Source organism: Lathyrus oleraceus, chromosome 1 (assembly GCF_024323335.1).
Source record: "Lathyrus oleraceus cultivar Zhongwan6 chromosome 1, CAAS_Psat_ZW6_1.0, whole genome shotgun sequence".
Taxonomy (NCBI): Eukaryota; Viridiplantae; Streptophyta; class Magnoliopsida; order Fabales; family Fabaceae; genus Lathyrus; species Lathyrus oleraceus.
In genome coordinates, this window is record NC_066579.1 from 191,067,476 (window position 1) to 191,139,564 (window position 72,089).

At 39.1% G+C, this 72,089-nt stretch overlaps 2 protein-coding genes across 2 annotated transcripts in view; one reads left to right on the plus strand and one right to left on the minus strand.

Annotated features, from left to right (window-relative positions):
- Nucleotides 1-25,170: 25,170 nt before the first annotated feature.
- LOC127098852 (uncharacterized) lies at nucleotides 25,171-25,923 on the minus strand. The gene has a single exon (XM_051037367.1). The coding sequence runs from the start codon at nucleotides 25,921-25,923 to the stop codon at nucleotides 25,171-25,173; it is 753 nt and encodes a 250-aa protein (XP_050893324.1).
- Nucleotides 25,924-64,211: 38,288 nt separating this feature from the next.
- The window catches only part of LOC127126976 (PH, RCC1 and FYVE domains-containing protein 1), an 8,525-nt gene continuing 647 nt past the window's right edge, over nucleotides 64,212-72,089 (plus strand). Inside the window, exons 1-9 of the mRNA XM_051056053.1 lie at nucleotides 64,212-64,709; nucleotides 67,229-67,315; nucleotides 67,640-67,729; nucleotides 67,837-67,923; nucleotides 68,029-68,148; nucleotides 68,459-70,546; nucleotides 70,879-71,025; nucleotides 71,385-71,920; nucleotides 72,023-72,089. The exon at nucleotides 72,023-72,089 is cut by the window's right edge and continues 647 nt beyond it. Of these exons, the coding sequence (XP_050912010.1) occupies nucleotides 64,662-64,709; nucleotides 67,229-67,315; nucleotides 67,640-67,729; nucleotides 67,837-67,923; nucleotides 68,029-68,148; nucleotides 68,459-70,546; nucleotides 70,879-71,025; nucleotides 71,385-71,920; nucleotides 72,023-72,089 (3,270 nt within the window). The 5' untranslated portion in view covers nucleotides 64,212-64,661. The remainder of the gene's footprint in view (nucleotides 64,710-67,228; nucleotides 67,316-67,639; nucleotides 67,730-67,836; nucleotides 67,924-68,028; nucleotides 68,149-68,458; nucleotides 70,547-70,878; nucleotides 71,026-71,384; nucleotides 71,921-72,022) is intronic.

The window sequence follows — 72,089 nt, forward strand, 5'->3', positions numbered from 1 at the left end:
GGGTTAACATGTAATGGGTAGTAATAAGCCATTGAATTGACCCTAATTTGGATGATGAATGTTGCAAATTGTGATGATCAAATTACGTTAAAAACTGTGATTAAATCTATAATTGGATGAGTTGTGATTTTCTGGACGTGTAGCCGTTTACGGAATCGAAATCGGAGGTCCGGAAGTCCTCCGACGGCGAAAAATGCGGGTAATTTTGCATTCTGTTCGTGTTAGCGCAGGAACAGCTTTCTGTCTTGCGTTAACCGGTTAACCCAGGGTGTTAACCGGTTAACACTGTTATGATAATTAAAAGAATTTATTTCTGTTCTGCGTTAATCGGTTAACCCAGGGTGTTAACCGGTTAACACTGTTATGAATTATGAGAATTGCTGTCTGTCTTGCGTTAACCGGTTAACCCAGGGCGTTAACCGGTTAACACTGTTAAAATGTGCCAGGAAGCGTGTTCTGTGTTGCGTTAACCGGTTAACCCAGGGCGTTAACCGGTTAACACTGTTTGAAAAGTGAAAAAAATTGATATTTAAATAGTGTGTACGTTCTGGAATGGAATTGTGTGTACACATTTGATGATTGGCCTATATGGGTGAATGATATATTGATGTATGATATAGTAGGGATCATTTCCCGTTGTTTTGAGCAGTATAGGTATTAGTAGAGTGTGCTAATACTGTGATTTATTATTTGGCATGATATGAATATGATTCTGTGATAAATATGCTGATGATGTATGATGGTATGCATAATACTGTGAATGTATCTGTTATGTATGCAATTGTGAATGGACTGTTTATGGCTTAGAGTGTGAGCATATGTCCATTGTGGATTGTTGTTGATGGTTGCATGCTAGGTGATTTAGCGTGCATAGTATGGCCTTTATGGTGGTAGCTAATTCCCATGGTGAGGAATTAGTGAGTGAGTTATTGTGGATTGTTGTTGATGTTTGCATGCTAGGTGATTTAGCGTGCATAGCATAGCCCTTGGGGTGGTAGCTAATTCCCATGGTGAGGAATTAGTGAGTGAGTCACTAGGTCTCAAATGAGTGGGACTAGTGAGCTTGGTAGCCGTATCTGGATTTGATCGGTGAGGTTGAACTATGTGTTCACGAATAGTCGGTACCGCATGCATGGAGTCTCATTGCATAATGTATGTATGACGTATAATATGAATGGATGTATTCCAATATTATACGTGTGTTTTGTGTTTGGTGTTGGGTTGAGTATGATTATGATTTTGAGTTGATGTTGCCGTTGTTGAATGTGTGATCTGATTTGGGTGATGAAATGTGTAACACCCCAATTAAACTAAGCTAATTATTTGATTTAAATTAATATTTTATTTATTAATTTAATTGAATAATTGGATGTTTGGATTATTTTTATTTTTATTTTATTATTATTTTGGAATAATAATTATTGGGATAATTATTTATTGGAATATATATAAGTTGGAATTTAGAAAAAATCCCATTTTTGGTAAAAAGGTAAATTTCACGTGAAAAGGGAAAAGAGGCAGAAAGGGCAAAAAGCCAGAGAACGAAGGTTGAAGGAAGGAGAAGCTTGGAGCTCGGAAGCTGCCGGATTAACTCAGGTAAGGGGGGTTTATCATCGGTTAAAGGGTATTATATGATGATATGTACTGGGTAGTAATAATCATTGTTTTACCTCTGATTGGATTGATGTATGCTGAAAATCTGTGAAATGTTGGGATGAACGAAATTGAATGATAATCGATGAAATTCGTAGGAATTAGATGTAGTAAGGTTAGCGATTTGAGAAGTTGAATGTATCTGAGTTGTAATTGATAAAACGAACGCAAGTGTATGAAAAATTGGATTGTGGAAGTGTAGATCTGAGAATTCGTAGCAGAGAAACCATGACAGACCTGGAATTGTGGTCTCTGGTCATACGCGTATGGCACTAGGCAATACGCGTATGAGATGGGCTGGTACGCGTATGGTACTAGGCAATACGCGTATGGAATGGCTTGGAAGTGGGAGTTTTGGCGCTGGTACGCGCCATACGCGTGTGATACGCGTATCCCTGGATGTGGTACGCGTATGGTGTATGTCATACGCGTATGAGTGAAAGAGATGAGGTTTTGAACGTGTTTTGGTCTCTGGTGGTACGCGTATGGGAATGTGATACGCGTAGCATACGCGTATGGGCATGGGCGTTACGCGTATGGACTTTGGTCAGGTGTGGGCAATACGCGTATGGCATGGGCAATACGCGTATGGGCAGAATTGATGATTTTTCTGAACTGTTGTTGTGCAGTTTTGGCTGTTTAGGCTGAGTGAGGTGACTTAGCTGATGCATGATGTAGTAGGGATCATTTCCCATTGTTTTGAGTAGCATAGGTATTAGTAGAGGGTGCTAATACTGTGTTTGATTTTGTGGCATGACATGATATGCTGTTGTGATAAAATGTGTTAATGATGTGTGATGCTATACATGATGCTGTGAATGTATCAGTTATGTAGGCATTGTGAATAGACTGTTTTGTTGCTTAGAGTGTGGGCATGTGTCTATTCTTGAATTGTTGTTGATGTTGCATTTGCTAGGTGATTAGCTTGCACATTGTGGCCCATTTGGGGTGGTAGCTAATTCCCATGGTGAGGAATTAGTGAGTTAGTCATTATTGGACTGTTGTTGATTGTTTGCATGCTAGGTGATTAGCGTGCATTTCATGGCCCATTTGGGGTGGTAGCTAATTCCCATGGTGAGGAATTAGTGAGTGAGTCACTATGTCTCAAATGAGTGGGACTAGTGAGCTTGGTAGCCGTGCCTGGGTTTGGACGGTGAGGTTGAACTATATGTTCACAAATAGTCGGTACCGCATGCATGGAGTCTCATTGCATAATATATGTATGGCGTGTAATATGAATGGATGTATTCCTATATTACACGTGTGTTTGTGTTGGTATTGTTGTGTGGTCATTGAGTATGGTTTGAGATTATACATATGCTATATGTTATTGTTAAGTATGATGTTTGAGTTGATACTGCTGTTATTGAGTATGTGGTCTGGTTAGGGTGATTTGATGCGTTATTCACTTAACATTACATAATGTTGTATAATGCTCGTTATATTGATTGAGGAACTCACCCTTACAACTCTTTTTCAGGTAACAAGCAGTGAGTTGAGTAGAAGCTAATGCTTGGAGTCTAGAGTAGTTCTTATGGGTCATGCTCTGATAGATGTAACATCGGGAGGGGATGTCTTAATCGATTTGATATTGGTTGTTGATGATTTTCATGTATTGTGTTACATGTTTTACATTGAGTTGAATTTTACTCCGCTGCGAATTATGCAAAGAACCTTATTTTGATTAAATAAATGAGCATGACAGGATATTTTGAGAATTGTTGTGAATTGATTGTGTGACACCCTTCGGGGCATAATTACTCTGATTGATATGTTATTATTTTAATTAAATATTTTGGGGTATTTAGAAGGGTGTTACATTAGTGGTATCAGAGCATAGTCGGTCGTATCGAGTCGTAATTATTCTGTTTTCCCTGTACGGGATAGGTGTTGTGTAACCCTATCAGTACTTATTGTTTTGACTTGTTGGACTTTCAGAATAGAGATGGCTGGAAGAGGTAGAGATGATGCTGCAATTGCTGAGGCTCTGGGTATGCTAGCTGGAGTACTTGGAGGAAATCAGAATGTTATGGGAATGGGAGCTGCTCGTCAGTTGAGTGAGTTCCAGAAGAACAATCCTCCAATGTTCAAAGGAGCATACGATCCAGATGGTGCTCAGAAGTGGTTGAAGGAGATAGAGAGGATCTTTAGAGTAACTGAGTGTGCTGAGAATCAGAAGGTCAGGTTCGGTACACATATGCTGTCAGAAGAAGCTGATGATTGGTGGGTTGCTACCCGCACTGAGTTGGAAACTGCTGGAAATGCTGAGATTTCTTGGGCGGTGTTCAGAGAGAGATTCCTGAGGAAGTATTTTCCCGAGGATGTCAGAGGAAAGAAGGAGATAGAGTTTTTGGAATTGAAACAGGGTAACAGGTCTGTAACTGAGTATGCTGCTAAGTTCACAGAGCTGTCAAAGTATTATACTCCCTATAGTGAGGCTGCTGGAGAATTTTCTAAGTGTGTGAAGTTTGAGAACGGGTTGCGTCCCGAGATCAAACAAGCGATTGGATATCAGAGGATTAGAGTGTTTTCTGATTTGGTTGACTGTTGCAGGATTTTTGAGCAGGATTCTAAAGCCAGAGCAGAGAGTTATCAGCAAAGGGTTGATAGGAAAGGCAAGAATCAGATTGAACGTGGAAAACCGTATGCAGCTGGCAAAGGTTTTCAGAGGCAGAGTGGGATGAAGAGGCCTAGTGGGGGAGATTCTAGTGCTCCTGCTAAGTGTTACAGATGTGGTCAGGCTGGGCATCGTATCCATGAGTGTACCAGTAATGAGAAGAAGTGTTTTAAGTGTGGCAAGGGTGGTCATTTGGCTGCAGACTGCCGGTTGAAGACTGTGACTTGTTTCAACTGTGGAGAGTTGGGTCATATCAGTCCACAGTGTCCTAAGCCGAAGAAAGAAAATCAGTCAGGAGGCAAGGTTTTTGCTTTATCAGGTTCTGAGACTTTTGCAGATGATCGGTTGATCCGAGGTACGTGTTATATTAATGGCTTTCCTCTTATAGCTATTATTGACACAGGTGCTACTCATTCTTTTATATCTTTGGATTGTGCTGTGAAACTTAAATTAGAGATATCTGAGATGCTTAGAAGTATGGTGATTGATACTCCTGCGAAGGGTTCAGTGACTACTACTTCAGTTTGTTTGAATTGTCCTTTGAGTATTTTTGGTAGAGACTTTGGGATAGACCTTGTGTGTCTTCCACTAGTGCAGATTGATGTTATCTTGGGAATGAACTGGTTGGTGTTTAACCGAGTTTCCATTAACTGTTTTGATAAGACTGTAATATTTCCTGAGATTGAAGAGGGAAAGAGTTTGTTTTTATCAGCCAGGCAAGTGAATGAGGAAGTGGCAGATGGGGCAGAGTTGTTTATGCTGTTAGCGACTTTGGAGGCTAAAGATAAACTGGTGATTCGTGATCTAGCAGTGGTGTGTGACTTTCCTGATGTGTTTCCGGAAGAAGTGAATGAGTTACCGCCAGAGCGTGAAGTTGAGTTCTCGATTGAATTGGTACCTGGTACTAGACCGATATCGATGGCTCCTTATCGTATGTCTGCTGTTGAGCTAGCTGAATTGAAGAGTCAGTTGGAAGATCTGTTGGATAAGAAATTTATTCGCCCAAGTGTGTCACCGTGGGGTGCACCAGTGTTGTTGGTTAAGAAGAAGGAAGGTACTATGAGGTTGTGTGTGGACTACAGGCAACTGAATAAAGTGACGATCAAGAATAGGTATCCTTTGCCGAGGATTGATGATTTGATGGATCAGTTAGTTGGTGCGAGTGTGTTCAGCAAAATAGATTTGAGATCTGGGTATCATCAGATACGTGTGAAAACTGAGGATATTCAGAAGACTGCTTTCAGAACAAGGTATGGACATTATGAGTATTCTGTAATGCCTTTTGGTGTGACTAATGCGCCTGGAGTATTCATGGAGTATATGAATAGGATTTTCCATCCGTATCTAGACCAGTTTGTTGTGGTGTTTATTGATGACATTTTGGTGTATTCGAAATCTGAAGAAGAACATGCTGAGCATTTGAGAGTGGTTTTAGAAGTTCTCCGAGAAAAGAGGTTATTCGCTAAACTGTCCAAATGTGAATTTTGGTTAGAAGAGGTGAGTTTTCTTGGTCATGTGATTTCAAGAGGTGGTGTTGCTGTTGATCCTTCTAAGATAGAAGCGGTATCTAAGTGGGAAGCTCCGAAGTCTGTTGCTGAGATTCGAAGTTTCCTTGGTTTGGCTGGTTATTATAGGAAGTTCATTGAGGGATTTTCCAAGTTGGCGTTACCGTTGACGATGTTGACTAGAAAGGGGCAAACGTTTGTTTGGGATTCGAAATGTGAAGAAGGTTTTCAAGAATTAAAGAGAAGGTTGACTACTGCTCCTATCCTGGTATTACCGAGTTCGTCGGAATTATTTGAGGTTTACTGTGATGCTTCATTGTTGGGTCTAGGTGGTGTGTTGATGCAGAATAAGCAGGTTATAGCTTATGCTTCGAGACAACTAAGGGTTCATGAGAGGAACTATCCGACACATGATTTAGAGTTGGCAGCTGTAGTGTTTGTTTTGAAGTTGTGGAGGCATTATCTGTATGGATCGAGATTTGAGGTTTTCAGTGATCATAAAAGTTTAAGGTATTTGTTTGATCAGAAAGAGCTGAATATGAGACAGAGAAGATGGTTAGAATTTCTGAAGGATTATGACTTTGGTTTGAATTACCATCCGGGTAAAGCAAATGTAGTGGCTGATGCATTGAGTCGGAAATCATTGCATATGTCTATGTTAATGGTTAGAGAATTGGATTTAATTGAACAGTTTAGAGACTTGAGTTTGGTATGTGAGAGTACTCACAATAGTGTTAAATTGGGAATGTTGAAGTTAACGAGTGGTATTCTGGAGGAGATCAGAGAGGGTCAGAAATCTGATATGCTTTTGGTTGATAAGTTGACTTTAGTGAATCAAGGCCAAGGTGGTGAATTCAGAGTTGATGAGAATGGTGTTTTGAGATTTGGTGATCGGGTGTGTATTCCGGATGTTACTGAGCTTAAGAAGAGTATTCTGGAAGAAGGACATCGTAGTGGCTTGAGTATCCATCCTGGAGCTACGAAGATGTATCATGATTTGAAGAAGTTATTTTGGTGGCCGGGAATGAAGAAAGAAATTGCGAGTTTTGTTTATTCCTGTTTGACTTGTCAGAAGTCGAAGATTGAGCATCAGAAGCCGTCTGGGCTAATGCAACCGTTGGCTATTCCAGAGTGGAAGTGGGACAGTATCAGTATGGATTTTGTTTCTGGTTTGCCGAGGACCAGTAAGAATTTTGAGGCTATTTGGGTGATTGTTGACAGATTGACGAAGTCGGCTCATTTCATTCCGATCAGAATGGATTATCCGTTAGAGAGATTAGCCGAGTTGTATATTGAGAAGATTGTAAGTTTGCATGGTATTCCGTCCAGTATTGTTTCGGACAGAGATCCTAGATTTACATCGAAGTTCTGGGAAGGTTTGCAGAGGGCTTTGGGAACTAAGCTGAGATTGAGTTCCGCATATCATCCGCAGACTGATGGTCAGACTGAGAGGACTATTCAGTCACTAGAGGATCTTTTGAGAGCTTGTGTTTTGGAAAAAGGAGGTGCTTGGGATTGTTATTTGCCTTTGATTGAGTTTACCTACAACAATAGTTTTCATTCGAGCATTGGTATGGCACCGTTTGAAGCTTTGTATGGTAGGAGATGTCGGACACCTTTGTGTTGGTATGAGTCCGGTGAGAGTGCTGTGGTTGGACCGGAGATTGTTCAACAAACTACAGAAAAGATTAAGATGATTCAGGAGAAGATGAGAATTGCTCAGAGTCGTCAGAAGAGTTATCATGATAAGAGGAGGAAGTCACTTGAGTTCCAAGAGGGAGATCATGTGTTTCTTCGTGTTACTCCGATAACTGGTGTGGGTCGAGCTTTGAAGTCGAAGAAGTTGACACCTCGATTTATTGGTCCTTATCAGATTTTGGAGAGGATAGGAGAGGTAGCCTATCGTATCGCTTTACCGCCGTCGCTTGCGAACCTGCATGATGTTTTCCATGTGTCTCAGTTGAGGAGATACATTCATGATCCGTCGCATGTAGTCCAAGTAGATGATGTACAGGTGAGAGATAACCTGACTGTTGAAACATCACCTATGAGGATCGAGGATCGAGAGTTGAAGCAGTTACGGGGTAAAGAGATTGCCTTGGTGAAGGTAGCTTGGGGAGGACCAGTAGGTGGCAGTGTGACTTGGGAACTGGAGAGTAAGATGAAGGAGTCTTATCCGGAGTTGTTCGCTTGAGGTATGTTTTCGAGGACGAAAACTCTTTTAGTGGGGGAGAGTTGTAACACCCCAATTAAACTAAGCTAATTATTTGATTTAAATTAATATTTTATTTATTAATTTAATTGAATAATTGGATGTTTGGATTATTTTTATTTTTATTTTATTATTATTTTGGAATAATAATTATTGGGATAATTATTTATTGGAATATATATAAGTTGGAATTTAGAAAAAATCCCATTTTTGGTAAAAAGGTAAATTTCACGTGAAAAGGGAAAAGAGGCAGAAAGGGCAAAAAGCCAGAGAACGAAGGTTGAAGGAAGGAGAAGCTTGGAGCTCGGAAGCTGCCGGATTAACTCAGGTAAGGGGGGTTTATCATCGGTTAAAGGGTATTATATGATGATATGTACTGGATAGTAATAATCATTGTTTTACCTCTGATTGGATTGATGTATGCTGAAAATCTGTGAAATGTTGGGATGAACGAAATTGAATGATAATCGATGAAATTCGTAGGAATTAGATGTAGTAAGGTTAGCGATTTGAGAAGTTGAATGTATCTGAGTTGTAATTGATAAAACGAACGCAAGTGTATGAAAAATTGGATTGTGGAAGTGTAGATCTGAGAATTCGTAGCAGAGAAACCATGACAGACCTGGAATTGTGGTCTCTGGTCATACGCGTATGGCACTAGGCAATACGCGTATGAGATGGGCTGGTACGCGTATGGTACTAGGCAATACGCGTATGGAATGGCTTGGAAGTGGGAGTTTTGGCGCTGGTACGCGCCATACGCGTGTGATACGCGTATCCCTGGATGTGGTACGCGTATGGTGTATGTCATACGCGTATGAGTGAAAGAGATGAGGTTTTGAACGTGTTTTGGTCTCTGGTGGTACGCGTATGGGAATGTGATACGCGTAGCATACGCGTATGGGCATGGGCGTTACGCGTATGGACTTTGGTCAGGTGTGGGCAATACGCGTATGGCATGGGCAATACGCGTATGGGCAGAATTGATGATTTTTCTGAACTGTTGTTGTGCAGTTTTGGCTGTTTAGGCTGAGTGAGGTGACTTAGCTGATGCATGATGTAGTAGGGATCATTTCCCATTGTTTTGAGTAGCATAGGTATTAGTAGAGGGTGCTAATACTGTGTTTGATTTTGTGGCATGACATGATATGCTGTTGTGATAAAATGTGTTAATGATGTGTGATGCTATACATGATGCTGTGAATGTATCAGTTATGTAGGCATTGTGAATAGACTGTTTTGTTGCTTAGAGTGTGGGCATGTGTCTATTCTTGAATTGTTGTTGATGTTGCATTTGCTAGGTGATTAGCTTGCACATTGTGGCCCATTTGGGGTGGTAGCTAATTCCCATGGTGAGGAATTAGTGAGTTAGTCATTATTGGACTGTTGTTGATTGTTTGCATGCTAGGTGATTAGCGTGCATTTCATGGCCCATTTGGGGTGGTAGCTAATTCCCATGGTGAGGAATTAGTGAGTGAGTCACTATGTCTCAAATGAGTGGGACTAGTGAGCTTGGTAGCCGTGCCTGGGTTTGGACGGTGAGGTTGAACTATATGTTCACAAATAGTCGGTACCGCATGCATGGAGTCTCATTGCATAATATATGTATGGCGTGTAATATGAATGGATGTATTCCAATATTACACGTGTGTTTGTGTTGGTATTGTTGTGTGGTCATTGAGTATGGTTTGAGATTATACATATGCTATATGTTATTGTTAAGTATGATGTTTGAGTTGATACTGCTGTTATTGAGTATGTGGTCTGGTTAGGGTGATTTGATGCGTTATTCACTTAACATTACATAATGTTGTATAATGCTCGTTATATTGATTGAGGAACTCACCCTTACAACTCTTTTTCAGGTAACAAGCAGTGAGTTGAGTAGAAGCTAATGCTTGGAGTCTAGAGTAGTTCTTATGGGTCATGCTCTGATAGATGTAACATCGGGAGGGGATGTCTTAATCGATTTGATATTGGTTGTTGATGATTTTCATGTATTGTGTTACATGTTTTACATTGAGTTGAATTTTACTCCGCTGCGAATTATGCAAAGAACCTTATTTTGATTAAATAAATGAGCATGACAGGATATTTTGAGAATTGTTGTGAATTGATTGTGTGACACCCTTCGGGGCATAATTACTCTGATTGATATGTTATTATTTTAATTAAATATTTTGGGGTATTTAGAAGGGTGTTACAAAATGTGTTAATTTACTTAGCATTACATGATATTTTATAATGCTTATTATATCGATTGAGGAACTCACCCTTACAACTATGTTTCAGGTAACGAGCAGTGATTGAGTAGAAGCTAGTGCTTGGAGTCTAGTGTAGTTCCTTAGTGGGTCATGCTCTGGTATATGTAACATCGGGACGGGATATTTACTTTGTTTTCAATTGTGTTTGTTGAACAGTTTTACATGTAATGTGATTACATGGTTTGCATGATTGATTAGATCTCTATCCGCTGCGAATTGTGCAATGTTTTATTTTGATTAATAAATGAGCATGACAAGTTATTATGGTGAATGGTGTGAAGTGTCAAGTGTGACACCCTTAAATTGCATATCTACTCTGATTTATATTTGTTGTTTTAATTATTATTGGGGTATTTTAGAAGGGTGTTACATAGAACACCCACCCCCCACCCCCGTGTTAAGCTTGCCATGGGCGTGTCAGGAGAAACAGTAAGCTGACACGGCCACCCGTGTCAGCCCAAGCCCAATATTTCCAATTTTCTCGGGCTTTTCGTTCTTCGGGCTTTGTGGAGACATCTTTGGACTTGTCCAACTGCTGCTGGGAACTTTCACTATAAAAAGAGGTCTTCTGCCAAAGGAAAAATCATCTTGGAATACAGCAAAACACAGTATTGTGAAGCAATCAAGTATTACAGAGATCAAGGCATTTGGAGAGCTGAAGAGATTCATGAGCGGGAGCGATTGAAGATCAAAGTCATCCAATTACTTGTAATGTGTAATTTTTATCTTGAATTTGTTTTATACAATATGAGTAGCTAAACCCCCCAATGCTAGGGGGTGTCCCTGATTTAGAATTGTAATGAATTTGAGTTTATATTTGCATTTATAATATTTTGTTTACGATAACCTTTTGATGTGTTTATTGCTTTCTCTTTCGGACCAATTGAGATTGACCTATGGTTATCACTTAGGCTGGATCGCCAATGATAAGGTTTTCATCAGGTTACTCTGCAGTAGATATCACCTAGGACTATGGATACCCTGTATGAACCAGAGCATTCTTGATATTATACAGCTTAACTTCACCCTAATTGGCTATGGACATAGGAATTAGGGTAGATTGATTAAAGGTTTTCTCACCAAGGACTTGGGAGAAAATACCCTTGAGAACTGGTAGTAATTGATATTTATTGATGCAATAGTAACTCAGAGTTGTTACAGGGATAAATCATACACCTTCCCTGACATTGTTCCTTTTTCTCTATAAACCCTTATTTTCATATTTCTGTATTATTTTCTTTTTACACTTAAAAAACAAATTAATACTTTTTGTTTAATTGAATGATAATTTAAACTCAATACTAATGTGCAGTCCTTGAGATCGACATTCGGGGAATTTCCCCATTATTACTATAAAAGGCAAAATAGTACACTTGCTATTTTCGCGATCAAGTTTTTGGCGCCGTTGTCGGGGACTGCCAAAAATATAGAGTTTACTTTTATTTCAATTAAAATTTTGTTGCTCTATAATAAAATTATTTTTCTGTCATTTATATTTTACTAACCAGTGTATGCGAGGAAAACCCTCAGGTGAAATTCTTTTTGACGTAGAGATCGAGAGAACCCTTCAAAGAAGACGCAGAGAACAAAGAGTGGATTCTACAGAAGAAAGTACCTCGGATCAACCAGAAGTCAAGGAACCAATGGCTGAAGTTCCTCCAATTCCACCTCCGAAACGACTCCTAGGTGACTATGGAGGTGCAAACGCACTGGGTGGTCGACTGACCATTGTTAACCAACCGGTGAATGTGATAAATTTTCAACTGCATCCTAGCACAATCAATCAATTGGAAAGAAAACCTTTCACCGGAAAGGTTAATGAAGATGCCAACAAACACCTGCAGAGATTTCTGACCATGAGCACCACCTTGAAAATTGATGGTCACGCTGATGAAGCAAAAAAATTAAGAATGTTCCCGTTCACTTTAGCTAAAGACGCGGAAGAATGGTTCTATTCTCTCCCGGCCGGTAGTATCACTTCCTGGGAGGAGATGGAAACTGCATTCTTAAATGAGTATTTTCCAGCATCAGTATTCTTGAGAAAAAGGTATGAAATTCTGAATTTCAAACAGAAGGATGGTGAATCATTGGGAGACACTTACAAAAGATTCAAAAGGATCTTAGTCGCGTGTACCACTCACAATATGGATCAGACAGAACAAATGCAGATGTTCGTTAATGGGCTAAAAATAAAGACAAAACAGTTGATTAATACAGCAGCCGGTGGCTCAACAAATTTCTCAACAGCCACTGGTATCAAGAGGATTATTGAAGCAATAGCTGTTAATGAGCATATAGAGCTATATGATAGATGTACCAGGCAGCCAGATGGGGTGATTGATCTAAAATTAGAGACAAATAAAATCCGTCTGGAAGACACTATTGCTGCCGAAGTAGACAAAAAGCTGAAAGCTATGAATATAGGTACTCAACAGATATCAAAGGTTCAACCAGCTCAGGAGAGCACTTGTGAAATTTGTAATGGACCTCATCACACTGTCTATTGCTTTGCGACTCCCCAACAAATTGAAAAGATCAAATTCTTGAAGCAGAATAATCTCTACTCTAACACTTACAACCCAGGTTGGAAGAATCATCCAAACTTCTCCTGGAAAGATCACAGAGGGAACGTTCCGCAACAGGGTACAAGGCAATATCAGACTCAGTATCAGCAACAGCAACAACAACAACAGTCACCTAAAAAGGCAGACTGGGAGATTGCCATTGAAAACCTGGCAGCTCAAAATAGGCAATTTGAAGAAGAGACTAGAAACAATCAGAAAAACGCCACCGCCTCCCTAAAGAATCTCGAAGTTCAGCTGGGGCAGATAGCACAGCAACTGGCAAGTTCTCGAACACCAGGGTCCCTACCAAGTGAAACAGTTCAAAATCCGAGAGGTCAGAAGAATGTTAATACTATCACGACGACAGAGAAAAAGGCTGCTAAAAAGAAAAAAAATTGTATCACCGAGCGAGCCGACTAAAGAAGAAACTACAAAAGGAACTAAACTGGTGATTAAGTTGCCCTACCCTTAGAGAATGACAAAGAAGGAACCTAGTGAGTCAGACTTGGAGAAATTCATGACAATGTTTAAAAGGATTGAGGGTCATATGGCCTTGTTTGAAGCACTTGAAAGGATGCCCGTGTACAAGAAATTCGTGGAAGAGGTAATGGCTAAAAAGAAACCAACCACTGAAGAACATGTATCCGGTAAGGAACAATATAATGCAAACTCACTGGAGCGGAACATTCCTAACAAACAAAAGGATCCAGGAACTGTCACAGTACCATGCACAATCAAAGAAAGAACCTTCAAAAAGGTACTAATAGATTCTGGAGCTAGTGTGAATCTGATGCCATTATCGATCTATCACAGGCTGGGTATTAAAAATATTAGTGATATAAAGACCAATTTGAAGTTTGTGAATCACTCAAGAAAAGATGCATATGGTATAGCTGAAGATGTGCTGGTAACAATAGCGGACTTGACTTTTCCAATCGATTTTGTAATCCTAGACATACCTGAAGACAATGAGGCACCCATCATTCTGGGTCGACCTTTCATGAAGACGAGTCGATGCAAGCTCGACATGGATGAGTGCACGATAACCTTGAAAGTTCACAACAAGGAAATAACATTGAATGCTATTGAAGACTAGGAGATGGAGGAAGATACAGAATCTCAGTATCAAGTAGGCTTAATCAGGACATTGAATACCATCAAAATCTCACCACTGTCAGTAGCCACCCTAAACGGAAAGATTCCTAACACCGAAAGGAAGGTTAAAAAGGAATCGTGGCACAAAGGAGTCCACACTGATAAAAGAGACAACGTCCGAGTTATAGACAAGAGGTGCAACAAGGTTTTGAACCTGAAATACCCCGCATGATAAGGGAAATGAACTGTCGAGCCATGCAACGTTAAACGCAACGCTTCGTGGGAGGCAACCCACGCTCTTTATTTCTAAGCATTTGTGTGTGTCTCTAGGTATACAAGAGTCCCACAAGGAGGAGCCAGAGGAACCAGCGGTTGACCTGACAAGAAAACCAAAAAATGGCCAAAAGGACAGCCTGACACGGCCACCCGTGTCAACTGACACGGGCCATGTCAGGAGAGGGAAAATGCTTGAAGGAGGTTGGAAAACAGTGGCCTGACACGGCCACCCGTGTCAGCTGACACGGGCCGTGTCAGTTGACACGGGCCGTGTCAGGAGCATTGAAGAAAAATTGATTTGTGGTTTGGTAAAACAGTGGCCTGACACGGCCCGTGTCAGGATCACTGTAAAAGAAGTTGGAGGAAATGGTAAAACAGTAGCCTGACACGGCCACCCGTGTCAGCTGACACGGCCGTGTCAGGCGTGTGGATTTTTTGAAAAATTTAAATTTTCGTGGGGCCCACCCACTTAAACCACTCTTAACCATATTTTTTTCCCTTATCACTCATCATTATCAGATTTTTACCACAATTATCATCATTATCTCTCATACTTTTTCATCTTCTTCTCTCACTCTCTCACAAACTCCATTAAAACTCACTCACCCCACCATACAAAACCCTACATGCAACCAAGTTCCACTCACCTATAGCTCAAACACCCTTCACAAATATTTCTCACCTCGTTGTCCCGGTCACAACCACGGTTTTAGATTTTTCTAACTCAAAAGTTCGGAATATTTCTAATTTTTGCAGGTCCAAAATGTCCTCGGGAAGAATCCTTACTGGAAAGCAACAACGTGCAGAGATGGCAAAGTCCCGGAAGCGCCCGAACCGAAATCCTAATCCCCACAATATTGTGTTTGACAACCCGGAGCAAGAGCGACGTTACCAAATTCACCGGAAGCGCAAGCTCACACCGACCAGGTATATGTGTGAGAAGACTCTGACCGCTCTAGGGCTGAAAATTGAGGTAGACCGAATGTTCCATGTTTTGGGCATGCTCGAGTTTATGAGTTTGGAGGCACCGACCTACAAACGCATTACTCTCGAGTTCCTCAGCACCTTGGAGTTCCAGCTGGAAAAGCGGTGGGTTAACACAACCAGGTATTGTTTCGGCACCTTACGCTTCCGATTGTTTAACAATTATCACGAATTGTCTGTTGAGGAGTTAGCTGCCATACTCTGACTCCCGCTGAACGGACCCGGAGCGGACCCAGACGGGTTTTCTCCTAAGGATTTATGGATCGCCATAACTGGGAGGACGGATTACTCCTCCAAAGGTGTGAAAGCCTCGGGCATCCAGAATCCCTGTTTCAGGTACGCCCAAAAAGGTTTAGCCTACACATTATTCGGTAGAGGCGACAACACTAGAGTAACTACTCAGAGAGAGCTATTCTTCATGTACTCGATGGCTCAAACCAAGACCATCAATGTAGCTACCTTTGCAGCAGACTACCTGGGGAGAGTCGGCCGAGCGAACTCCGGAGGCATTTTCGTGGGAGGTATGATCACCTAAATTGCATTGCATTTCGGGTATCAGGCTGTTTTACTCGAGGACACGCCAATTGCAGGTAATACAAAAATTGACATGTCTGCTCTGATTTCCCAAGGTATGATTGTGGTTGCCCCTACCTATTATTCCGTCCTCGTTCATAAAAGGTTTATCATCGCTCTGCCGGATCCGGACAGAGTAGCTATCACTGACTGTGCGAATTGGTTATATGTGAGTGCCGATCCCGATGCGGATGAAGGCCACAAAACTGACCACTTTAATGCAGGTGAGCACCTTGTAGATGACTAGGAAGAAGGAAGAGAAGAAGAATATCCTCAAGCACCTCCTAAGCAGTTTGTTCCACGGCATTAGGAACCCACCCAGCAGGCGGCGGGTTCATCATCTTGGTCAACTGACCAATGGAGCTGGGTATAGACCGAGATAGGTGACTTGAGGACTGAACAGCAAAGGCAGGGCATCGAGCAAGCTCGTCAAGGAGCTATGTTGGATGAGATGAGCAGCATGATGCGACAATTGATGTTGCATTTCCCGCACCCACCTTCTTAGTAGGATCCTGTGAGTTCCCTCCTCCGCGCTTATTCACAAACATTATGGACAATGTTGAGTTCAGGTGTGGGGGAGATTTTATGTCTTTTATTTGTAAGTTATTTTGTGTTATTTCTACTTTTTAATTTTGTATTCTAGATTGAATTTGTCTGTTGAATGTACATTATGCTGCAAGTGTGTGTGTTAAGTCTGTGTTGACAGGTTGGAAAAGTAATGATCACAATTGAGAGTGGATGAAAGATCACACCACTCACCATGGCTTGTTGTGAAGGATCTCCCCAGAAAGTGACACTGCTGAAAGTAAAGATCGGACGCAACATACACAACTTAACCGACACGAGTATCCTGCACACTCCGAAGTAAGAAAGCAATTGCACCAAATTAAGGAGCATTGTGGATCCTGTCAAAGCTGAACCAAACCAAGTGAGTCAGAAAAGGCCAAACACATTAATCATCATGATCGTCATTCAGGTTTGTCTTTATCACTCTAAATTTGCGTAGACTCTCTAGGACTGTCACTGCATGATACACACTGAGGCACGTTGTTTGTAATTAACCCCGAGCCTTTCTAGCCATCCCGCATTATTATATCCTTCGTAACCCCCCTTTGAGCCTATATCCATTTTTTGTTTAAAACACCATGAATGTAACCATTGGCCAAAACACTTCCTCACCCTGTTGGGAGTCATGAGAATATATTCCATATGTGTTGAAAAGCTAAGTTTGGGGTAAAAACCCCAAAAGCTCTCAAAGCCCTAGAAAGTGCAAAAACAAAAGAAAAAGAAAAATTGATGAATCGAGAAAAAGAAAGAAAAATAAAAATCAAATACTCGATGATTCAAAAGAAAGAAGCACGAAAAAGGGCAGTCGGTAAAAATTCAAGAAAAGAAAACCGAGGAAATAAAAGAAACAAACACATGATGTAACATCGACTCTGAACCAAAAGCCCCTTGTTTTCCTTTTTTTTGAATCCACACCCTAACCCAAGCCAAGTTACAACCCGAAAGACCTTAAAAAGTGTGTGTGTGTCGTGTGTAGGTGATGAGAAAAGAGAGACTATTCAAACTTGTGAGTGATATTGCATACTTTGAATTATGAGTGTAAACAGTTAACCTTGAGAGAATTGGTGAGAATATGAAATAAGCTGACAGGTGAAACGGTGCTTTAAAGTGGAAGTGCGAATGATGACTTACGAGGATGGATAGGACTTGTGGAAGGAAAAGGGAAGACGTTCGCGAATGATCTCAGCAGTGGTGGAAAGCATAAAGAATTCTGGGGAGTGATAATGAAACATTACTTGGGACAAACAATGAGCTAAGTTTGGGGTTGTGATCAGTCACCATTTACAGTAAGTTTTCATTACTGATCCGACGCAAAACAGAGACATTTGATACACTGTGCAAGCATTTAAGGTACAATTCGAGTAGTTTTACTTCCGTCATTTTATTTACGCATTTTTAATCTTTGTTATGTTTTACTTTGTTTATCTTGATTTTATGCATGGGATAGCTGTGTTTTTGTCCGACAGATCCAGGTAAAAGAACCGGAGAACTCAAAACACGACAGTTCGAGAGTCCGACACGAAAAAGAGCAGAAAACCCCGGTACAAGAGGCCTGACACGGCCACCCGTGTCAGGGCAAGGGAAGCAGAACAAGGAAAACAGTAGCCTGACACGGCCACCCGTGTCAGCTGACACGGGCCGTGTCAGGCAACCCCCCCCCCCCCCCCCGTGTTAAGCTTGCCATGGGCGTGTCAGGAGAAACAGTAGGCTGACACGGTCACCCGTGTCAGCTGACACGGCCACCCGTGTCAGCCCAAGCCCAATATTTCCAATTTTCTCGGGCTTTTCGTTCTTCGGGCTTTGTGGAAACATCTTTGGACTTGTCCAACTGCTGCTGGGAACTTTCACTATAAAAAGAGGTCTTCTGCCAAAGGAAAAATCATCTTGGAATACAGCAAAACACAGTATTGTGAAGCAATCAAGTATTACAGAGATCAAGGCATTTGGAGAGCTGAAGAGATTCATGAGCGGGAGCGATTGAAGATCAAAGTCATCCAATTACTTGTAATGTGTAATTTTTATCTTGAATTTGTTTTATACAATATGAGTAGCTAAATCCCCCAATGCTAGGGGGTGTCCCTGATTTAGAATTATAATGAATTTGAGTTTACATTTGCATTTATAATATTTTGTTTACGATAACCTTTTGATGTGTTTATTGCTTTCTCTTTCGGACCAATTGAGATTGACCTATGGTTATCACTTAGGTTGGATCGCCAGTGATAAGGTTTTCATCAGGTTACTCTGCAGTAGATATCACCTAGGACTATGGATACCCTGTATGAACCAGAGCATTCTTGATATTATACAGCTTAACTTCACCCTAATTGGCTATGGACATAAGAATTAGGGTAGATTGATTAAAGGTTTTCTCACCAAGGACTTGGGAGAAAATACCCTTGAGAACAGGTAGTAATTGATATTTATTGATGCAATAGTAACTCAGAGTTGTTACAGGGATAAATCATACACCTTCCCTGGCATTGTTCCTTTTTCTCTATAAACCCTTATTTTCATATTTCTTTATTATTTTCTTTTTACACTCAAAAACCAAATTAATACTTTTTGTTTAATTGAATGATAATTTAAACTCAATACTAACGTGCAGTCCTTGAGATCGACATTCGGGGAATTTCCCCCATTATTACTGTAAAAGGCAAAATAGTACACTTGCTATTTTCCCGATCAAACAACATCCCTTCTTTGATAGGTTATCTCAACAGGCTCTAATAGATTGAAAAAGGGTTCAATTACTGAAAATTCCTCGTTTGTTGCAGGACCAAAAACTTGTAATCAAGTTTTGAATATCAGCTCGTACCAATTTACACCCTCTTGGATAAACGGCACATTCTTCACTGTTGTCGTGACATGTATCAATCAAACTAACTCCCACCAATCTTGCACGGAGTTCTAGCAACGGAGTTTTAACATCTTCAACATTTTTTATTATACAAACGTCAGATATATCTTCAATGACATTAACAACACCATAAGCCGACAGAGGGTTACTCTTTACGTTGGGTCCAACATCTCGGAATGAAAGTATCTTCTTCTCAACCAACTCTCATATGATATGCTTCAAAGCATAACATCCTTCCAAATCATGCCCAGGGGCACCCACGTGGAAAACACAATGGGCATCTTGATTATACCATGGAGACAAAGGATTTGGTGGAGGGTCCAAAGGTCTGGGAGTCACCAATCCTTTCTGCAGCGATGATGGATACAACTCAGTGTACGTCATAGGGATCGGAGCGAAAGGAGGTCTACCTCTTTGTACCCTATTCTTATTTGGAAGATTTTGTGGACGAGGGGCTTGCGGCCTTGGTTGTTGATAAACGGGTGACGTAGGTGCTCATTGGTATACTGGTGCTTGTTGAATACGTTGATAGATAGGAGCTTGTGATTGGTTGAAAGTTGGTGTGACTACTACCAAATACGGTTGTTGGATATATTGCACTAGATAAGTTGGTTGTTGTTGAGCAATTTGTTGATGCTTCTTCTTCCACGAGTGACTCCTTCTTTGATTGGTCGACATTGCGTTTGTTTCACCCTCTTTCTTTCTTTGAAAACCTCTGGAAAACATTTTGACATTGTTACGGGATGTTTCAGTGGTGGTTATCATTTTGTCGTTCTTCAATCCAAGCTCGACTTTTATGCCCACCGCAACCAAGTCAGAGAAACTTGCTGATACACTACTCACCATCCTTTCATAGAACATGGGATTTACTATATCCATGAACCCATCTGCTAACTCCTTCTCAACAAGGGGTGGTTCGACTTGCGAGGCCACTTCCCTCCATCGTTGTGCATATTCCTTAAAAGATTCGTTATCTTTCTGGGACATTTTGAGCAATTGCCTCCTATTCGAGGCCATATCCATGTTATACTTATAATGCTGGATGAAAGCGTCAGATAAGTCTTAGAAACAACGAATTCCACTTTGATCAAGGCTTAAGTACTACTTAGAGGGAACACCCCTCAAGCTGTCTTGGAAGCAATGTATCATAAGTTTATCGTCCTCTACATGCGCTGCCATTTTCCGATAGTACATAATGAGGTGACTTTTAGGACATGAGTGGAACTCGTACTTATCAAAATTCGGGGTCTTGAATTTCGCGAGAATCACGAGACCAGACACTAGGCACATCTCCCTAGCAGCAGCACCAAAGACTTTGTCACCTTCCATAGCCCTTAACCTTTTCTCAAGAATTTGAAAATTCTCCTTCGTTGGTTGTTGTTGAGCAATTTGTTGATGCTTCTTCTTCCACGAGTGACTCCTTCTTTGACTGGTCGACATTGCGTTTGTTTCACCCTCTTTCTTTCTTTGAAAACCTCCGGAAAACTTTTTGACATTGTTACGGGATGTTTCAGTGGTGGTTATCATTTTGTCGTTCTTCAATCCAAGCTCGACTTTTATGCCCACCGCAACCAAGTCAGAGAAACTTGTTGATACACTACTCACCACCCTTTCATAGAACATGGGCTTTACTGTATCCATGAACCCATCTGCTAACTCCTTCTCAACAAGGGATGGTTCGACTTGTGAGGCCACTTCCCTCCATCGTTGTGCATATTCCTTAAAAGACTCGTTATCTTTCTGGGACATGTTGAGCAATTGCCTCCTATCTGAGGCCATATCCATGTTATACTTATAATGCTGGATGAAAGCATCAGATAAGTCTTAGAAACAGCTAATTCCACTTTATTCAAGGCTTAAGTACCACTTAGAGGGAACACCCCTCAAGCTGTCTTGGAAGCAATGTATCATAAGTTTATCGTCCACTACATGCGCTGCCATTTTCCGATAGTACATAATGAGGTGACTTTTAGGACATGAGTGGCCCTCGTACTTATCAAAATTCGGGGTCTTGAATTTCGCGAGAATCACGAGACCAGACACTAGGCACATCTCCCTAGCAGCAGCACCAAAGACTTGGTCACCTTCCATAGCCGTTAACCTTTTCTCAAGAATTTGAAAATTCTCCTTCATTGGTTGTTGTTGAGCAATTTGTTGATGCTTCTTCTTCCACGAGTGACTCCTTCTTTGACTGGTCGACATTGCGTTTATTTCACCTTCTTTCTTTCTTTGAAAATCTTCGGAAAACTTTTTGACATTGTTACGGGATGTTTCAATGGTGGTTATCATTTTGCCGTTCTTTAATCCAAGCTTGACTTTTATGCCCACCGCAACCAAGTCAGAGAAACTTGCTGATACACTACTCACCACCCTTTCATAGAACATGGGCTTTACTGTATCCATGAACCCATCTGCTAACTCCTTCTCAACAAGGGATGGTTCGACTTGCGAGGCCACTTCCCTCCATCGTTGTGCATATTCCTTAAAAGACTCGTTATCTTTCTAGGACATGTTTAGCAATTGCCTCCTATCCGAGGCCATATCCATGTTATACTTATAATACTGGATGAAAGCATCAGATAAGTCTTAGAAATAACGAATTCCACTTTGATCAAGGCTTAAGTACCACTTAGAGAGAACACCCATCTAGCTGTCTTGGAAGCAATGTATCATAAGTTTATCGTCCTCTACGTGCGCTGCTATTTTCCGATAGTACATAATGAGGTAACTTTTAGGACAAGAGTGGCCCTCATACTTATCAAAATTTGGGGTCTTGAATTTCACGAGAATCACGAGACAAGACACTAGGCACATGTCCCTAGCAACAACACCAAAGACTTGGTCACCTTCCATAGCCCTTAACCTTTTCTCAAGAATTTGAAAAATCTCCTTCATTGGTTGTTGTTGAGCAATTTGTTGATGTTGCTTCTTCCACGAGTGACTCCTTCTTTGACTGGTCGACATTGCGTTTGTTTCACCCTCTTTCTTTCTTTGAAAACCTCTGGAAAACTTTTTGACATTGTTACGGGATGTTTCAGTGGTGGTTATCATTTTGCCGTTCTTCAATCCAAGCTCGACTTTTATGCCCACCGCAACCAAGTCAGAGAAACTTGTTGATACACTACTCACCATCCTTTCATAGAACATGGGCTTTACTGTATCCTTGAACCCATCTACTAACTCCTTCTCAACAAGGGATGGTTCGACTTGCGAGGCCACTTCCCTCCATCGTTGTGCATATTCCTTAAAAGACTCGTTATCTTTCTGGGACATGTTGAGCAATTGCCTCCTATCCGAGGTCATATCCATGTTATACTTATAATGCTGGATGAAAGCATCAGATAAGTCTTAGAAACAGCGAATTCCACTTTGACCAAGGCTTAAGTACCACTTAGAGGGAACACCCCTCAAGCTGTCTTGGAAGCAATGTATCATAAGTTTATCGTCCTCTACGTGCACTGCCATTTTCCAATAGTACATAATGAGGTGACTTTTAGGACATGAGTGGCCCTCGTACTTATCAAAATTCGGGTCTTGAATTTCGCGAGAATCACGAGACCAGACACTAGGCACATCTCCCTAGTAGAAGCACCAAAGACTTGGTCACCTTCCATAGACCTTAACCTTTTCTCAAGAATTTGAAAATTCTCCTTCATTGGTTGTTGTTGAGAAATTTGTTGATGTTGCTTCTTCCACGAGTGACTCCTTCTTTGACTGGTCGACATTGCGTTTGTTTCACCTCTTTCTTTCTTTGAAAACCTCCGGAAAACTTTTTGACATTGTTACGGGATATTTCAGTGGTGGTTATCATTTTACCATTCTTCAATCCAAGCTCGACTTTTATGCCCACCGCAACCAAGTCAGAGAAACTTGTCGATACACTACTCACCATCCTTTCATAGAACATGGGCTTTACTGTATCCATGAACCAATATGCTAACTCCTTCTCAACAAGGGGTGGTTCGACTTGCGAGGCCACTTCCCTCCATCGTTGTGCATATTCCTTAAAAGACTCGTTATCTTTCTGGGACATGCTGAGCAATTGCCTCCTATCCGAGGCCATATCCATTTTATACTTATAATGCTGGATGAAAGCATCAGATAAGTCTTAGAAACAGCGAATTCTACTTTGATCAAGACTTAAGTACCACTTATAGGGAACACCCCTAAAGTTGTCTTGGAAGCAATGTATCATAAGTTTATCGTCCTCTACGTGCGTTGTCATTTTTCTATAGTACATAATGAGGTGACTTTTAGGACATGAGTGGCCCTCGTACTTATCAAAACTAGGGGTCTTGAATTTCGCGGGAATCACGAGACCAGACACTAGGCACATCTCCCTAGCAGCAACACCAAAGACTTGGTCACCTTCCATAGCCCTTAACCTTTTCTCAAGAATTTGAAAATTCTCCTTCATTCCTCTTATGTCTTCATGCCTTTCATCATCTTCATCAGAAAAATCTGGGGAATGTTGTTGATCTTCAAAATAAGGTTGCACATTTGCATGGACAAGGGGTGGTGCAAATGTGTGGACCACGGGATGAGCTTCATTGATAGTTGGTAGAGGAACCATCTGCTGAGTGAATTGTACAACGCCAGGGGAGCCTTCACCTGGAGGTGTGAAGCCGGGAGGTAAGCCGAAGACTGGCCAAGTAGTAGGCAATGTCCTTGCAGGTTAGGGTTCAATCGTAGGATCGATGACTTCTGAGACGACCGTTGTTTGAGTGTCCAACTTGGCCTTAATGACTTGTAGTATCTCCATGACTTGACCCATATTTCCTCGCAGGTCCTTAAGTTTTGAGCTTACTCTCTCCAATTCTTGTTTTTGATCTTCCATCCTTTGACGAGCGTTGGCTCTAGTGTTGTAGTGGTGTTGAGGACTCAATGTGTAACAACTAAATAGAGAAAACAGAATGAGTTTTTATTTATTTATTTTGGAGAATGCATGAATGTATGTATGAATGCATTACGAAGTTTTATGTTTATTTATTTTTAGGGATTCGTATAAACTTTGCAGTTATTGAGCATGCACTTTGAAAGTAATGTGAATAGAAACAGAAGACAACAGTCAGAAGTTGATGCAAAAACTCAATACCCATTCATTCCATGAAGCCAAAAAAGTACGGAGTATACAGTCAAAGTGGGTACAAAATATTAAGCCAAATACAAAAATTGGAAATAACACGAAGCAAACAACTTAAAGAGTCTTCTTAGCAACTCGCTCTTTGTGGGCCTTCAATTCTTCTTTGAATCTTCACATCATCCTTTCGCAAAGCAAAACAAGGTCATGAGACGAAGGATGAGTGTTATTTTCATCCATGTCCTCTAGAGCATTTTCTAATTTCCATGGTAAGTCTATGGCCACGCTGTTACAAAACTCTATGAGGTTAGCCAACTTCGTACGGTATGCAACAACACTTGGTTACAGAAGGTTGATGGTGCATTCATACTCATCTAATATCTCATTCAAATGCTTCCTATGATTTAGCCAACCCATGCTTTGGCTATTTAGAGACTCATATTGTTCCTTCTAATAACTAGCTAGCTCCTTGTTGGTATTCAGCTCATCACATTTCTCTTCCCAGGCTTTAGGACATATTTGAGAGGCTCTTTGGGCTCGTTCCTTAAGATATCTTTCACGCACCACTTCAGTTTCAGAGCTTCGAAGTTCCCATTCAGCTCTTGGATTTGGGCTTTAAGCTCCTCCCTTACCTCCTTCTTTTGCTTAGTGGCTAGGTCCCACTAACACTTCCACTCTTGTCCATCTCTTTTGGCCTTAGCTAACTGATCATGGAGTGAACCTAATCCACTATCCGTCTGATCTAGGCACTCCAAGACTCTTTCCTTGAGATCTTGCTCAATTTTGTTCTTCTTACGACTCTCCTCCAAAAGTTCCTTCCTTTGGTTACTCTTCCTCTTGAGAATCATATTTTCCCCAGTTTCTTTGTAGAATTCAGATTGCAGATCCTCCTTCTCCTTTCCAAGTCTATCTACCATGGCTCAAAGTTCTTCCACCTCTTCAAGAGAAACAGGGACTGGTTCTGGTGAAGTATACTTTAGAGGAATCTCTACAGAAAAAGGGAGCTTCACCACTTTGATCCTCTCTGAGACCCATTGCTGATAAGGAACCCTTGCTGCACCATTCTTCTTTGCTAATTTTGTTCCTTTGGTATGCACCTTTTCCCAAGATCGGATGATCTTATGGAGTAGAACTGGATCATTGGTTCCCATATCATTCAAAACCATCTCTTCTAACTCTTTATCATCGGGCTTCCCACGCATAGGGTATCCAAATTGTCGCAGAGCTAACACAAGGTTGTATCTGATGTAACCTTTAGATCCTATTAGTGGTACATTTGGAAAACTACCACAACTAACAATGATTTCTTCAACATTCAGCTTGCGTCGGTACCAAATGATATCCTTACTAAACAAAGACACCAGAGTTCTTGCCCAATCCCCATTGGAAATTTCACTGATGTGAGCATTAGGCTTGAACACATATGAGATAAGACAATTATAAAGAAATGGAAGGCAACATATCAACATTCCATTCTTCTTTTGATGTCGAGTATGCAAAGTATGAAAAGTGTCAGCTATTAGTGGAGGAACCAAACTTTGTTTATCCTTCCAAACGGCCCAAAAGAAACTTATGGCAGCTGAATCTATAAAACCTTCATGGGTTGGGAACAATACTAGCCCATATATGAGAATAGCTAATATATTTTCCAATGCATCCCAATGATATATCATAAACAACCATTATGATTCTTCTTCTAGGTAAGCCCTCCAACAACCAAAGAGATTCTCCCTTTTCTTCCAATTAGCCAATGCATCGGATATGGGGATGTGGAGTGCAAGGGTTGGCTTCTCTACCTCAGGTACCTGACCAATCCTATTTGTAAGACCCCAATTTTGACCCTAAGATCCCTCATGGCATCATAACATTGCATTTGCATTGCCTCAAGGATCTTTAGTATCTTGGTTCCCTTTGCCTTTGGGTGGGACTCCTTGTGATTGGTTTGAGATCACCAAGCATGCTTGAATTATACATCATTGTTTCTCTTACTTTTGTTTACTAACCAAAAGCACAAAAATGTGTCACTAACATCTTTTGTTTGAAGCTTGAGTATCATCCAAGACACTTTGTGGGTTTTATTTAGATGATCAGTCAACACAAGGGAATGGCTTGAGATACTTCCAACAGGTTCAAATGGGGTCTATTCGTCAGTCAAAATGTTAATCTTGAAGGAGCAAAAGTCCGTTCATGAGCTGTCATGCTCACTAGGCGAGTAGAATGGGTCGCCTAGCGAGTCCCAAGAAAAGCCACCAGAATCACCTACGCTCAGAGGAATTTCTTGAACTGTCATGCTCGCTAGGCGAAGCCCACGTGTTAAAAAAAACGAAAAAATAATAATAATAATAATAATAATAATAATAATAATAATAATAATAAATAATGAATAAATAAATAAATAAAATTTTGGACTTGGGCCTCTCTCATTTGAGCCCACAAGTCCACAAAAATCAGGTTATAAATTCAGAGTTTTAGTGAAAGAAAATTTGATTCTATTCCTATTACCCTGGCAGGAAAAAGATAGTGAGAGAAGAGCTAACAGAGTTCAGAGCAACCTTCAGAGACTGAAGGGAACTCATCGGCAAAGAACCAATTCCCTCTCCTATAAACCCTCAGATTGCTTTGCAAACCCAACCAAGCAATTCAATTTCATTCGATCTCTCCAGTCAGGTTTGCCTTATTCCCATTACTTTATGCTTTTAATTTGAATGCTCTGAATGTATGAGGTATTATGGGTGAATTTGATACCCTTTTGATGCATGTGTTTGACAAGAGGTTTAGGCCTCCTACCCTTAGTTTCTTTTTGTGAGCTTTTTGTGAATTTTAATGGCATGATTCATGTGGTTACATTTTGATTTGGGGGCAACTCTTGATTACCCTATCTTGTTTCTCTAACCTGTTTGTTGAGTTTTATTTTGTGAGGGATCACATACTCTTGCAGGGATAGCTTGCATGGTGTTCCACTTTATTTGTGGGATACCACCTGGAGGTCTATTCCGATTACCTGTACTGACTGACTTTCTTTGATGGTGTTAGCTTGGAAGAGTCTTTGGGTTTCTTATTTATCTAATTGTTGTTACTTCGGATCTTTATCCGTACGGTAGATCTCTCGATCCCTTTACTTTTCCCGCATGTTACCGATTTCTTAGGTTTCGTATAGCCTCTCGTAGCATATCATTTAAGGTAGCGCGGTTCCTTCATCTAGGACTGCCCTTTTGCATGAGCGTTCCTAAAACCCCAAACTCATTGATTTTTCTTCTCCTAAGAACACGTTATCTCCTTCTACTATAGGCGAGTAAGTCTCCAAAGGTCGAGCATCCGGTAGATTGCGTAGTAACGTCGTTCACCCTAAAACACAACCCTTACCCCGTAGTTGGTCGAACTACGTTTTGCTCTGATTTTCATCCCAGATGAGATACGTAGGCATAAGACGCGATGTCTTAGCGAGCACACTTCTCTTTAACCCATAGGTAGCCGAGCTACGAAGACTCTAATTCTCAGACTCAGATGAGATACGTATGCAGTGGATGCGACGTCCGTGCGAGTCATTTTCTTTTGACCCTTCTTTTAGTAAGTAGTACATTAGATAAACATACACGCTTTTTCTCATCCCTTCAATCATGTTTGCACAAATAAATTTTCACAAAAAACAACAACCTTTGCAACAAATGTGAAAAGGGCTCCCTAGGAGTACCTAGGATGCTTTGGGTGCCTAACACCTTCCCATTGCATAACCAACCCCCTTACCCAGATCTCTGACATTTTTACTAGTTTTTTATTCGATAAAACTTTTAGGTTTTTGTTCGCTTTCTAACCATTCCTTTGGATAAATAGAAGTGCGGTGGCGACTCGACTTGTATGATTTACCTTGGATTTAGTCAATATCTCTAATGGTAACGAATACCCCGCTACAGAAAAGTGGCGACTCTGTTGGGGAAACTATTCTAGTGGGTTTTGCCTACTTTTCATATTTGTTGTATTATATTGTATATTTGTTTTGTGACACATTTTTGTGCAATTTGGGATTATTGTATTGTATGTAATGATTGATTTGCTTGATATTAATTCCTTGTATGCTTGGTGGTCTTTGTGAGATGAGTTCTATACCCGAACTCGAGTGCACTTAGGATAGGAGAATGGCATAGTCTTGTTGATTTGTGTGGAGTTATTCCTTAGCAAGTTGACTTGCAAGCCCATTCACTTGGTGGAGGTCATGTTGGGATCAATAATGTCACACAAGTAAGTTGTGGTTAGACATTACTCTTTCCAATATAGACCTTAGAAGCCAGGGACCTTAGTTTACCAAGCCCATCTTGGCCTATTCTTAGGATGTAGTGCGAAAGTCGTTCAAGTGTAAGATTTGATACGATTGTTACGCGATACTACACTCATAAGAGTCTCTCTTGAGAATATTTTTGGAATACGAGTAGTCGTTTCTCCGATAATATCTTAAAGATGGGATGATGACTATGGGAACCTCTTGTAGAACATGTTTGGCAGGTTTAAACCCTAGTACACTCCCTTTTGGGTGGTTCTTAACCTAACTCCATGCTCGTGACTTACAACAAACCCTTGATTCATGGTTGATCCGTTCATGAATCCTTAATATCAATGGAACTTGGGTGTTAATAAGGTGTAAACCATAATCCACCAAAATGGATGGTTGATATTAAGGATAACATGATCCATCCCATGACCTTTGTTTGGTGTGCTTTGCTTGATCCTTGAGTGTGATTGTTGCATTCATGCATTCATGCACCCATTTGCATTCATATCATCAAAATAATAAGAAAATTTTCAAGGAACTTAAGAGGTCTATTTGCAAAATTTTCAGACATGGAAAGACAAAGAAGGAATACAAAGAAGTACAGTTTCAGACAACCAGACTTGAAAGAGTTAAGGAATCTGACATCCTATGTATTGGATCCCTTAGGTTTCAAAGCTCGTTTTGGGAAGCTTCTTCCTCTTCTGACTACTCAGGTGGATGAAGGATTGATGAGTGTATTGGTGCAGTTTTATGATCCTTTGTACCGTTGCTTCACGTTTCCAGATTTTCAACTTTTGCCTACACTTGAGGAGTATGCCTATCTTGTGGGTATACCTATTCTAGATCAGTTGTCGTTCAGTGGCTTGGAAAGGGTTCCTACTTCTCAAGAGATAGCTGACATGTTACACATAGATGAATCTCTGGTTGGTGCTCATATGACTACCAAAGGTGGAATTCAAGGTCTCCCTTCTGAGTTCCTCATTGCTCAAGCTACTATATATGGGAAGGCCATGAGTGAGGATGCCTTTGAAGCCATATTTGTACTTCTCATCTATGGATTGGTATTGTTCCCCAACATCGACAAGTTTGTGGATGTGAACATTATTAGGATCTTCTCTACTCTTAATCCCATTCTGACTCTGTTGGGCGATACCTATTTCTCTTTGCATATGAGGAATGCAAAGGGTGGTGGCGCCATTGTGTGTTGTTTGCCTCTGTTGTATAAGTGGTTTATTTCTCACTTACCTCAGACGGTCGCTTTCAGGGAGAACAAGGAATGTCTACGGTGGTCCACGAGACTTATGTCTCTCACTAATGATGATATCTCTTGGTATAACTGTGTGTATGATGGTGTGCAGATTATTGACTCTTGTGGCGAATTCTCCAATGTACCTCTTCTTGGTACATGTGGTGGGATTAACTACAATCCTGTTTTGGCACATCGTCAGCTTGGGTTCCCCTTAAAGGATAAACCTAATAACATTCTGTTAGAGGGTGTATTCTTTCAGGATGGTAAAGATCCCCAAGGCTTGAAAGCTAGGATGGTCCGCGCTTGGCGCAAGATTCATAGGAAAGGAAGGAAAGAGTTGGGTCCTAAGAATTGCATCGCTTTGGAGCCTTACATTGCTTGAGTAAGGAAGAGAGCATCTGAGTATCTCATGCCTTACGAGTATCCGAGACCTACACCTATGGTTATGGTTGGGCCTTCAACCCTCCCTAATTAAGGAGTAGAGGAGTTGAGAGACGAAGACCGTTCACGTGCCTGGATCTGTGAACGTGAAGAGTTGCTTCAGCAGATTAAGGAGAAGGATGCTTTGATTAAGTTTCTTGAGCATCAGGTTATTGATGACCCTGATGATGTATGGACTTCTCTACTTCCTCAGTCTTCTAAGTTCTGGAAGAGGAAGTATGATCGACTCGCCAAAGAGAAGGCCGATATGGAGGCAGCCTACGAGAGGGAGGTGAAGAGGCTTCGCGTATCTTATCTTCCTGTGTCCCGAGTTTTAGACGATTGTTTCTAGGGATCCATAGGACGATTATTTTCCTTTTCTCTTGTATATGATTGACGATGTTGCATTTCTTTTCCCTGATATTATTTGATGAGATATTTCCATATGTGATAAAATGCTTAATATTTCCAAAATTTGCAAATAAAACTCTAAAGTTCCTTTGAAATAAAAAACAAATCATATGCACAAACATTGCATGCATCATATGCATAAGCAGGTTCTGTTTCCGGTCCCTTGCCCTGTGGTCTAACTCTGTGTCCTTCATTTATTTTGAAGACAAGCTGACTCACCGGTACTACACTAGAGCCAACATTTCAAGTCTGATGGATCACTTAGAGCAAGAGAACCGCGAGCTGAAAAAGGAAGTGGCCAGATTGACTGCCCTAATGGAGTCACTCATGGCTGCCCAGAGCCAGTCTTCTCCGACACCTTCAACTCCTCCCCAGAGGACAGTTATCTCCGAGATTGTCTCCCCTACTGTGCCCGCTGCCAAGGCACACTTTGTTCCAACAGCCATGCCAACAGGGTTCCCGTGGGGGATGCCTCCCAATTTCATGCTTGAGGGTCCCGTTCCTACCTTTGCTTCTCTGCCGGCATCTAGCCCGGTCCTTGACGTTCCTCCTCCTATCATGCATACTTTGCCCAGGATAGACGACACCATCTATCATTCTGAGCCGTCTGAGGGTCCAGATGTTTATGAGAAGATGGATGTTATGAACGATCAATTTCTTGAGCTTCGCAAGGAATTGAAAACTCTCAGAGGGAAGGATCTTTTCGGCAAGTCTACTGCCGAACTCTGCTTGGTTCCAAATGTGAAGATCCCTGTGAAATTCAAGGTCCCTGATTTTGAAAAGTGTTAGATACCCAAAAGTGCTAATTTGAGCTATCAAATATGGGTATCTTTCACTCCATTTCCTTGGTAAAATGTTCAAAACCACCCTTGTTTTAGATGAAATGCAATTCAATGATAAACGATCTTGGTACCTTTGATTTGTGTGTTATTGTGCAGGAAGTAGGCATGAAATAATAGAAAGTGAAGACACAAGAAATTTGGCAAAGGGATCAAATCAAACAAGCATTCATCAGCTTGCTCGCTAGGCGAGGACTGTGGCGAAGCACTCGCTAGGCGAGCGTCCAGCGAGAGTCCAGCGAAATGCTCCAGTAATTTACAGTGGCAAACATGACCAAACTCGCTAGGCGAGCTGCTAGCGAGGTGGGTAGCGAACACTTCCAGACTTGGTGAAAAGCGCAGCCAGCACTCACTCGCTAGGCGAGGCTCTAGCGAGTTCCCAGCGAGCATTCCAGTAGCAAAACCTCTCAACCTCGCTGGGGCGAAGGTTGAAGCGTGTCCTTCGCTAGGCGAAGGTTTTGTTTGCTAGGCGAACATGACAGTTTGGGAAAGGCTGTTTCTCTGGGCGCAAATGCCTCAGGTGCCTTATTTAGGGGCTCGCTAGGCGAGCCATTCTGCTCGCCTAGCGAGCATGACAGCCCAGTAGCTGCACTATAAGTAGCAAGTGCCACTTTTGAGAGCCATACTTCATCTTTCCATACTTTTGTACTTTTTCTAGATATTTTCCAGCTTTTGCTCTAGAGATCTTTTTGACCTAGATTTCATTTCTCTTCATCTCTTAACCATCTTTTACAAAAAGAAGGTGGATTCCCATCCAATCTTGATTATTCGACTTGGATGTTGATCAACCTTCTTCCGAAACTTGCCGACCAAGCTACCATGAAAATGAGTAGCTAAGTCCTCCATTTGTCAAGGTTAGATGTAGATGATCATTAGCTTTGTGTGTAAATGTAAGGATCTTCATTTGTAAACTCTTTAATGGTGAATATATGATGAAAACTTTGTTCTTATTCAAAACTCTTTGTGTTGGTTTATGATCGAGAGATGTTTACCAACTCTTAACCTAGGTTTTCATCCAATCTTGTTTGTTAGCTAGAGATAGTAATGAATGATTTTGTTCACCATAAGGTTGAACCAAAAAGTTGTCATTTTGATAGATTGTGTTAGAGATAAACAATGGATCAAAATGGGAAAACTCACAATGTGTGTTCGAGAGAAACACATTGGGAGGACTTTGTGAAATAATTTATCATCTAAAGGAGTTTATAAGATTGTTGACCGAACAAATACATGCAAAGTGATCGTTGAACCCTAACTTTGGCAATATTTCTCAAATATTCAAACCATAACTTTTACCGCATTTTATTACATTTTTATGCAAGATAACGTGACAACAACCAAAACCCTATTGTTACCTAAAGCTAGAATTAATACAACCATCGAACGGCGGTGATATCTTACAATCCCTGTGGATACGATATCAAAAACCCGACACTTAAAATTACATTCAACAAAATGGCGTCGTTGCCGGGGATTGTAAATTGATATTGCGAGCATCGCAATGGTTGCTTAATTTTTAGCTTTTGAATTTTTGACTTGTGCTTGTAATTTGTTTGGTTTAGTGTGCAACTTACGTTTTATGCGAGGGCAAATCCCTGTGGACGAACTTCTTTTTGATCCCGAGATCGAAAGAACCGCAAGGAGGAACAATAGCAAAACGAGACGTAGGAGGCAACAGGCTAGACAACGTCAAGAGCAAGGAGAAAGTTCTTCTACCACAAATCCACCACCATTCATACCTAACATGGAGCCACCACCACCACCTATTTCTACTCCATGCATAAACAGTCCAAGAAACACCGCTCAGTTTGCCAACCACACGGGAAGGCAAGCTGAGATGAAAACGGGAACTCTCAATTTATTATATGGAAGTCCATTCACCGGAATGGACCATGAAGATCCCTTTGCTTTTCTCACAAAATTTTATGAGATAGCATTGGTGGCCGGAGTGGATCAGGCTCAGGAGCTCCCGTTGTTCAAAAGATTATTTCCCCACGCTTTGCTCGGCAAAGCAAAAGATTGGTACTTAGACCAAACACCAGCCGTCATGACAGACTGGAACGTGTTAGAAGAAAAGTTTATCGAAAGATTCTTCTCCCATAACCGGTTCATGGAATCAAAGACGGCCATCTCGGTGTTTGCACAAGGAATCAATGAATCCTTAAATGAAGCGTGGGAAAGATTCAAGTCCATGCTTCGGAAATGTAAAGGGCATGGATTTGATGAACTGACTCAAATCCATATCTTCAAAAATGGACTTCAACCAAATTGCAAGACGTTGTTGGATGCTACCTCGGGTGGCTCTTTATTGTCTAAAAGTACCGAAGAAGCTACAAATATCATAAATCGAATGGCTCTCAATGATCTTCAGAGTCAAAGTCGAGGCAACTCTTTGAAAAAGCCGGGAGTGCTTGAACTAGGGACGAACGATGCCATCCTTGCCCAAAACAAGCTCATCTCACAACAAGTGGAACTCTTAACGCAACAAATTAAAGAGTTGAGAGAACCGTCTAAAGCTAAACAAATAGCTTGTTGTGAGCTTTGCAAAGGTGAGCATGACACCGGATTTTGTCCACCTCCGGGATTCGAAGATGTAAACTACATGGCAAACCAAAGGGACTACCAACCGAGACAACAACAACAACAACCTTATCAACCAAACCCTCAAAATCAACAACCAAATTTCCAAGGGAACCAAGGGTTCCAACCTAGGAGTAACTATTACCATAACCAAGGTTATGGAGGTGGTTCTTCTAGCCGTCAAAACCCTCCCCAAAATCCTTATCAATCTCAACAACCGCCGGTCGTAACTTCTAAGTTGGAAGAGACATTGACGCAATTCATGCAAATGTCAATGGCAAATCAAAAAAGCAACGACGCGGCTATAAAAAATCTTGAGACTCAAGTTGGGCAACTTGCTAAGCAACTCGCGGAACAATAAATCGGTCCTTCCTTTTCGGCAAATACGCAAACAAATCCTAAGGAGCATTGTAAGGCGATCACAACGAGAAGTGGGAAGGAGTTGATGAGTGAGAATAACAAAAGAGTTGAGAGTGAACAAAGAGAGAAAAAGAAAGAAAATGAGGAGGAAATAGTGGAGGAAAATATTGATGGTGAAAGAGGGGAGTTGAATGAGGAGGAAGAAGTTGAAAATAACGAAAAGAATGGTGAAGTTGAAAAGAAAAAAAGTGTGGAGATTGAGAAAAATAAGAGTGATGAAGAAAGAGGGGAGCCAGTAAAAAAGCCTAGATGGAGGAGTTCTAGAATTGCTAAAGGAAAGGAGGTAGTGAGCGCTACTCCAATCCAAAACCTTCCTTATCCTCATGCTCCGTCCAAAAGGGAGAATGAACGACATTACGCCCGGTTCATGGATATTTTTAAACAACTACAAATCAACATTCCGTTTGCCGAAGCCTTGGAGCAAATGCCCAAGTAAGCCAAATTCATGAAGGACATTCTTACAAAAAAACGGAGGCACACGGAACCTGAGACAATCTTGCTTGATGCACGATGTAGTGCCATCATTCAGAAAACTCTCCCAAGGAAGGAATCCGATCCGGGACGAGTTGTTTTACCGATAACCATCGGAGACACCTACACGGGTAATGGCTTGATTGACTTGGGATCTAGCATCAATTTAATTCCCCTGTCCATTGTCAAAAGATTGGGAAATGTTGATATCAAACCTGCTAAGATGACTTTACAACTTGCTGATAAGTCTACCACTGCACCATATGGAGTGGCTCAAGACATGTTAGTCAAAGTTGATAAATTCTTCTTCCCGGTTGATTTTATTATTATTGATATGGAAGAGGACGATGATGCTCCACTTATTCTTGGCCGACCATTCATGAAAACCGCGCGCATGATGATTGACGTTGACAACGGTTTGATGAAAGTAAGGGTCCAAGATGAAGAGGTAGCCTTCCATCTTTTTAAAGCCAAAAAGCATTCTAATGAGAAGCATGATTCTTTCCGAATCGATGCCACCAAGGAGAAGCTAGTGGAGGTCGCAAACCAGGTTCATTTTTCTAATCCTTCCGAAAGATCTCTTATCGGAGTCTACAAAAGTTCGACCAAAAATAAAGGAAAAGAGATGGAAGCATTGTTGCATGAATTAGAGGCTTGTGGAGAACTTGTCTATCATGAAGAAACAAGGGAAGGCTTGGATATGACAAAGAAAGTGGAGGAGCCAAAACTAGAGCCAAATTTGAAGTATGTGTTCCTAGGTGATAACTGTACCAAACCAGTAATCATTAGCAGCACTTTGTCAACAAAGGAGGAGAATCAATTGATGCAGGTGCTGAGAAAGAAGGATGTTGTCAAATTAGTAGAGGCCGGGATGAATTGTTCTATCGCAGATGGTGAATGGGTGAGCGTTGTACAAATAGTTCCGAAAAAGGGTGGTATTAGATTTTATCGAAGGTTCATCAAGAACCTCTTGAATTTAACAAAGCCCTTGAGGAAGTTGCTCAACAAAATGGATCCCGGAAACTCAAACAACTGAGCATCACACCGTCGAGCTTAGCTGACGTTAAACAAGCGCTTGTTGGGAGGCACCCCAACATTGTAAGTATTTACTGTTTTCTTGTTCTGTTGTATTGGGTTTCCACTTGTTAAAACCATGCTGAATGTACCTGGATTGCTGCCTTTGGAAACGGCAATTGCTGTCATGCTCGCTTGATGCTCGCTAGGCGAGGCAGTAGCGAGCTGATTCGCTAGCTGCTCGCTAGGCGAAGCAGCAGCGAGCGCTGCTTGACAGCACTTATTTAAAATCTCAGCAGGCCACTCATTTTGGCCCAAACACAACTTTTCTGTTTTTGCAACTCTGCTGAGGCAATTTAACCGAACACTCACCTCACTCTCTCATTTTCATCTCTCTCACAAACAACTCACTCAAACCCTAATTGGAAGATTGCAAACCTTACTCCACTTCACATTTCAATCAATCCGTGTAACTAAGGTTTTGCAATTGGGAATGGATGGCGGCAACCCAGCGTGCCATGATAGATATGCACGATTCTATGCAGCGGTTACAGCTGCAGGAAAGTGGTGCTCATGCATTGATGACGCGTGAGCAGTTTCTGCTTAACGCTAACTGGCCTGTGGACAGACCTGTGTATGGTGAGGGGGCGGGCGCTGGTGCGTCTTCTGGTGGTGCTGCAGCTGATGATGATGATGATGAGGCTACCGGTTCTGAGGCCGGTAGTGAGGAGGGTTCTGAGCCTTTGGAGGGCTAAGTTTTTATTTTTTATTGTTATGTTTTATTTTGATTGTATTTCCAGAATTCTGTATTTTGATTTTGGCTTTGTACTTTTGGGGTGTTTTGTCCCCCACGAACAAATTTAAATTTTGAAGTTTATATTATTATTTCTGTTTTAAATTTTGTTGTTTTAATAAATTTTTGGTTGATTGAGTGGCAAACCTTCTAGATTGGTTGCTCCTCAAAGAAGTACCCAATGAAGGTGCATCCGAGCTTGGATGGCAATGATAAGAATAAACAAGTGAATGAGGCTAAGGTACATGGTTACCTCCGGCTAGAATTTTAGAATGCATTAAGAACTTTACTCTTTTTGGTAAATTGAATATTGTCTTTTTGCAACATAATTGAATGAATGTTTCATCTAGAACTTAAAACCACAAATTGTGAGGAAACCTCCATTGTACACTTAAATGCTGGATTCTAATAAGTTTTGTTGATTCATTTGATTCATGCTTTGTCTTTTATTATTGTGAATATGTGGAAGCAATTAGAAATGATCGAGGCACTTGTTTTCTATCGAGCACAACTACATCCAAAAACAACTTACCTGTGAGCAGAGAGAGTATTCGTTAACCCCTTTGAGCTTAAACAGTTGAATCTCAGCTTGAAATAAAGCGAGATTTCAAAAATCTTTTTTACAACCCGGAAAATCTTGATTATTGTTCTTTTGCCGTAAAAAAGTTAAGAGCATTCACTTAGGGTGAGTAAGAAATAAGTTGGGGAGAATCGGTAAGTACCACAACTCTTGAAAAAAAAAACCGAGCAAGCATTGAAAATAAAAATATAGAAAAGAAACATCTGTTTTGTAAATATGATGTGAAAGAAAAGAACAAAAATAGAAAGAATGAAAATGAATGCTTGCTTGGAAGAAAAATAGTGAAAAAGAAAAATTGAGTTGTGAAATAAGAGTTGTGAAGGTTTCAAATAAGAAACAAATGGAACGAAGGCGAGATGTGTGAATAATGTACAGTGAATGTCTCTTTTGCATCGGCAATTTCGTTTTCAATGGCCTTAGAAATGACCCTTGTTTGTTAACCTGACCAAGCTTCAACCGAAAAGCCCTTAGTGATCTTCGTGCTTCCACATTACCATTTATAATTGTTAGACATTGTATGAATCGAATTGATTTCTTCATTATTTGTTAGAGAGTGAGATTATTCCCGCAGATGCAAACGCGTAAATTCTTCATTCCTTATTCGAAGAGGAGAGATAGGGTGATTCATTCAAAATAATATTGTTGTAGATGGATACATATTTCGCATTACTATTAAGTTTTAGTTCTTGTGTATTATTTTTTTCGAACCGTTGGAAATTTGTACCTGCTGATTCGCTTGTGTTTGAGCCGTTTTATCCGACTTCGGAGAAACCTTTTTCTTAAAGCAAACCTCTTGTCCTTCAAGAGGCATACTTTGCTTGAGGACAAACAAGAATCTAGTTGGGGAGAGTTGTTAGATACCCAAAAGTGCTAATTTGAGCTATCAAATATGGGTATCTTTCACTCCATTTCCTTGGTAAAATGTTCAAAACCACCCTTGTTTTAGATGAAATGCAATTCAATGATAGACGATCTTGGTACCTTTGATTTGTGTGTTATTGTGCAGGAAGTAGGCATGAAATAATAGAAAGTGAAGACACAAGAAATTTGGCAAAGGGATCAAATCAAACAAGCATTCATCAGCTTGCTCGCTAGGCGAGGACTATGGTGAAGCACTCGCTAGGCGAGCGTCCAGCGAGAGTCCAGCGAAATGCTCCAGTAATTTACAGTGGCAAACATGACCAAACTCGCTAGGCGAGCTGCTAGCGAGGTGGGTAGCGAACACTTCCAGACTTGGTGAAAAACGCAACCAGCACTCACTCGCTAGGCGAGGCTCTAGCGAGTTCCCAGCGAGCATTCCAGTAGCAAAACCTCTCAACCTCGCTGGGGCGAAGGTTGAAGCGTGTCCTTCGCTAGGCGAAGGTTTTGTTTGCTAGGCGAACATGACAGTTTGGGAAAGGTTGTTTCTCTGGGCGCAAATGCCTCAGGTGCCTTATTTAGGGGCTCGCTAGGCGAGCCATTCTGCTCGCCTAGCGAGCATGACAGCCCAGTAGCTGCACTATAAGTAGCAAGTGCCACTTTTGAGAGCCATACTTCATCTTTCCATACTTTTGTACTTTTTCTAGATATTTTCCAGCTTTTGCTCTAGAGATCTTTTTGACCTAGATTTCATTTCTCTTCATCTCTTAACCATCTTTTACAAAAAGAAGGTGGATTCCCATCCAATCTTGATTATTCGACTTGGATGTTGATCAACCTTCTTCCGAAACTTGCCGACCAAGCTACCATGAAAATGAGTAGCTAAGTCCTCCATTTGTCAAGGTTAGATGTAGATGATCATTAGCTTTGTGTGTAAATGTAAGGATCTTCATTTGTAAACTCTTTAATGGTGAATATATGATGAAAACTTTGTTCTTATTCAAAACTCTTTGTGTTGGTTTATGATCGAGAGATGTTTACCAACTCTTAACCTAGGTTTTCATCCAATCTTGTTTGTTAGCTAGAGATAGTAATGAATGATTTTGTTCACCATAAGGTTGAACCAAAAAGTTGTCATTTTGATAGATTGTGTTAGAGATAAACAATGGATCAAAATGGGAAAACTCACAATGTGTGTTCGAGAGAAACACATTGGGAGGACTTTGTGAAATAATTTATCATCTAAAGGAGTTTATAAGATTGTTGACCGAACAAATACATGCAAAGTGATCGTTGAACCCTAACTTTGGCAATATTTCTCAAATATTCAAACCATAACTTTTACCGCATTTTATTACATTTTTATGCAAGATAACGTGACAACAACCAAAACCCTATTGTTACCTAAAGCTAGAATTAATACAACCATCGAACGGCGGTGATATCTTACAATCCCTGTGGATACGATAACAAAAACCCGACACTTAAAATTACATTCAACAAAAAGTACAAAGGAAACACTTGTCCTCTCAGCCACCTGGTCATGTATGCCAGGAAGATGTCGACTCAAATCGATAATGACCAACTACTCATCCACTACTTTCAGGACAGTCTGTCTGGTGCCGCTTTGAAGGAGAATTGCGATCCAAAACGCAGCGGAAATTAAAATTTTTCTCCTTAGAGATCCTTACGAATGGTCATGATCAGTGGTAGAATATTTACCTCATGTGACGATTGAAACCTTTGGTGCAGATCTCTTGTGACGATCAAAACCTTTGATGCAGATCCACGGAACGATCACGAACGTTGAACGATGACAACGTCTCTACTCAGTCCACACGAACGGGTTCCTTCAATCTCAGTGCTAGCTGGTACGAATGAAGGCTTTAAGTGAGAGAGAGAGAGAGAGAGAGAGAGAGAGTGAAAACGAAAATAATGCAACCGCCATTAATGCTTCTGCACAAGGGTTCTATTTATAGAACCACTTGTGTGGGCTTCAAGCTAAAAAGCCCACTTAAGTGTATTTTGGCCCATATCTTATAATATGCCCAAAATCACTTAAGCCCATGGTACCTTACCATATTTCGTATTCTACTCAAGTACACCGTACCTTACGATGTTCTATAATTCACTTAAGGGCACCGTACCTTACGGTATTCCTTAGTTACTCTATCTCTCATCAATCCGTCCTTTGTGTGTGACCCTGTAGGTTTTCGTGACGTTGGCAATTATATTAAATCACGCATTTAACATAATAAACAGTGAGCGGTATCTAGCAACACATCACTGCTACCCAAGACACAAAAATGTCATGTGATCTGACAATTCCTTCTGTGATAATACTTATGTGTATAATTACCCTTTTGCCCTTATGTCTATATTGAACACAAGGCATAGACCGTGTCATCCTTGTCCAGTTCAATATTGGGCCCATAGACATTTATCCTGTTATGCAGGATGGGAAAATTCCATCTAGGTCACTCATGTCCCTCAGCATGCTTTGTGGAGTACCCATCAACTGTCTTTATGGTTATCCAGTTACGGACAACGTTGGATCAGCAATAAAGCACTCGACTCTACATCTAGGATCCATAGTGGTTTCAGGTCGAAGAGTAGAATACACTATTATCACCATGAGAATAACTTATGACACCTTGCATAACTTTCTATATAGTATTCTCATAGCGGGTCAATCCGGTATAAATATTACTCCTAATATTCATACCTATGTTTAAGACTTGATAACTCTTTATCCATGATCCATGAGATGCGATCATCAGTCTACAAACATAATAGTCTTAATGCTTTAATGTTATCCCACTTCACACTAAAGCTCGACTACGGATACTTTAAGAACAGTGCCCTTATGTTTAATGTGTTCTCATGATTAAGTCACATTTAATACATTAAACGGACTATCTATTCTAGGGACTTTATTAATCAACCATAATAAAGAAAATGCCCTTTTATTATTCGATACAAGTACCAAAAAGTATTGGCCTCTAGGGCTTACACCAACACGCTTTGCGTTGGTACATGGGTTTAGACAACGCGAACATCCGATCCTTCAATGATCTCGGCGAAGCCTTCATCAAGCAGTACAAGTACAATGTGGATATGGCTCCCGATAGAGATCAATTGAGAGCCATGTCCCAGAAGGATAATGAAACATTTAAGGAGTACGCCCAGAGGTGGCGAGAGGTGGCAGCACAAATCGTGCCTCCGCTAGAAGAGAAAGAGATTACTAAGATCTTTTTGAAGACTTTAAGTTCTTTTTATTATGAGCGGATGATTGCTAGCGCTCCTTCTGACTTCACCGAGATGGTAAATATGGGGATGCGTCTAGAAGAAGGGGTCCGTGAAGGACGGTTAACCAGAGAAGAAGGCTCTTCTGCCAAACGTTATGGGGCGTTTGCAAAGAAGAAAGATGGAGAGGCACATGTTGTGACCTTCCATGAGAAACCAAGAAGACCCTCTGTGAGGAGGAAGACTGTGCGTCCCGCCAGTAACCAGCACCAGATGGCTCATATAGCACATGTTTTCAGAGACAATCAACAGTATCAGCAACATAGTAACAATCAGCAACCACATCTGCAATATCAGCAACAACAGCACCGTCCGCAACAGCAGGCCTACCAGCCTTGAAACAGTAATCAAACCAACACGAATTACAAGAGGAAAAAGGTCACCTTCGATCCTATTCCAATGACGTACGTAGAGTTATATCCCTCTTTGATAGAAAGGAAGCTGATTACTCCGAGAGACCCACCGGCTATACCTGCTAACCCCCAGTGGTGGTATAAGCATGAGTTACATTGTGTTTACCATTCTGGTGCTCCCGGCGACGATGTGGAGAATTGTTACCCTTTGAAGACCAAGGTTCAAGACCTTGTGAGGTGTGGTATTTTATGTTTTGAGGACGTAGGCCCTAATGTGAATAAGAACCCATTGCCCGAACATGGGAAATCTATCAACATGGTCCAGGGTTGCCCTGGCAAATACAAGGTCAAATATGTCAGTCATATTCAACAGTCTCTGGTCCAGATGCATCGTTTGTTGTGTGACTACAGTCATTATGAGCATGACCATGATAGATGCCGAGTCTGCTCTGTTAACCGATTGGGTTGTTGCCAGGTGCGCAAGGATGTTCAGGAAATGCTGGACGAAGGAGTCATTGAGATCCTTCAAAACAGGAATGTTGATGAAAATGAGCCTGAGGTCAATGTGATCTCCCCAGTGTTCCGGATACCCGAGCCTGTTATCATCAAGTACAATGGTAGCAAGTAGAAGGCTTCTCCCGCTCTGATCATTAAGCCTGCTGGTCCTGTGCCTTACTCCTCTAAAAAGGCAGTTCCCTATCGCTACAACGCCGTAACAGTAGAGAATGGGAAAGAGGTATCCTTGCCCTCTTCTTCTGTTGTGAATATTGTCGATGTTAGCGGTTTGACCCCTAGTGGCCGTGTATTTTCAGCACCGCCGAAGCCTCAAATTAATGCTGATTTTGTTGAACGCCCGATCGGGAACACTGTGAATTCTCCGAATCCGGCACTTGCTATTAAGCCCTCCTCCGTACTGAAAACTCCTACTTCTGTTGGCCCGAGTGGCAATGTGAAAGAAGACTGTGATGAGATGCTGAGACTCATCAAAAGGAGTGAGTACAATGTTGTAGACCAACTTCTACAAACGCCATCCAAAATATCTGTGTTATCCTTACTCTTAAATTCAGAACCACACTGAGAGGCTCTGCAAAAGGTGTTGGATGTGGCATATGTGGATCACGATGTCACTTTAGAGCAATTCGATAGCATTGTTGCGAACATTACTGCTTGTAGCAACCTGAGCTTTTGTGACTCTGATCTCCCTGAGGAGGGAAGAGATCACAACCTGACATTACATATATTTATGGGATGTAGAGACGATGCCATGTCCAATGTACTGGTGGACACTGGGTCATTATTGAACGTATTGCCAAAGTCCACTCTCTCAAAGCTATCATATCAAGGGCCTCCCATGAGGCAGAGTGGAGTAGTTGTGAAGGCTTTCGATGGGTCTCGCAAAATTGTGATTGGGGAAGTTGATCTCCCAATCAAGATCGGACCAAGTGATTTTCAGATTACCTTCCAGGTTATGGACATTCACCCATCGTATAGTTGTCTCTTAGGCAGACCATGGATTCACGAGGCAGGCGCCGTGACATCCATCCTACACCAGAAATTGAAATTCGTGAAAAATAAGAAGCTGGTGGTGGTAGGGGGAGAAAGGGCTCTCCTGGTTAGCCATTTGTCTTCCTTCTCTTATATAGATGCTGAGGTTGAAATTGGAACTCCTTTCCAAGATTTATCTATAACTGAGCCTGTTGAGAAGAGAACTCTTTCATTTACTTCCTATAGAGATGCGAAGTTGGCCATTGAGTGTGGTGCAACCACTGGTTTAGGAAAAATGATTGAGTTAGAAGACAACGAGTCCCGGGCTGGCATAGGTTTTTCTTCTGGTACTTTCAACAAGCAAGGGCTATTCAAGAGTGGATGTTTCATCCACACTGGTCTAGATGAGGAGGCTGCTACCGTTTTAGAAGAAGATACAAAGGATTCTGGCAATTTCATCATCCCTGGAGGGGTCTGCAACAATTGGGTCGCTGTGGATATTCCAACAGTTGTCCATAAGTCGACGTAATAATCACTTTGTTTAAAAACCCTTCTCCCATGCCAAAAGGAGGAGTGATGACATTGTTGACGCATAAGTACAATGATATTTTCATTCAATAAATTCATGTTAAATATTTGTTTTTCCCATTTATTTTCCCTTTTTGTTTTTGCATGAAATTGGTGATCACATAAAACCCTAAAAAATAAAATAAAATCAATCTTTTCATCTGCATAATGATTTGCCTTGTTTGAATTCTAAAGCTTTTCATATCCAAAAATCATTATGCAGGTTGATTTCTAAACCCATTGAATATAATGACCCAACACCATCTCCCAATTTTGAATTCTCTGTATTTGAGGCAGAAGAAGATGATGTTGAAGAGATTCCTGATGAGATCACCCGTCTACTTGAGCATGAAGAGAAGATCATTCAGCCGCATCTTGAGAATCTGGAAACAGTCAACTTCGGGTCTGAAGATTGTGTGTGAGAGGTAAAGATTGGGGCACTTCTGGAAGAATCTGTTAAGAAGGGGTTGATTAAGTTGCTACGAGAATATGTTGACGTCTTTTCCTGGTCATATGAAGACATGCCTGGTCTAGATACTGATATTGTGCAACATTTCCTACCTTTAAAGCCTGAGTGCGTGCCTGTGAAGCAGAAGCTCAGAAGAACTCATCCTGATATGGCAGTAAAGATCAAAGAGGAAGTTCAGAAGCAAATTGATGTGGGGTTTCTGGTGACTTCTACATATCCTCAATGGGTGGCCAATATTGTGCCCGTGCCTAAGAAAGATGGAAAAGTCCGGATGTGTGTGGACTATAGGGACTTGAATAAAGCTAGCCCGAAAGATGATTTCCCTCTACCACATATTGATATGTTGGTAGATAATACAGCTAAATTCAAAGTCTTCTCGTTTATGGATGGATTTTCCGGATCAGATTAAAATGGCACCCGAGGATATGGAGAAGACAACATTCATCACACCTTGGGGAACATTCTGTTATCGAGTGATGCCCTTCGGTTTGAAGAACGCCGGAGCCACGTATCAACGAGCTATGACTACCTTGTTCCATGACATGATGCATAAGGAGATTGAGGTGTACGTTGACGATATGATCGCTAAGTCAAGATCGAAGGCTGTACTCCCTGTAGAGGTGGAGATCCCATCAATGAGAGTCTTGATGGAGGCCAAGTTGACTGATGCTGAATGGGTTCAGAGTCGTTATGACCAGCTGAACTTGATAGAAGAAAAGAGATTGACTGCCATGTGCCACGGTCAGTTATATCAGCAGAGGATGAAGAAAGCTTTTGATAAGAAGGTCAAGCCTCGTGTGTTCCGAGAAGGTGACCTTGTGCTCAAGAAAGTCTTGTCTTTCGCGTCCGATTCCAGGGGCAAGTGGACTCCAAACTATGAGGGTCTGTATGTTGTTAAGAGAGCCTTTTCAGGCGGTGCTTTGATACTTACAACTATGGATGGGGAGGATTTCACTCGTCCTGTGAATTCAGATGCAGTCAAGAAATACTTCGCCTAAAAAAATAATAAAAACTGAATAACTCGCTAAGTTGAAAACTCGAAAGGGCGGCTTAGGCAAAAATGAGCGTCTCGGTGGATTGAAAACCCGAAAGGGCGATCCAGGCAAAAGTTAGAGACACAAAAAATATATAATAATGATATATGTATCCCGCTAGATTGAGTACCTCATCCTGGGGTAATCTAGGCAAAAATTAGGGATTTGGCAAGTAACTGCATCCTGACAAGACTTTGTTCTACAACTATCGTCCGTCAGAGATCCTTGCTCATTATCAGCCAAAGCTTCAAATACATCGGATTCAGAATTGGTGGAGAAATGGTCATTATGTTCAATGTAGCCCTTTTCCAATATATATCACCAATTTCAAATTTGTAAAGATCTATGGAGTCTTGCCATTCGCAGACTACCATTCTATCAAATAAATTTGAGCCTTTTATCCAATTATTGGCACTCTTATCTGTTTCTATTAAACAAATGTTTTGCATGTTTTGATTAAGAAAATATCATTGTTTTAAACGATCAAATTTTTTATAATTTGTTTTTAAACAAAGTGAACATTCACAATGACGAAAGGATACTTAGGAGATCCTCAGTGCTCTCCCAAGGATGGTACGATCCCCAACAGGGTAAGATTTTTGTCCATATTCCTGGCATGACTGTATCTCCTCCCTCCGGAACCTTTTGTGGTTTATCCTACCAAGTGGATTGCTTGTTGAGAGTCACCTCTCTTCCCTTCAGCAGAGTAGCAATATTTCGTCCTCAGCAGCTTGGATCTCTTTGGGCAAGAGCGGTATTTGGTGTTTGATCCCGATAAATCCTTTATCTCCTCGGATAAATTCCCCAGTAGAGTTGTTGGTATGGTAGACCTTGTCTGCGATAACTCTCGTCCCCAGCTGGAATGATTGATGATTCATCCCCTACAAGGTTCTGTGCTTCCCGGTATCTCTAATCCCCAGCAGATTGGATACTCCCCGGCGAACTTGGCTTTCTCTCTTGAGATGTAGTACCGGGTGGTTGATTCCTGGACCTGGTTGTGTTAGATATGTCTGTTTATCAGCATACATCATGCATAAACCACTCATATACATGCATAATTATAACATTCAGATATTCATGTTGCATTCTTTGCCATATATCGTTGTTTGTTGTCTCCTGCTATTTGGTGATATATTTCCCCAAGCAGAGGTGTGTGTCTGATCTCTCCATATAGAGTCAGCTCCATAGGCAGAAAGCGTCTATCCTTTCTTCCATATTCCCCACTGGGTTATATCCTCGTGGATGTTGATTGTTTTTGTTCCTTCCCAACACATATATTGGGATGGTTTTCCCCATCGAGTTATATCCTCACCGGGACAAGTCTTGATTTGGTGTGCCTATCTAGTTTGATCCTAGATCGGTCTCTTGAGACTCTTTTCCTGTTTCCCCGTGGTAAATGAATAATTGCTCAATATTTAGTAATTATTATCCCCGACGGAGTCTGTGTTTCTCTACCCTCATACCGGTAGTTGTAAACCCTATTTCTTCCCTTTTTGCAGAGTAACTATTTTTGCTCATCTTTAATTGGTGACAGTTATCTTCATCCAATATTCGGTGATGATATCCCCTCATCTGCTTGGATAATTGCCCTGATTACGCAATTTATCCCCAGCGGGTCATCTCTCGTCTACCTTGTTGTTGTTGGTAACGATTGTTTCTCCCCTGAATTGGTCATCATTATATACCTAGTTTCGGTATCCCGATGCCTTTTCTTTTCGGTCGATTTATCCTTTATTAACCCAGTAACCGGTTGTGGATAATCGTCCATGCGAGTATATTATCTACGTTCTGACGGTAATAGATAATATATCTCATGCACTCTCGGGTCTGAAGCCTTTTGTTCTTCCCGAGTTGAGTAAGATTCTTATCCCCTTTGTGGAGTCGAACATCCATCCTGTAATCGAGTTTGCTTTTAGCCCTCTTTTGGATGATGAGTGTTTTGGGAATATTCCCCAATTCACGCCTTGGTTGGTCACCTATTATATGCCCAGTAACCGGTATCCCTGGTGCTCCTTCCTCTCTGCTCCCTATTATGACTGTTTGTCCCCTATGGAGTCAGAATCCCTGAGTTGAAGTATACCTTTTAGGTTTTCCTCAGACGTTTTGAAGTTTTGATATCTCTCACCCTTATGTCGGTCTTGGATATTCATCTCTTCCTGAGCATGTTGTATCTCTCACCCTCATACCTGGCGTTCATATCACATGTCTCCTTGAGCTTATTACCCAGTAACCGGTAATACCTCGTCCCGCTGCTTCCCCAGGAGTGTCCTTGTGGACATCCCCAACGAAGTCCCTTAGTGGATTGTTTTCATCCGGATTTTATCCGAAGTATCCGTTGTGGATAGTTTTTTGCTGTATTGGCATATTCCCCAATACATGCATCTTCGAGTCAGCTCGAGTCTTTCCATTAGATCTTTTCCCTTTGGAATTCTGTTCCCCACGCTTTGAGTCGTGACCTGCTCACGCATTTTTATCCCTTTTCTATCCCCAGGGTCTTGGTCCCATGGAGTGAATTGCTCATATGGATTATCAGTGGCTTCTGATTTCTTTGCTTTTATGGACACATATATCCACAGAGTGTTACCATTTTTCATACCTACGTTTGCATCATGAGGTCTCTTAGGGACCAAAATTCGTCTCTTTGTTATTATTTAAGCCCATTCTACCCCGTCGAAACGAAGATTTTAACCTTCACTTCTCCGGCTAGAATGACCTTAAATAGGGGCATCTGTAAGACCCCAATTTTGACCCTAAGATCCCTCATGGCATCATAACATTGCATTTGCATTGCCTCAAGGATCTTTAATATCTTGGTTCCCTTTGCCTTTGGGTGGGACTCCTTGTGATTGGTTTGAGATCACCAAGCATGCTTGAATTATACATCATTGTTTCTCTTACTTTTGTTTACTAACCAAAAGCACAAAAACGTGTCACTAACATCTTTTGTTTGAAGCTTGAGTATCATCCAAGACACTTTGTGCGTTCTATTTAGATGACCAGTCAACACAAGGGAATGACTTGAGATACTTCCAACAGGTTCAAATGGGGTCTATTCGTCAGTCAAAACGTTAATCTTGAAGGAGAAAAAGTTCGTTCATGAGTTGTCATGCTCGCTAGGCGAGTAGAATGGGTCGCCTAGCGAGTCCCAAGAAAAGCCACCAGAATCACCTACGCTCAGAGGAATTTCTTGAACTGTCATGCTCGCTAGGCGAAGCCCACGTGTTAAAAAAAATAAAAAATAAAAATAAAAAAATAAAAAAATAAAAAAATAAAAAAATAAAAAATAAAAAATAAAAATAAATAAATAAATAAATAAAATTTTGGACTTGGGCCTCTCTCATTTGAGCCCACAAGTCCATAAAAATCAGGTTATAAATTCAGAGTTTCAGTGAAACAAAATTTGATTCTATTCCTATTACCCTGGCAGGAAAAAGATAGTGAGAGAAGAGCTAACAGAGTTCAGAGCAACCTCCAGAGACTGAAGGGAACTCATCGGCAAAGAACCAATTCCCTCTCATATAAACCCTCAGATTGCTTTGCAAACCCAACTGGGCAATTCAATTTCATTCGATCTCTCCAGTCAGGTTTGCCTTATTCCCATTACTTTATGCTTTTAATTTGAATGCTCTGAATGTATGAGGTATTATGGGTGAATTTGATACCCTTTTGATGCATGTGTTTGACAAGAGGTTTAGGCCTCCTACCCTTGGTTGCTTTTTGTGAGCTTTTTGTGAATTTCAATGGCATGATTCATGTGGTTACATTTTGATTTGGGGGCAACTCTTGATTACCCTATCTTGTTTCTCTAACATGTTTGTTGAGTTTTGTTTTGTGAGGGCTCACATACTCTTGCAGGGATAGCTTGCATGGTGTTCCACTTTATTTGTGGGATACCACCTGGAGGTCTATTCCGATTACATGTACTGACTGACTTTCTTTGATGGTGTTAGCTTGGAAGAGTCTTTGGGTTTCTTATTTATCTAATTGATGTTACTTCGGATCTTTATCCGTACGGTAGATCTCTCGATCCCTTTACTTTTCCCGCATGTTACCGATTTCTTAGGTTTCATGTAGCCTCTCGTGGCATGTCATTTAAGGTAGCGCGGTTCCTTCATCTAGGACTGCCCTTTTGCATGAGCGTTCCTAAAACCCCAAACTCATTGATTTTTCTTCTCCTAAGAACACGTTATCTCCTTCTACTACAGGCGAGTAAGTCTCCAAAGGTCGAGCATCCGGTAGATTGCCTAGTAACGTCGTTCACCCCAAAACACAACCATTACCCCGTAGTTGGTCGAACTACGTTTTGCTCTGATTTTCATCCCAGATGAGATACGTAGGCATAAGACGCGATGTCTTAGCGAGCACACTCCTCTTTAACCCATAGGTAGCCGAGCTACGAAGACTCTGATTCTCAGACTCAGATGAGATACGTATGCAGTGGATGCGACGTCCGTGCGAGTCATTTTCTTTTGACCCTTCTTTTAGTAAGTAGTACATTAGATAAACATACACGCTTTTTATCATCCCTTCAATCATGTTTGCACAAATAAATTTTCACAAAAAACAACAACCTTTGCAACAAATATGAAAAGGGCTCCCTAGGAGTACCTAGGATGCTTTGGGTGCCTAACACCTTCCCATTGCATAACCAACCCCCTTACCCAGATCTCTGACATTTTTACTAGTTTTTGATTCGATAAAACTTTTAGGTTTTTGTTCGCTTTCTAACCATTCCTTTGGATAAATAGAAGTGCGGTGGCGACTCGACTTGTATGATTTACCTTGGATTTAGTCAATATCTCTAATGGTAACGAATACCCCGCTACACTATTATGCGATGTCTTTCTTTTCATAGAAAATCCCAAGAGTCGGTCAAATTCCTCCAAGGTTGGAGTTAAATGAAAGTCTTGGAATAAGAAACTTCGAAGCGGATGATCATAGAACTGAGTCAAAGCAGTGATGGCTGGTGTTTGAACATCTACTTAGAGGAGATCCAAAATCTGGCCAAACTTTCCTTGCAAAGTAACCCTGAAGCATACAGGAAGTTCATTCAAAAGTCTTGATATGTTGGCAATATCTGGCATTTTGGCTTTGAATGGTAATGCTTTCCTTCTTTCTGAACCCATTACAAACTTTTTGTGCTAGCAACTGCGTGTTCAAAAATTCCCTGAAAACAAAATAAGTATGAGTGTCATGATGTTATGCAAATGATCATGAATGCATGGTATTTGGTTTTGGGATATCATAAGGTAACTCAAAACACCCTATTTGGTAGGCTTCTTAACAGATAGTTCTAAGTTGGTTACCCATAAACCCACTCACGGGATAGTTTCTACATGTTTGATAAGGTTCCCTGAGTTATTCAAACATTTAGAGAAAATAATAAGAAATTAAGTTGGAGAAAAATACAATTATATTTTTTTCATGTCTAGTAAAATAAAGTGAGAAAATAAGACCAACTTAATATTAGACATATGTATATTATTATTTAAAAAAACTCTGGTGATAAAACAAATAAATACTTTTTTTTGTTCTCTTTAAAATCTAACTAAAATAATAACAAAAGAAAATAAATTAAACATAACACTTTATTTATTTATTTTTTCCAATATAATCTAAAAATAAAAATAACTAAATTAACTTTTTTTTAAATATTCTTATAACACAATCTAAAAATAATAATGAAAATAACTAAATTATTATTTTTTAAATATTTTTATAACACAATCTAAAGCTAAAATAAAATAAATGATAAACTTATTTTTTTAAAAATTTTTATGACATGATCTAAAATTAAAAGAAAATAAATATTAAACTTATCTTTTGGAATTTTATGACATGATATAAAATTAAAAGAAAATAAATGATAAGCTCTTTTTTTGGAATTTTTATGACATGATCTAAAATAAAAATAAAATAAATGGTAAACTCTCTTTTAGGAATTTTTTTAATGACATAATCTAAAATAATGGTAAACTCTCTTTTTGGAATTTTTAATGACATAATCTAAAATAATGGTAAACTCTCTTTTTGGAATTTTTAATGACATAATCTAAAATAATGGTAAACTCTCTTTTTGGAATTTTTAATGACATAATCTAAAATTAAAATAAAATAAATGTAAACTCTCTTTTTGGAATTTTTTTAATGACATAATCTAAAATAAAAATAAAATAAATGGTAGACTCTCTTTTTTGGAATTTTTTTAATGACATAATCTAAAATAAAAATAAAATAAATGGTAAACTCTCTTTTTAGAATTTTTTTTAATGAGATAACCTAAAATAAAAAAATAAATAAATGGTAAACTCTCTTTTTAGAATTTTTTTAATGACATAATCTAAAATAAAAATAAAATAAATGGTAAACTCTCTTTTTGGAATTTTTATTATTATGATTTCTATGTATTTACTTATTTATTTATTTTTTATTTTAAAAGAAATAACAAAAGAGAACTTTTAAACATTCACTAAAAATATATAAATAAAATTAAAATTAATATAAAGAAAAAAATCTAAGTTTCTACTAATATTCATCTTATTTGGTGTTTTAAGAAAAAGAAACTCGAAATTATAGTTTTAATGAAAAAGTTGATTCTATTTTTATTTATTTTTTTATATTTGTTCTCTTTTTTTATTATTTTAAAAAAACTAGGATTAAACTAAGAATAAAATAAATAGAAGCAATAAGTTGATTTAAATGTTTTAAGAAACGGAAAAAAGAATGGACGGTTAACCGAAAATGTGTGGCTCGGGACCGATCATTCGAGGGTTCCCACCCGAATGTTAGATTTCAATGGTCATCTTCTTTCGTATTTAGTTAAAAAAAATTAATATTGCATTTGTTTAAAAAAAATAGATTTTGAATTAAATTGAGAATGATTTAATTGGGTTATAGAAATTACCTGGTATTGGATCGAAAATTAGTTTATAGTATAATGACTTAATCATTTATCAATATTAATAATTAACTAATTTGATTAAATATATTATCCTAACAAAAATAAGTAAATAAATTAAGAAATAAAGTAGAGATGAAAATCATGTTGGGAAAACAATAATTTTTCATTATTATTATTATTATTATTATTATTATTATTAATACCTTAATCAATCAATTAGATAAAAATATTAAAATATAAGACAAATAAGAAAAATAAAAAAATGGTGGAAATAAAAGAAGAAAAAAAGGTGAAACTTTGAGGAAATACACTACAAAGGCCCAAAAGGGCAACCAAGATATCACAAAACGGGTTGGACCAAAGGCCGAAACCCTTGCTTCACAAACAAACCCTAGTGTTGAATCTGTTACCAAGGAAAGGAAAAAAACAAAACAAAAAGGTTGATCATGTTACCTAGAGCTAGGGGTGTTCAAAACCAAACCAACCCAATAGAAAATCGCAAACCAAACCAAACCGCAAAAAACCGCATTTGGTTCGGATTCGTTTGGGTCATTTTTTAATAAAACCGCACGGTTTGGTTTGGTTTGCGGTTTGTATTTTGCAAACCGAACTAAACCAAACCAAACCGCATTATGTTACAACCCAAAGTTCACTTATCCCACATCCAACCCAAACCTCAAACCTAGTATGTCTTAACCTTACAATTACAAACGATTTTCTCTAAATCACACTTAGGGTTTCAATTTCAACCTTCTTAAATTTATCATAGTAGTATCACACATTCTTCTCATCTTCTTTTCCATGTAGGTCTCGCCTATTCTACTCTAATAAGTCCTCTATTATGTTCTTTCTTTTTTATCTTTTATGTTACTATTTTCTCTTCCAATTACGTTTTTATTGCACTTTTCTTCTCAATCTCGTATCTCTTATGTTCTTTTTTTCATCTTCTCTAATCTCTCATCTCATATGTTTTTTTATGTTTTATTATAATGTCTTTGATATTATTTTATCTACTATTTATATTTGTCTTTTATTCCACTTTTGTCTAATATGGTTTTTTGTATATTGAATGAAACGTTTTTGTCTAAATATGATTAATTTTGATGTTATTTAGTAATATATGAATGATTAAACACAAAGTTATGTCGTTATTTATAGGAGTATATATGGCTCAATAAAAATATTATAAAAAACCGAACCAACTGAACCAACCCAAACCGCATTGATTTGGTTTGGTTTGGTTTGGTTTTATTTCTAAAAGTCAATCAAATCAAACCGAACCGCATGCTTTTTTCTCTTGCGGTTCGAGTGATTTTTATCGCAAAAACCGCCCAAACCGCACAGCGAACACCCCTACCTAGAGCCACGCGGATTCAGCCAAAGCAAGAAAAATCATGCTGACAATTAATGATCATATTATGGTAAAAAAAAGGGGGAAAAAATTCAATGCTCACCGCCCACCCGTGCAGATCTCCATTACTTTATGTATTTTATTTTTTATTAAAAAAATTAATTAGAGTTAATGACCTTGAAAACACAATATTAATAATAATAATAATAATAATAATAATAATAATAATAATAATAAATAACAGTAAGAAAGGAACAAATCATAAAAAAAAACAAAAACCCAACACTTTTATTTTCTTCTCTAAGCCTCTCCCTCCCTCTCTCACAATGGTCGACCCCTCCTTTCTTCCTCACCACTTCCAATTGTGTTCTCTTCTACCTCTCCTTAAACATGAAAAAAAAAACCACATAAACCTTTTCAAAAATAGATCTAATGTTTAAGGACCATGATGAACACATAAACCTTCTTCTTTGTCATTTGGAATGAGAGAATCACGATGAACAACATTCATCAATTTTTTCCAGAAATTTTTTTAATTCATTTAATCCCTAAACTTTCAACACTAATCTTCCCTCAAATCTTGCCCTTAAAACAAATATGTAAGCGAAACAAACAGACAACAAATATATATGGAGATCTTGCTCAATCTCGACTCGAAACCTAATTTATATGTCGCAATGAAATCAAAGTAATAAACATAAACTCGAATCAGTACAGTTGACGAAACATGCATAAAAGGGTGTTCAGATCAATACAAAAGACTTCGTCGAAGCTTTGAAGCTCCAACGACATTTCGATAGCTGTGAAAGTTACCTCAGGTGAGCCAGAAAGAAATTTTCTTCGTCTCTTCGTACTTTGTTTCCCTTTCCGCTTCTGTATGTGTATATCTTTCTCCCTTCCTCTTCTCTTGTTCTACTATATGATATTCTTTAAATAAGTAAAGATAAACCTTAATGCAATCCAAGCCAAAACCTCTATATATTCAAACACTAAATATAATGCAACAACTGTAAATTATGGATGTATGATAAAATAAATGCCTGGAAGAACAAATGCATGAATGACATAATATATGATAGATGTTTGTATGAGTGAATCACAAATTTATGAGTAATTGTGATTAGAAAATCAAGACCTTTAGTCAACCACAAGTGGCATCCATAAAGGTCATGAATCATCCAAATCAATAACCCTAATGACTTAAATGATTTATGATAAAATGTAATGAACTGAGCTTATCAAACTAAACACGAACAAAGATATTTAGTCCTTGATTATTGAATTTTAAAATATGCATGAAGATAGGATCTTATAACAAGATGAAATGATCATGATGCAAAATGAAATGCTAGTTAATCATGAATGCAAATAAATGGACACAAATGAGTGAATACAGATGAATGATTGCTAATGAATTAATGCATATGAATTAGGAGGAGCAAAATTTAGGGTATGACAGATGCTTTGGGATTATATTATTCTATTAGGAAGTGCCTACACAATATCTAAGAAATATTGCTCAGCTAGCGAACAAAGTTCGATAGGTCAAATGCTTGAAGCTGAGAAGGCCGGAGTGAACAAAGGTAAGAAGGAACAAGTGGCATATGTCAATATGGAAGACAAAGACTTTATGTCAGGTGTCGAATATGACCATGTCGAAGAGAGTGAGGTCGATGTGGCCGAGTTAAAACCAGGACATCCATATGTGTGTAAACAACTTACACCTGCAAATGGGAAAAACCCTTCTGAACTTGAGAAAAATGATAAGTTCCCTAAGAAAACCTATACCTTCAACGTGACCAAATGTGATGAAATTTTCGACTTATTGGTTGTAGATGGCCAAGTACTAGTGCCACCAGGCGCAAAAGTGTTACCATTAGAGCAAAGAAAGAAGCGAGGGTTTTTTAAATATCATAATTTTCTAGGGTATAAAACCTCACAATATTTTCTTTTCAGGAATCTTGTTCAGAATGCTTTGAACGGCGGAAGACTCAAGTTCGCTAAAGGCAAAACTCCAATGAAGATCAACTCCGACCCACTGCAAATCAAGGAAGCCAATGTTGTTGAGCCTGTAGGAATCAACATGGTCAAGATCATTGATTTCGACATGGAGGCAGAGGATGAAGCTTTCGAGAGCAATGAGATTGAAGTTGTTTATCCTAAGGTTGGTGAAGGCATGTTTGAATTCTTCCATCGATGCAAAGTTGAGGATTCATAAGTTATGTTGTGCCCTAGGTGCAGTGTTGTTTTCGATAAGATTGCTACAAAGCAAGTCGAGAGTGCCCAGCATGTGAAGAGGAAGGAAAACTAGAGGAGGGGCAAGCCTGAGTTCTATTCCGACAAGAGGGGAGTCCCTCGAAAAAAGGAGCAGTTTCCTAACCCATTGGGAGGCAAGCCTCACACTTATGTGCCAGCGTCGAATGCTCTAGAGGGAGGTGGTTAAGGCCTGTGGAAAGGAGCAGTCTAGAAATCAAAGCTGAAGGAATGTCGAAATGGGTCGAGACTCTTCAATGACCTAATGAGAAAATTTTCAAGTATCTGAGAGGCGATCATATGGGCCTAGTAACTATAAGGGTAAGAATTTTATGTCAAAGACTCAATTGAGAAGATTTCATAGGAAAAAGAAGGCGGGGAAGGAAGTTGTTGAATCAAGCAATAACAAACCATACTAGAGTCGAGTAAGTGATCAGACTAGGAAGTCAATCAGAAGACAGTTGTTTTCCTCTAATCAAGTTAAGTCAAATGGAAAAGAGAATGAAAAATTACCATCTAAGGAGGATGAATTAGTTACTGATAATTTTGAGTCGGGTTTGAAAGACGATTTCAATGTGATATGTAATGTCGTATCGATACTCCCAAGGGAGTATAATTATGCCACAAAATTTTTTGAGCCAACAGATTGTGAAGATGAGGAAATGATTGAGCACAAGCCTGTGTGCTATTTTGTCATGAACAACGATTGCATTGAGGAGCATAATGTGTTTTTCGAGACACGTCACGAAGGAATTAAAAGTCATTTGAAGCCCTTTTTTATAAGGGAAAAGGTTGAAGATACAATCCGATGTTAAAATATCACAGGTTTTTGGTTAGGTCCGTTAAAACTAAGGTATTTAGCTCAGATGTTATTAAACTTAAAGACTAACCGATCCATCCGTGTTAGTGGAAAGAAGACTAACCGCTTCAATCCACCGTTTGACTCATTCACTCTCAAGCTTACTATGAAGAAAAGATGCAAACGCCCACATCTATCATCGTGTATATTGCCATTGAAGATCAATCACCATTTCCTTATATAAGGGGTTCGTGAGTCTTTCCTACTAAAAACTCTAAATATTTAATAGAAATTCTCAAGATTAATTATTTGGGAGAGAAGTAGGTCCTTTTGTTTTGACCGAACCTCTATAACTCTTGGTATTCTTCTTTTCCCTTAACTCTTTTTATTTTCGCTATTTATTTTATGCATTTTATTTTTGCGCTGCTTAGATTTTGTTAAAATGTTTTTAAACTGATTTTATTTTCCAAAGTTTTTCAAAATCAAGTTTTTCCACAATTCACCCCCGTCTTGTGTGTGAAGTCTCAAGTCCAACATAGACGACGCCAATGTTTCGTACTATAACTAGAGTTGATCGGAAAGTATGAATTCAGAGTTTGTTACGGTGATTTAGAGCTTCTGATGCGGTGGAGAGAGGCTGACCTACAAGGTTAACACTCTAATGCTCAAGTCACTATGCGATTGAAAAATGATGTTTAAATGAAAAAGGGATTTAAATACTTATGAATGACACAATTTCCTCTTTAAATAGGAGAAATGGTTGGTAACTGCACGTGTGTAGAGTGGCGTAGGAAGCGGACGACCGTTGAATTGATTCAAACATTTGGCGTGGTATTCGTCTTAAAAATTGCATGCTATGTGGAGAGAAAAGATTTATATGTTCGCGTTTAATAACTCATCGTTTTATTATTTAGTCCTTTATTATGGGATATATATATATATATATATATATATATATATATATATATATATATATATATATATATATATATATATATATATATATATATATATATATATATATATATATATATATATATATATATATTCACCATGTTTCTTAATTTAATTTAATATTCTGCTTTAGTTCTTTAACTAAAAAACGTTACAAGTTAGTCCCTTAACTTCACTTTTGTTATCATGTTTAGTCACTTCCATCAATTTCTGGCAAAAAAAAAATGTTAAGTTTTAGGGACATGGCGTGATAACAAGATCATTGGTACAAATTTGAGCCAACATATAAGTTAAAAACGAATACACGATTTAAATTGCAAAAACAAAATCCTCGCAATTTAAACCGTGTATCAATTTTTAACTATATATATTATGACTCAGATTTGTACCAATGATTTTGTTGTCACGCCACGTCACTAAAACTTAATATTTTTTTTAATTAAAATTTGGCGGAATGGGTCAAATAAAAAAATCAAAATGTAGTTAAAGACTAATTTATAATATTTTTTAATTAAAAATTTAAAACAAAATATTAAATTAAATTAAGAAACTAAAATATATAATAAACTTATATATTCAAAAGCTTTTGTCATTTTCTAATTTATTTCAACCTTAACCAAAACATGAACTTTGTTGCATCATTGCATGACATCTCGACTTAAATGCCCGACCACCTTCCCATGGGACTACCAAAGTATTAGTCTACCCTACGTGCCTCCCTCCCAAGTACACATTCTTTGTAAACATTCAAATTATTGAAAAACAAATAAGGAAGTGTACTTTGGGTTGTCTTTTATTCCTTTCCAACCTAAACTTCTCAAGGTATATCTGGCCCACCCCTAACTTAATAACTATAAAAACGACACTTAAAAAAATAACAAAATGTACTTAATAAATTAAACAAGTATATTCTTTTTTCATTTTTTTAATTTAAAAGAAAACCCATTTGCAATGGCAATAAAGGTTTGGGACAACAAACGTTAGGTTTCACGTGAATAGAGTAAAGACAAGGAATTCTACCAACTGAGTAATACTTTTATTAGTTGCTAAAGTAACAATATGTGTCTTGAGAGTATTGTTTGAAAAATTCATGAAAGAAAAATTTATTTTAAAGGTACAAGTCAAACATTTGTAAAAATAATAAATAAACTCATCTTTTTATTTAAAAATTACATCCGTTTATTTCTTGGATAAATGTCTTAAAAATACTTGTTAATATTTTTCTTTAGTAAATCAAATAATTTTGTGTGTCTTAAATCATAAAGCAAAGAGAAAAATAGTTTAGTAATAAATGATGTTAGATAGAAACTTAGAGCATCTACACCCCATCGTATCTATCTAGATTTTTTAAATAAATCCCTCTCAATTTTATATATTATTTTATATTCTTTTAATTGTTTAAATAACTTAATTATATCCATAGAACCATAAAAAAAAATTTAAATGAAAATCTCAAAGGTTGGTGTTTTGTGGTGGAGACTTGAGTTTTAAGAGTGTGCTCTTCAAGATTTCGATTTCAAATTCGGTTAGCTGTTAACAATCTTTGTGTTGGACCAATTCATACAGAATTTTGTTCCGACTTTAAACATGACCTCATTAGTTGACAGTGGGATTGATCTTTTTTAATTAGTCGGTCGCTAGGCTGGATACTAAAATTTCAAAAAAAATCTAAAATGAGTCCCATCAAATTCTACAATATACTCACATTTATATTATATAAAAATATAATTTGAAATAAATTAATTCAAATATATCAAAATACCAATGTTTTAAAAATCGGACTGAAGATTGAACTGGTGAAACTTACGGTTTAAGGTTTCATTGACCCCTAGCTTGATCAGAAGTCTCTCCCGCAACTTGGTCGTCACACAAAGGGCACTCAACAATTCATTGCAAATAGAGTTATCATGGTTAACTCTACCATTTACGGTCTTACCATTGATACGTAGATCCAACAACATGTAGACGTCCTCAAGTGTGACGATACACTCACCGAGAGGAAGGTAAAATGTGTAGGTTTCGGGTCTCCACCTCTCTAACAAAGCAAGAATAAATTTGTAGTCAACCGAGTCTGAGACTATATTGAGGAGATTACCAAAACCGCATCCTTGAATATATGGTTCTATCAAAGGATCATGGGGTATATATTCATGTACACGACATCAAAATCGTTTTGGGTCTTAATAAAACATAAGTAAGAAGAAGTAGTAAACAATAAAAAGATAATTAAAAAATATGTACAAAATACGTAAGAAGAAATAAGTAAGAAGAAGTAATAACATACGAATATCATGATATTGTCGATTGCTCCTCGGTGTTCATCACCCATAGTCAATAGAGACATAATGTTACAGATGTTGAGTAATGCAAAGGTTGAGTGTTGTAAAGGTGAAGTGTTGCAAATGTTGATTGTTAGTGTTGCAGATGTTGAGTGTTGTGAGTTGCTGCTCTATTTATAGATGAGTTAGTGTTGCAACATGTGAATAGATATACATCATGTGAAGCATGAGATATGACGCATGCATGTGAGATAGGTGTGGGCACCTAAGGCTAGGGCGCATGCCTTGCTTTATGACATGCATGGTCACATGCGCCAAGGCTAGTGGCACGTGCATGCCTTTTTATGCATGCAAGGAAGAGGCGTCTAAGGCTTGGGCACATGCCTTGCTTTATGCGCCATTGAAAAGGGCGTCTGCCTTGGATTATTAGGGCAAAGATTCCTTGTGTGCAGGCGCATGCTTGTAGTGTTAGGGCAAAGATTCTTAGGGCAGAGATTCCTTGCAGGTGCATGCTTTGTATTATCTTGTCTCTGCATGGATTATTTGCATTGCATTGTCTTGTCTTTGCAGATCAATTGCGTGATCACTACATACACCGTCTCCCCTATTTAACTGCATGCGAATAACAGATCAATGCATTCACCATCAATAGCCATACAAATCAGTAAAAACACTAAACTTACATTTAAAAAAATGTCTTCCTCACCATATTACATGATCAGTGCCCATACCAAAGGTGAAATATTTGAGCATCAATTATTTGGTTTTTGTTTTCGCAACACAGAAGCAACTCGGTTTACAATAAATCGAATATCAAAATTTTCACATTTGAAACAAAGAATAGAAAAGAAATTGCAGTGTAGTCAGGTGAGCCAAATCATATATAAAAATCCGGTGTGGTTTGCAGACAACCAAGTAAAGTCTTATCAGTTAAAGATTCGAGGTGATGACGATGTTCATCATATGTTTGTCAGTCATGAACAATCTGGGTACAACGATGTATAGTTATATATATTACCACAACAACAACAACAAGTGACTCAGTTCATTGATCAATCACAAGTGCTTTGAGAAATTGATGACGACGAACAAGCTGAAGTCAATGTTGTTGATGAGGAAGAAGAAGAAGTCGAGTTATTTGCTTGATTCAATAGTGAACGCTGAAGAAGAAGAGGAGCCATTACGAACTAGTCATGTATATTGTCCACCTCAACACATGACAAGCTTGAATTTGGGTGCCGATGAACCTTGATCAGATATATTTTACAATCCTAATGTGCAAATTCAAGGATCATTGAAAGAAGGAGACACATTTCACACAAAAGAAGATTGTGTAAAAGCTATTAAAAAGTATCACATGGATCTATCAGCCGATTATAAAGTTAATCGAACTAATGCAATGAGGTACGAGTTTTATTGTGGAAATGAGTGCTGCCTTTTCCGATTGTCAGCTTCTTACCGGAAGAGGAGTGATTCTTGGGAGATTGGATCCATGGGTCCAGTTCACACATGCATGCTCACGAATCCAATGCAAGACCATCAAAAACTTAGCTCTCAGTTAATATGCGATGGAATTTTGTCTGTCATTAGCGACAATCCATCGTTAAAGGTGAGTACAATAATATCGCATATTGTAAAACAATACAGCTATACTCCATCATACAAGAAGGCTTGGATAGCTAAGACAAAGGCGGTTGAAAAAGTGTATGACAATTGAGAGGAGTCTTATAAACAACTTCCAAAATACTTGGTGTCACTTAAACAATATGCTCCAGGGACTATTGTCAAGTTGGAAACGTTGTCGACGTATACCCAAGACGGGACTTATGCTATTGGAAATGGAATATTCCACCGTCTCTTCTGGGCGTATCAACTATGCATCAAAGGTTTTGCTTTCTGTAAACTTATTATACAAATTGATGGTACATGGTTGTACGAGAAATATAACGGAACGCTATTGATGGCAGCGACACAAGATGGAAACAACAACATTTTTCCAATCGCCTTTGCACTAGTTGAAGGGGAGACTGCCGAAGGATGGAAAAAACTCTTCGATTGCACGTTGCTTCTCAACCTAACTTATGTTTGATCTCTGACCGATACCCTTCAATAGTGAGTGTCTACAAAAACATTGATAATGGCTGGCAGGATCCTCCGTCGATGCATGTCTACTGCATTAGACGTATCGCTCAAAATTTTATGCGGGAGATCAACGACAAAATGTTACGGAAGAAGGTTGTCAACGCAGGATACACATTAACAGAACCTTCTTTCAAATACTACAATGAAGACATCAGATTGTCAAACACATATGCAATACGGTGGATCAGCAGTATTCCATTGGAGAAGTGGACTAGGGCATACGACAACGATCAACGTTGGGGCCACATGACAACAAATCTTGTGGAATCAATGAACTCTGTCTTCAAAGGAATTTGAAACCTACCTATAACCGCTTTAGTGCAAGCAACATATTTCAGGCTAAGGACGCTGTTTGAGACCAGACGTTCCAAATAGAGTTCAGTGTCGCAATCTAGGCAGTTGTTTAGTGATGCATCAATGAAATTCATTAGACACGAAGCTGCCAAAGCTAACATATACATGGTTACGGTGTTTGACCGTACTAAAGGTTGATACAATGTTGCTGAGTCCATGGATCATAATGAAGACATGCCGATGGGACAATACAGAGTGGAACTAGATAAAGGTTGGTGCGACTACGGAAAGTTCCAAGTATTTCGTATGCCCTGCTCCCATGTCATTGCGACATGTTCAAAGGTTCGAAGGGATCCATCCTACTTACTATTTGACGTTTACAAAGTCATAAGCCTATCCAATGTTTACAAAATTGGTTTTTCAGTTGTTGCAAAAGAGGATTACTGACCTGAATATCAAGGGGACATTCTCTGACAGAATGAAGTTATGCGAAGAAAGAAAAAGGGGCACCCAAACAACACCGTATTCGAACTGAAATGGACATGACGAACAAAATAGTTCGATTATGTAGTTCATGTCGCCAGCCCGGTCACAATCGTACTAACTGTCCTAGTGTTGGAACAAGCACAACAGGCTAATTTTACATGTACCTCTTTTGCTTGAAATTAAAAATAATATTTATTTCATATGATAACTTTGTGAGGAAATACCATCACAAACAAATACAACACATTCAACACACAAGCAACACATAAACAACAACACAACAGACTACAACAAATAAAATATCATTACTATAATTAAACGATTACAACCATCAAAATAATTTTGAATATATTATACATCATCATGTGAACGTTTCTGTCAGTCTTAATATCCACCCATTTACACACTTCTCCATTTTGGTTGAACGTGGACTCAAGCCATTGAATTCTTCTAATCCTTTCACCATCTGCAACTTCTCCATATAACCAACAGTGCAACGTCCAATTAAGAAGTTCAAACGAATCTATATTCCAAAGTCGAATCTTTATTAGAGGTGCGACTGCTGAAAAGATTAAATTGACATTTCTCTTGTGAATGTATTTAGACATGATTACATATTTTTTTTTGAAGGAGATTGATGAAATTGAAGGATGCTAAGAAATTGTGTGAAATAATATGGGAGATGCACATGTGATATTTATAGAAGAACGAAAGCATGCATGCGCAAATGCACTAGGCTTCACACATACATAACACATAACACATGCATGCGCCAATGTATGTGGCGCATACACACATGCATGCGTCAATAAATGTGACGCCTACATGCATTGATTATGCATGCATGCGCGAAGGCTCTGGACGTCTCCTTTGATGTTTAGTTGGATGCGATAGTTCAACTGACGCATAACTAGGGAAAAGTAATTATTTTGATATTTTTTTTGAAAAATAGGTTATTTAGGAATTTAAATTAAAAATATTGGTTATTTTAAAAAAAAATTCTATATTGATAATTTTTTTTTAAAGTGTGTTATTTTGATATTATTTTTAAAAAATATAATTATTTTAATTTTTTTTTCCAATTTTATGGTGCTGCCATTTTTAGAAGAAAATAACAATTTGTTTTCCTCCAAAAGAATGAAGGAATAATGCAGCAGGAAAGAACTATTTACTTTTAAATATTAGCAAATTAATATCCGAATAGAATTAAGTTCTATTTTAAAATTTAAAATAACATTTAATAAAAACACAACTATTTTAATAATCAAATATGACATTAATAATTTATTTTAATAGAAATTATTAGTATTTTTTACTTGTTTGTTTATTTTTCTTCAGCTTTGACTAGTTACACTTTTTATGTACTCCAATTCTCTCTATTAAAACCTCTTTCTGTTTTTCATTTTCATTTTTTCTTTATTTTCTTCTTTTCTCTCTTTTTTTTTCTCCTTCGCCGCCGTTTTAATCCGTCACCGGAACTTCCCCTTTTCTTACGAAACCACAATAAGAACCCGGTCATACGGTTCAGCCGGTTCAAGAGTCGATTTTTGTAACGGTCCAAGTCAATTTTGTGAGTTGAAAACAACAACAACAAGAAGAACTTGGTTTGACTTGGAATCATCAATGGAGTTTTTGGGGTTTTGATTTTTCGTGAAGAGGAGTGAATCGTTGTGGTTCGTTTGTGTTGTAGAGCGAGAATAAAAAGTGTGTGAGGTTTTGGTTTTGATGCGAAGGTGAATGGTTTTGGAGAGAAGAAGTGGTTGGAGTTGTTTATGATGACCGGAGCTCCGGTTAGGGATCGGAGAGGGTGGTGGTGGTTAGGTGAATCTGTTGCATTGAATGGCAGATCTTGTTAACTACGGGAATGCTGATCGTAATATTGAGCAAGTGAGTTATTTTTCTCTCTCTAGAATGGTTATTAGTTTGGAGAAAATACACGAAATGATGTTTTTGGAATTTTGATATATTGTGTAGTGATACAATCTCACATTTGGGTGTGTATTTTACCAACTTTGAGTTCAATTTTTATATTATTTGTTTTAGTTTTTGTAGTGATATGAGAAATGGTTGATGTTTTTTTTTTGGCTAAGAATGTTATGTTTCTGTATTTGTTTTTTGTTTGGAATAGTATGTGGGCACTTTGAAACTATGTTTGGATATTGTAAGATGAAAGGAATGGAGCGGTGCAGAGTGGAATGGAGCAGAGCGGAACGGAGTAGAATGGAACGGAGTAGAATGAAGCTGGTGTGTAGTAGAATGAAGCAGGGCGGAATGGAGTAGAATGAAGTAGGTGCGGAGTGGAATGAAGCAGAGTGGAACTGATCGGAATTGAATATAGATGTCATTCCATTGTTTGCTTATTTCATGATTGAATAGAGCAATTTTGTCTTTCCTCCCAAATCAGAGGGTACAAAAAATGATACAAAAAATCGGAGGTTCCGCTCCATTCCATCCTTTTTTAATTAATCTAAACCACAGTTATTAATAGCGGCCGCTCCAGGCGCTATCCCGAGATTCTCTCACGGTGCGGCAACCCTCCGCTATGGAGGAGTGACGCGCATCCTAGTTTTGGATAGCTGTTGGGAAAGCTGGATAGCGGGTTGCGGAAGCGGAGGGCTTCCCGGTCCGGAGCGGTTTTCTGCTTTTAGGGCTTTTTTAGAGTGCGAAAAAACCTTTTAACCCTTAAAAAATTTTAAAATTTTAAAATTTATTATAGTCGTTCGTGTTTTCTCCTCTCTCATTCGTGTTTTCACCTTTCTCCATCGCGTTTCTTTTGTTCGGTGCTTCTCGTGTTTTTCGCGCGTTGCTTCTTATGCCCTAATTCTTCCTCCGCCTCAACTGCTTCAAGCTTCTCTCTATTCTTCTTCTATTCTCCTTCTTCTCTACTTCTGTTTTCTATTTTGTTCTCTATCCTATTCTTCTATATTTATTGTTTTCCTATTCGTTTTCAGGTTGTTTTTTCTTTTGTATCATTGTTTTTTTTCTTTTTAAATATATTGATTATGGGATTAATATATGTAGATTATTCATATAATTAGTCCAAAACGTTATTTAATCTACATTAAATATATAGGTAGATTATTCATATACTTAGTCAAAAAAGTTATCCCGCTATCCCATTTGGGGTCGGCCGCCCCGCTATCCGGGATTAATAACTCTGATCTAAACAACGGAACATAAGTTTGTAGCATTCCATAATAGAATTTGAACAAATTGCTATTGTTCTGTGATATGCTATTCAGGACAAATCATTGTCAAATAACAGCTATTGTGGCAATATATCACCATTCTGTCTCAGAATTTGACCAAACCTGTGTTTTCTGCGATCTGCAGTTGACAACATTGTAGGAGTGTATGAGGGAGCACTAATGGAGAGCGCTGCTGTTTTTGTTGTATTTATTAAAAGTTTTGTCCTGTTCTTATCATGTGCATTTTTGGATGCACGGGAGTGTGACGATTATCACGGCGGCTCCGTGGTTTAGTTGAAACTCCAAAGTGTAGCTTTTTCTAAAATCATGACGGCACACTATGATTCAGTCAAACTCATGGTCAATCCAAACATGTGCCAAGTATTGTGATTTTCAACCCATTTAAACTTTAGTTCATAAATCACAAGATAGGTTCAGAACAACTCAGAACACAAAAAGCATAACTGGTTCGAACTAACGAGTTAGCTGACAAATCACAACTTAAGGGTCAGAGAGTTATTAAAAAAGTGAAGAATGTCGGGACTGAGTCCCCCTTCGCCTCTTTGTAGAGCTTTGTAGAGCTAACTTTCAGCTCCTCTAAGTTGAGTTCGTACACCTTCTTGGCTTGTGGTTGAATTGCTTACTTGCAAACAATGGGTTTATTCATGATTCTGATTTTGGCTTCATTTTGATGCATATATGCAATGTAACTTGTTTATTTATTGTATCATATACCTTGAAGTATGAAGTACAATGCTGTCAAATATCAGCTTTAGCTTAGAAGAATATTAACAAACCGCTATTGTCTGCAGTATGCAATTTAGTATAATATCTTCATATAGCAGCTATAACGTAGAATAATATTAATTAACCACTATTTTTCTATAATATGTGGTTTAGTATAATGTGTTCATATAGAAGCTATAGCAGTACTGTAACATAACATAATTTGAGCAAAACGCTATTTACATTTGGCAGCAACAATGAAATATCTGTAGTAAGCGCAACATTTCCAACCTGTAGATTTGATGAAAATATAAATGAACTGGGACTTTTGAGTCAATGTTGTATTACTTAATTTCTTATGAAAAATTTCACACAATTTACATTACAATATATATTAAAAAGGGCTTCTTAAAGTCTTTCTTTTCTTCATTCCTTCCTATCTAATGTATAATATTATTTTCTGGCTTACGATGTTACTTTTTCATCCTGCAGGCGTTGATTGCTTTGAAAAAGGGGGCTCAACTACTTAAATATGGTCGTAAGGGAAAACCAAAATTTTGTCCATTTAGACTCTCACATGTAAGTTAAACTATAAATTTTGGTAACATCTATTTTGTTTCCTTTCTACCTGGTTGAACAGTAATAAACTGACAGTTCGACTAATACTTTTGTTAGATTCAGTTCAACTATACTGACTTGTTACTCGAATAGCTTAATTTTCTCATTTCAGTGACTAGTGTGATTAGTGACAACGCTACATAGTAGTGATATTGTAGAGCTGTATTTATGGTCAAACTTAATTCCTACTTGATGTATGCTTTTTTAGTTATATACATTTCTGTGCTCCCTTGACTTGGAATTTACTCATATTTATGTCTGTGTACAAAATATCTAAAATGGCAGGATGGATCATCTTTAATCTGGATTTCAAGCAGCGGCGAAAAACAACTAAAGCTATCTTCTGTCTCAAGAATCATTCCTGGACAAAGAACTGTAAGATTTTTGTACTTATAAGTTGATTAGTGAAGTGATATCGAAAAATTGTTCCATAAGCTTATATGCCTGGTTTCTCTATTTTATTTTCCGTGATCTTTGTGCAGGCTGTTTTCCAACGGTACCTGCGTCCTGAGAAGGACTATGTGTCTTTTTCACTTATTTATAAGAACGGAAAGCGGTCTCTTGATTTGGTTAGTGACAGTTTATTTATGGGACTCCATCGATAACTGCATAATTATTGTTGTTTCGGTTTTCTGTATTTTCTGTTAGAATAATTTCTGTGTTTTTTTTTTCAGATTTGCAAAGATAAAGTTGAGGCAGACGTGTGGATTTCTGGTCTCAAAAAACTGATATCCTCAGGTCAAGGTGGTCGGTCCAAAATTGATGGATGGAGTGACGGGGGCCTCAATCTTGATGTAAAATACACACCAACTTGTAGTTAAAATTCATTTTAGTAGTGTACTTGTGTAATGTTTTCTACTATATCTCTTAGCCCAAAACATTAAAGATCTAGTTGTTCTCGTCTGAAAACACAAGTCTAGATCACTCCCCCTGGTCAGGGATGGTGGTGCCCTAATTCGAAGCATAGCCTAGGGTTATGATGTGATTTTCCTTTTCTGTTTTTCTTAATGAAAAAATGAACTGATTGTATGCAAGTTTTCTGAATTGTTGTATTTCTATCGATACCATTTTGCTTATAACTCTTTCTTTCTCAATTGATTTCAGGATAACAAAGACTTAACATCCAATAGTCCAAGTGACAGTTCAGCTAGTGCGTCACTAGACATCAGTTCTCCTGACATTTCCGCGAGTCTTCCAAATACTTCACCTAACTCCTTTAGGCCTGACAATACCTTAAATACCGAAAGGTCACATGCACCATCTGACTCAACAAATATGCTACTAAAAGGATCTAGCAATGATACTTTTCGTGTTAGTGTTTCAAGTGCCCCCAGCACATCTAGTCATGGATCTGCACATGATGACTATGATGCTTTGGCAGATGTATACATATGGGGGGAAATCATCTGCGAAAACGTGAAAGTTGATGCCGATAAAAGCGTCCACTATATCAGCCCAAGGGCAGATGTGCTTCTCCCGAGACCACTGGAATCTAATGTAGTTTTAGACATACAACATATAGCATGTGGTGTTAGACATGCTTCGTTAGTCACTAGGCAAGGTGAAGTTTTTACATGGGGTGAAGAATCGGGAGGACGCCTTGGGCACGGCGTTGGGAAGAATGTGGTTCAACCTCGTCTAGTTGAAGCGTTGACTTCTACAACGGTTGACTTTGTTGCGTGCGGGGAGTTCCATTCCTGTGCTGTTACTATGACTGGGGAACTATATACATGGGGTGACGGTACTCATAATGCAGGGCTGCTTGGTCATGGCTCTAATGTTAGTCAGTGGATGCCAAAGAGAGTTGAGGGTTCATTAGAGGGCCTTCAAGTTTCATTTGTTGCTTGCGGTCCATGGCACACAGCCTTGATTACTTCAACCGGGAAGCTCTTTACATTTGGCGATGGAACTTTCGGTGTCTTAGGACATGGAGATAGGGAAAATGTTTCATATCCTAGAGAAGTGGAGTCATTATTAGGGTTGAGGACGATAGCTGTTGCATGTGGAGTATGGCATACTGCAGCTGTTGTAGAGGTTATCGCAACACAATCTATTGCTAGTTTATCGTCAGGTAAATTGTTTACTTGGGGTGATGGAGACAAAAATCGCCTCGGGCATGGGGACAAGGAGGCACGGCTTACACCAACTTGTGTGCCTGCTATAATCGATTATGATTTTCAAAGAATTGCTTGTGGGCACAGTTTGACAGTAGGACTTACGACATCCGGACGAGTTTTTACCATGGGAAGTACAGTTTACGGTCAGCTTGGGAATCCTCAGTCTGATGGAAAGCTTCCATGCTTGGTTGGAGATAAGATTGCGTCCGAATCCGTTGAAGAAATCGCTTGTGGTGCATATCATGTGGCTGTTTTAACATCCAAAAATGAAGTTTATACTTGGGGTAAAGGTTCAAACGGAAGATTAGGTCATGGAGATATTGAAGATAGAAAAACACCAACTTTGGTTGAAGCATTGAAGGATAGACATGTGAAATATATTGCATGTGGTTCAAATTACTCTGCCGCCATATGCCTTCATAAATGGGTATCTGGTGCGGAGCAGTCTCAGTGCTCAGCATGTAGACAAGCATTCGGCTTCACTAGAAAGCGGCACAATTGTTATAATTGTGGACTTGTGCACTGCCATTCATGTAGTTCAAAGAAAGCATTAAGAGCGGCACTGTCTCCTAACCCTGATAAGCCCTACCGTGTGTGTGATTCTTGTTATGCCAAATTGAGCAAGGTTGCAGAAGCTAACAATCATAATCGGAGGAACACTTTACCGCGTCTCTCAGGTGAAAACAAGGATAGGTTAGACAAGTCTGAGCTTAGATTGTCTAAGGCTGTTGTTCCTTCAAATATGGATTTGATAAAGCAGCTAGATAATAAGGCAGCCAAACAAGGAAAGAAAGCTGATACATTCTCACTATACTCACAAACCCCTTTGCTACAGCTGAGAGACGTTGTCTTCTCCACTGCTGCTGAGCTGAGAAGAACAACTCCAAAACTGGTGATTACACCGTCGAGAGTAAGTTCTAGATCGACATCCCCTTTCTCTAGAAGATCAAGCCCTCCTCGTTCAGCTACGCCTATTCCAACAATGTCGGGACTTTCGTTCTCCAAAAATACTGCTGATAGTTTGAAGAAAACAAACGAACATTTAAATCAAGAAGTGCAGAAGTTACGTTCTCAGGTACATTTTTGTTTTGCTTTTGGTGCGCATCAAGTAGCAGAAGTTCCCTTTAACACTGAATTATAGTGTTTCTCGATTTGAAAATCATGATTAGTAGCGTTTAAATCTAGGTAAATTGTGTTGGTGGATGATTAATGAGTTGCAACACTTGCTATATTCATGAACCATACACCAAATGCAATTAACCACATATTTGAACCGCGATAACATCTAAATTGTCCAAGTTTGATGTCAAATTTGTATGTCAAAGTATCATTTCTCTTAATATACGTTGAACTTTTTTCTCGAACTTTCTATAGTATCAAGAAAAGTCTAATTATAGATAACATTAGGTTGAGAACCTGAAACAAAGATGTAAACTGCAAGAATTAGAACTTCAAAGGTCAGCAAAAAAGACTCAAGAAGCTATGGCACTTGCTACCGAGGAATCTACTAAAAGAAAAGCTGCAAAAGAAGTTATGAAGTCACTCACGTCACAGGTTTGTTTTCTGATTAATTTTCACCATTTTCATTGGCATAAAAGGAACATGCTGATGAAACCATTGTATAAAATATGGCATTTACATTTATATCTTTTATGTCAGTAACAAGATATTTAGAACCCAGTTTTTGAGGAATGGTTATCATTCATCGTCTTGTTGCATGAAATTTTAAAACTGATTTGCATTTTCTTTTGGTCAGAGATCAGACTCGGGTGCTCCCAATCGATTCTTCCTTAACTAAAGCTCATTAACATCGATTTGATGTTGTCTTTTTGAGTAAATTACCATGCATTTTCCTTCTTTTTCTTTCATGTACTGAATAGTGTTGTTGTTCCACACATTTAACATTGTTTCAGATCAAAGATCTAGCTGAGAAGCTTCCTCCTGAAGTTTATGATGCTATGAACATTAGACAAGCGTACCTACCGAATGGTCTCGAGTCAAACGGAAATCACTATCTGGATTCAAACGGGGAGCAGCACGCGGATGCAGAATCAATCATAAGTGGCTCTAGTTTAGCCTCCATAAGACTTGAGTCCTCTCTGTTCAGAACTGCAGGTGATTTTCCAGGAGCCAATGGAACTAACCTCCACCAGCAAATCCGGGGTATTGTTTCCTCTAACGGGACTGGCAATTATCCAGATATTAAATCGCCGAATGGCAGCGGTGTAATTCAGTCAAGCAGTAGTAGCTTGTCAGATATCGTTGAAGGTAGGGATACCGGGAATTCCCGTGATGATGAGAGTGGTTTGAAATCAACAGATGCTGCACTGGCTACTAATAGTAATAATCAAGTTGACGCAGAATGGATTGAACAGTATGAACCTGGTGTGTATATAACACTGGTGGCCATGCACGATGGAACAAGAGATCTGAAACGAGTGCGCTTCAGGTAAGAAAAATCCTCGACGCAACCAAGTTATATTTTGCTTCTGATTGTCTTGTGACAGTTGAACTTTATATTTAACGTGTTTGATGGTAAATGTAACTGCAGCCGGAGAAGATTTGGAGAGAACCAAGCAGAAATTTGGTGGTCAGAGAACCGGGAGATGGTATACGAA

What these genes read in the sequence shown, in the direction of transcription:
- LOC127098852 (XM_051037367.1), bottom strand. Translation starts at nt 25,923, where the DNA reads ATGATATATCATTGGGATGCATTGGAAAATATATTAGCTATTCTCATA.